Source organism: Punica granatum, chromosome 4, assembly GCF_007655135.1.
Source record: "Punica granatum isolate Tunisia-2019 chromosome 4, ASM765513v2, whole genome shotgun sequence".
NCBI classification, from domain to species: domain Eukaryota; kingdom Viridiplantae; phylum Streptophyta; class Magnoliopsida; order Myrtales; family Lythraceae; genus Punica; species Punica granatum.
This window is the reverse complement of record NC_045130.1, coordinates 32,980,257-33,052,345: the sequence shown is the minus strand read 5'-3', so window position 1 is coordinate 33,052,345 and position 72,089 is coordinate 32,980,257. Positions and strand designations below refer to the sequence as shown.

The 72,089-nt window shown below is 37.6% G+C and overlaps 5 protein-coding genes and 1 long non-coding RNA gene across 6 annotated transcripts; 2 read left to right on the top strand and 4 right to left on the bottom strand.

Annotated features, from left to right (window-relative positions):
- The first annotated feature begins 16,840 nt into the window (after positions 1-16,840).
- LOC116205021 lies at positions 16,841-17,891 on the top strand. Its single transcript, XR_004156439.1, has 2 exons — positions 16,841-17,569; positions 17,675-17,891. It is a non-coding gene; the product is annotated as an uncharacterized LOC116205021 (long non-coding RNA).
- Positions 17,892-18,474: 583 nt separating this feature from the next.
- LOC116205020 (protein NRT1/ PTR FAMILY 3.1-like) lies at positions 18,475-22,081 on the bottom strand. Its single transcript, XM_031537438.1, has 4 exons — positions 21,770-22,081; positions 20,553-20,770; positions 19,816-20,375; positions 18,475-19,626 (listed from the first exon to the last, which is right to left on the bottom strand). The coding sequence occupies exons 1-4, from the start codon at positions 21,960-21,962 to the stop codon at positions 18,651-18,653; spliced, it is 1,947 nt and encodes a 648-aa protein (XP_031393298.1). The 5' UTR covers positions 21,963-22,081; the 3' UTR covers positions 18,475-18,650.
- Positions 22,082-40,197: 18,116 nt separating this feature from the next.
- On the bottom strand, positions 40,198-43,751 carry LOC116204512 (exocyst complex component SEC15A-like). The gene is made up of 2 exons (XM_031536637.1): positions 43,528-43,751; positions 40,198-43,006 (listed from the first exon to the last, which is right to left on the bottom strand). The coding sequence occupies exon 2, from the start codon at positions 42,997-42,999 to the stop codon at positions 40,630-40,632; it is 2,370 nt and encodes a 789-aa protein (XP_031392497.1). The 5' UTR covers positions 43,000-43,006; positions 43,528-43,751; the 3' UTR covers positions 40,198-40,629.
- Positions 43,752-44,819: 1,068 nt separating this feature from the next.
- Positions 44,820-48,564, bottom strand: LOC116203957 (bZIP transcription factor 17). The gene is made up of 2 exons (XM_031535951.1): positions 46,671-48,564; positions 44,820-45,706 (listed from the first exon to the last, which is right to left on the bottom strand). The coding sequence occupies exons 1-2, from the start codon at positions 48,466-48,468 to the stop codon at positions 45,246-45,248; spliced, it is 2,259 nt and encodes a 752-aa protein (XP_031391811.1). The 5' UTR covers positions 48,469-48,564; the 3' UTR covers positions 44,820-45,245.
- A 3,060-nt stretch (positions 48,565-51,624) lies between these two features.
- On the top strand, positions 51,625-55,854 carry LOC116204479 (R3H domain-containing protein 2-like). Its single transcript, XM_031536590.1, has 4 exons — positions 51,625-51,963; positions 53,975-54,599; positions 55,159-55,441; positions 55,546-55,854. The coding sequence occupies exons 1-4, from the start codon at positions 51,873-51,875 to the stop codon at positions 55,594-55,596; spliced, it is 1,050 nt and encodes a 349-aa protein (XP_031392450.1). The 5' UTR covers positions 51,625-51,872; the 3' UTR covers positions 55,597-55,854.
- A 4,079-nt stretch (positions 55,855-59,933) lies between these two features.
- On the bottom strand, positions 59,934-61,848 carry LOC116205259 (transcription factor MYBC1-like). The gene has a single exon (XM_031537796.1). It carries the CDS (start codon positions 61,477-61,479, stop codon positions 60,568-60,570), a length of 912 nt encoding a protein of 303 aa, XP_031393656.1. The 5' UTR covers positions 61,480-61,848; the 3' UTR covers positions 59,934-60,567.
- Between the last annotated feature and the right edge of the window lie 10,241 nt (positions 61,849-72,089).

Here is a 72,089-nt window from a genome sequence, read left to right as displayed (position 1 = left end):
AAAACAATAAATTATAAGAAATATATAATATTAAAAAAATAATAGTAAAAGTATTTGTTTTCTATCAACAAGGATTGGTTCAGATGATTCGTTCACAAGATCTTATATTTAAGTCTTATAAAATGAGAAAATCTACGTTGTGAAAATTTTAACCCGTAATAGACTATCCAACTTCAAAATGAATTAGCTGATATTTATTTAATTTTCAGATATCAAAGTGCATGTTGGAGAAAAAAAATATTTGCTTGCAGATGAATTATCTACCTACTATCTAGAAATTATTGAGTAAATAAGCAATTTAGTCTCTGACTTTGCCAAATTACATCAATCGAGTCCTTGACTTTTTTACATCAATTTGCTCCACGACTTTTTGAATTTGCATCAAATGGGTCATTGTTACCTCAGTTAGGTCCCTCAGTTTACTAAATTACATTAATGAAGTCCTCGAGGGTAAGCGTTACATTAAATAGGTCCCAAGTTACGTCAATTAAGTCCCTAGGTATATTGACTGTCCTTACACCTTGGAGTCAAGGGGCAAATGGTATGTAACGGCCGTTAAGTAGTTAGGGATCTAACTTATGTAATAGTACTGACAGATGATGTAAACGTTGGACTGCTTTAGTTTTAGGGTTACATCATTTAGGTCATGGACATGTATTTACGGGAAAATTACTGCCCCTCAACCATCGGATTACCATGAACCCATCGAGACGTGTTCCCAGCTATACTCGACTCGGAGAAACCGAATCTTACCTCACAGAAGGCGGATATGGCCTCTCCAGGCGGATCTGACTCAAGGAACAACTCTAGCCCTCCGAAAAGCTCATGAACCCTATCACCCCAAGGGGTCCGAAGCCCTTGGTTTGTAGGGAGAGAAAGCTCAGGTCCAAAACTTTCTCTTTACGAACAGTTTTCTCTCTCTACGAACAAGGGGCTCTTATCCCCTAGTTCGATGAGCTCGTGGCTCGCAAGTCCACCCTAGCGCGAACTCATATTCAAGGTCGCGAGCTTTTGGCGTAGCAGGAAAAGAGCCTTTGGTTCACCAAAGCTTCGACGAACCAAAGGAGGAAGAAGAACAGTAGTTCATCTTTTTTTTTAGTTTATTAGTATTATAATTTTTTAAATATTACCCTAATTTTTTTAATAAATAAACTTTTATTCTACCAAAAAAAATAAACTTTTAATAAAGCACCCACCATAAGCTTCTCTACTAACATATATAACAGAGAGATAAAGCGGTGATGATGAAATTTTGTTTGTCCAACGGTTATAATCGAGGAAAAAGAGAGGAAAAGAGATTATAATTGATGTTAAAGGAAAACTGACAAAAACAAATGAAGGACCTATTTGATGTAGCTGAGGACGAAAATGACGTAATATTGTCTCATTATTAAACGTCATTGGCACTAGAGTTAATAGAAGAACTTGGAGAGATCAAACTGATGTGACAAACAATAGAACTCATGTTGTTAAGGACCAAATTGATGTATGCCGAGGAGCAACGTGATGCATTTTTGGCAACTGATGGATCTAACTGATATACAGAAAACCAAATCAATGTAATTATGGAAAACGAGGGATCAAATTGATGTAATATAGTAAACTGAGGGACCTAATTGATATAACAAGAACCTATTTGATGCAAATTCAAAAAGTCGTGGACCAAATTGATGTAAAAAAATCAGGAACCCAATTAATGCAACTTAACAAATTAGGGACCAAATTGCCTATTTACTCTAGATTATTTGGGCTCTTGTAATGAAGGCCATGCAAGCTCTCCTTTTACGACGAGAGACTTTTATGGACATTTTCCCAACTCACATAACTTGTTGTTAAACTCAAAGTAGTGCATCATAGTTCTTATTTTTTAGTTATTTCTCTCAATAACACTCATTAATCCTCCACAAGTAAACTAACTAGCATCCCATAGTATAATAATTAATTAAATGGATAAAAATACAATATATTACAAATTACTTGAATACAAAATTTTTTGTACAGATGGTGTGATGCGATCCCTCTCTAACTTTAAAATCTTTTAAACTAAAAAATAGATAAATACAAACGTTCGCACAACTTGCTGATTACAGAACTAATTTGAGTACATTTCTCAATACCCTTACATATTTCATGATCTCCATTGTCAATAATACATTTATTGATGTAATGTATAAAGTATAAATTAAAAATAATTTATGTCATCATTGGACTGCATTTCTAAAACATACTTTACAAAATATATATATATATATATATATATATATATATATAAACAATGCCCATGCAATGCGTAAACAAAAAGACAAGTACATCTTTATTGATGTCATTGACATATACATGCCCTTTAAGCATAGATAGAACAAGATGTAATACTTTTTTTATTTAAGTGTTTGAATATCTACTATGAATTTATCTGTGTCAATTTGAAAATAAAAATGAATTATTGCCCGTAATTAGTAAAAAAAATGATGAGTGAAGTTATATTTTTGAGAAAGTGATGTGGATCGGAAAACAAGGTGTATGATCTTGCTTGATGAAGATTCTTCCTCGAATTCCACGCTCAGATAACCTGCAAGAAAGGGAATATCGGGGGGAATCATGATTCCTCTTTCCAATGCTTAAATGAGTAATGGGACTTAAAATGAATCATCAATGAATTGACATGGAAGTTACATACCTATAAGATATTTATAAATATTCCTTAACTATTGGTGGTTACTTTTGGGGCCTCTATTTCAAGACCCATCACTTGCCCCCCCAACGTCTTTTCTCGTCGGGAGGGAGAAGGCGCGTTGATTGTACGCATGTTGGTCACGTCTCTTGCATTTTTGGCGATTGTCTCATGCAACTAATCAATGTCGCTAATTCAAATTCCTCTTTAAACTAAATGTTCTTATGGATGTTTTATAGGGTGTCAAAGTTGCCCACTCAGTGTAACAAACGTGGAGAATTGTTGACCCAGTTTACCAATTTGAGTGTTTGTAGAGATCTAGGCTTGAAGGACACGGCATTGCCCCCTTGGCTTTACAAAGATTTATGTGGCTTTATTACTTGTAGTTGTCAGTAGAAGGTAGAAAGCCTAGGACTTCGCTTATATTTTCGTTCTCTGCCTTACTTTAGTTTTCATGTGTTGTTTCGCTTGAATTCTATTTGCCGCATTATTCTTCTAAGTCGCTTCCTGCTTCAACGTACCATATCTGGTGTTGCATGCTTGTCAATATATTTGTTGCCATTGGCTTCGAGTTTTGCTTCACGTTTGTTTTGTTTCATTTATTTCTTGGCACGACATTAAGCCTACAGCATATATACGAGAGTATATATAATGATATATATATATTTTTTAATTAAATAAACAAGGCTTATTTAATTAAAATATATTAATGCATCAAATTAACAATTACTAACTTTTATATGCAAGGGATATTTATGAAAGTTTATGCACTGAGTATATACAAAATACGATAAATATATATATATATATGCACACTGGTTATCTCAAAATTTGATGGAATATCTAATAGACTAATGATTACATATTTCTCATATTTAACTAGTATCGATCATTAATATGGTAATTTATCTGATTTCAAATAATTTACTGACTAATGATATTATCAATTTTCTCTTGAATTGGGCAAATAGAAGAGAGGTAGAAATACAGCATCCGCTTGGCACTTTCTTAAACAATCAACCCAACCATTTGCTTGTTTGGAAACAAAAGATAATGACAATTACAAATTTATTAATAAAAAATTAAGTTAAGTTTTTAGTCAGTCGAATAAATTCTTTTTGAACAAGTAATTATATAATCAACCCGCCGATACCAGGGGGAATTACTGTGAATCATGTTGTCGTCTGTCATACATGGAAATTACTGTGAATTTTTGCCTCATTGTTGTCGGACTCTTCATTCTGTGGATATTTTTCAAACTTTCTTCATCTTCCTCCGGCAGATTGGATAGGAACCATGCAATTATGTTTGTCTTGGATCTTTCGGCACTGGAGACTTTCCATCTTTCCATTGAACATTTGTGCATTCTTTGTTGTTCCATTGAGCAATTCAGCCAGAGCATGGGCGAAAAGAGATTAGGAAGCATCTCAATGCCGATTTCTCGTAAGCATCTCTGACTTCTGATATCCTTTCACTACAGTACGCTCGGATTCGGAATCTCTACTCCATTGTACCAAAGAAACTCTAGATTGCCTATGTACTTCCAATAGAAAACAACAAATCTTCCATGATGCAGCTTCCACAAAAGATCAAGCAGTAGCCATAATCATGGCTGAACTTCGCAGTCTCACTAAATAGAAAAGGTTGGAAGAATAACGTAACAGGTCAATTGGCATACACAAGTTGATTCCATAAGACCGATTTCTATAGCCAGATTCCCGCAAACAAAAGCGATAACTGAAACAAAAACAAACATTTTCCACAAACAAACTGGGAAAGAATGGAACTATAATACTCCCCTTTTGTCAATTGGCAGTGGAACCACAGCCGTTATGGGTGATATGCGCAGTCGATTCAACGAATTCAACTCCAAAGATTACCGGAACTTTCTGTCTTTTGCGTCAATTCCTCTGCTAAGCCTTTGTTCTCGTCGAATCGAGAAATTGCCTGTCTGAATCCAGGGCAATTTCTAATAATCTAAGGCAGAGTTATCCATTTGATTTCCTTGCTCCTCGCCAACAGCTGGTTGTTCGCCAACTCTCGAATCAACCTGTCTATGTCAATGAGTGTAACATAAGACGGGTCCATCCAATTACCCTGTTCATTGGTAATGATCGCGATTCTCAACGCAGTCGTTGCAGTCGTCGGTAGAGATGTGGCCATGGTCGAGCCTGTTGGTCCTCGGAAAACATAGGCTTCTCTAATCATTAAACTCAGGTTTCTAATCCTTCAACTTATGCTTCTAATCTTAAAGCGTAGGCCTCTACTATTAGAAAACCGAGCACGTGCGTAGCGAAAATGTTAATTACGATAAAAATTAAATTTTTATAGCGTGCTCGTTTAATCGAAAACTTCAAGATTATATATTGACATAAGAATCGCCTTCTAAACGAATAGACAACATCACATATCGAATCTACAAGAAAAGTTTAGACTTTTATACTAACCTTGTTGATTCGAGTCGATCAAACTAACCGTCCAAGTGTCCGGTCTCTAGTTCATCCACACGAGCACGTCTCCACCGAGATTAGACTCCTCTCGACCCGTACATTCTGATCTAGGTCACCGATCTCGAACGGAATCGTCACGGAATGAAAGGATCTCTTCAAGGACGTCAAAGACAACACCGAAGCAACGAACCAGAACCGAAAAGAACTCCGATCAGCCTTGGGATTTGTGCGGCTGAGTTGCTTGTTGATTGCCTCAGTCGAAACCTTCTCTCTTTTTCTCTAATATCGGTTTATGATCGATTGCGTTATTAGGTTATCTGTAAGAACATATCTATATATATCTTTACCCTAGAGACTAAAATGCAATTATTAATTAATCCACATTAATTAATAAATCAGAAATGAGTCCTCATACTTAAGTCATTCAATGACTTGCCCTTGTTGTAAGAAAGAAAGACCAAACAAGTCCTTGACACGAGTTTCCATCAATAGACAATTTATTTATAGAAACTTTCCAAATAAGGAAACTATCGTATTTCCTTAATTAGATTTATCCTTGCTATTGAACTCGATTTCAGGATGTGCTAGCACCCTTGCAACCACATTGCAAGCCTCGTTCGATAATTAATTCCTAATTAACTTCCTTAATTAGAAATAATTCTTTTCTCGGTTTAAACACGCTCAATGTGTATGACTAACTAGGTTCATTATCAAATGGCAATGGGATTATAGTATCAACTCATTTGACACTACCAGAAACTCTTTCTATAACCAAAAGCATAATTTCCAAAATGTCATTAGTTCCCAAAGTTCACGAGCGACACCTAGCAGCATATCGTGACAATCCAAATTATGACGAATGTATAATCGAAACATTCTGATGAACCTCTGATCGTATATGCCATGCATTGAATCCCTTCACTACAAGATCCCGATCTAGTTAGAGCTACGGTAAATACCAAGCTCTATAGCCGATTATATGGACTCTCTAATTTCATTCTTAGATCTATAGTACTTGAACAGAAACTCTTTTCTATTCGAGTCTATCTATCCCGGCCGAGGATTTCTCGATCCAGAACAAAACTCATATCCATAGGACTTTTTCCCTGTTTACTCAGGTTAGCGAATCCCGTCTTGATCGGACACCTAACTCCAAGTATAACTAATTAGGACCACTATCTGTCAAATACTCATGCTAAGCACAAATATATTAGCAGTAGCAAATCCTAATCACCTATACTTGAGATAGCGTTCCATCTCAGGTCTAAGGACTATATGCACTAATACAATCCAGATAACATTCATTGACATTAGTAAATTACCGTATGAATATTATCTGCACGTCACGTTCGACTACTTGTTATATAAGTATCCACATATCTGTCATGATAACAGTTATCAGATAGCATGAGACTCACTACTCCATCTTCATTAGTATCTGTATACTAATCATGGAAACATGCAGAGATGACGATCTATCTGGAGAAATAATGTCCAGTTAAGTCTCCTACGATTGTGAACAGTTTAAAGATATTCTTACCGAATTACTTCGTCACTCATATTCTTAACTCTTAAGAATGAAGCATTCAAAATATCTTAAGGATTTTATTCTAATAAACATAGACAATATACGAATAATAGAATAAACTTTATTGCCATAAAAGGAATTATCCAAATACATAAATCGGGCTCTAGGGCATATCACTAACAATCTCCCACTTGCACTAAAGCCACTCAGTACAGTATCTAAGACCCATCTTCTCAAGATGTTTATCTAGCTGCTGCTACGTCATGGCCTTCGTGAGTGGATCAGCGACATTGTCCGTTGAAGGTACTTTTTGCACAGCTACATTGCCTCTCCCGATAATCTCCCTGATAATATGATATCTCATCTCAATGTGTTTGGACTTCTGATGTGACCTCGGTTCCTTTGCCTGAGCAATTGCTTCAGTATTGTCACAGTACAGCTCTACTGGTGACGATATGGAGGGAACAAAACCGAGTTTTGTCACAAACTTCCGAATCCAAACTGCATCAATCGCTGCATCAGATGCAGCAATATATTCAGCCTCTGTAGTGGAATCTGCAGTCGTCTCTTGCTTAGAACTCTTCCAACTAACTGCACCTCCATTGCAGATAGACTTTTTATCATCCACATTTGATTGAAAATCAGAATCTATAAACCCGTCCAGTCTCAACTCACTTCCTCCATATACCATAACCATATCCTTAGTCCTTCTCAAGTACTTAAGGATGTTTTTGACAACTGTCCAGTGATCAAGTCCTGGGTTGGATTGATACCTGCTAGTCACACTAACAGCATACGCGATATCCGGCCTAGTACACAGTATAGCATACATTAGGCTACTTATGGCCGAAACATAAGGCACTTGTGCCATCTTCTCTCTGTCCTCAGGTGTCTTAAGAGACATCCCTTTAGAGAGATGGATACCGTGTCTTACAGGGAGCAATCATCCTCTGGAATCTTGCATGTTGAACATCTTCAACACCTTATTTAGATACAGGGCTTGGGATAGACCTATTAATCTTTTCGGTCTATCTCTATAGATCCGAATACCCAGAATATAGGTGGCTTCTCCCAAATCCTTCATGGAGAAAATATTAGACAACCAGACCTTTACAAAAGTGAGCATACCAACATCATTACCTATTAGTAGAATGTCATCCACGTATAATACAAGAAAGGCAATCATGCTCTCACTAGCCTTCTTATACACACATGGCTCATCTTCGTTCTTGATGAAACCAAAGGACTTTACAGCCTCATCAAAACGTCGATTCCAGCTCCTCGAAGCCTACTTAAGACCATAAATGGATCTCTTAAGTTTGCACATCTTGGACATATCCTTGGATTCAAAACCCCTAGGTTGGTCCATGAATATGTCTTCCTCAATGTATCTATTAAGGAATGCGGTATTGACATCCATATGCCAAACCTTATAATCATAGTGCGCGACAATGACTAGCATTATCTTGATGGACTTTAGCATAGTTATAGGAGAGAAAGTCTCCTCATAGTCGACTCCCTGCCTCTGCAGATAACCCTTCGCCACTAGCCTAGCTTTATAGGTTTCTACCTTCCCATTAGCACAAATTTTCCTCTTGAAGACCCACTTGTTCCCCATTGGTACTATACCTTTATGAGGGTCAACAAGATCCCAGTCTTGGTTCTCGCTCATGGAGTCTATCTCGGATTTCATGGCCTCTAGCCATTTAAAAGAATCTACATCTGATATAGCTTCTTCATAAGTGTAAGGATCATCCCTATGATCATTATTTCCATGAACAAACAAATCTTGTACGTTCTCATGAAGATTAAGGTACCTCGCGGGAGTACGAGTCATCCTACCAGACCTTCGAGGTTCTGTGACATTTTCAACCTGAGAAGGTGTCTCAACTGGTTTATCAGTATCCATCGAAATGGGCGCCTGATTGGTCTGTGGCATTGATGACTCCTCATCAAGTACTATCTGCCTTTCTATACCACCTTCCTGGACAAACTGTTTCTCCAGAAAGATTACATCTCTATTGATAACAACCCTTTGCTTAGCAGGGAATTAAAAATAGTATCCAAGGTTGTCACTTGGATAACCAACAAACTTGCCTTTCTCGGACCGAGTTTCCAACTTATCGGTCTTATGCTTCTTAATGAATGCAGGACAACCCCAAATCTTAACGTGCTTAAGACTAGGTGTCCTACCATTCCATATCTCATATGGAGTGGTAGAGATTGACTTGCGTAGAATCCTAGTAAGCAAGTAACATGCGGTCTGTATTTCATATCCCCACATCGAAATGGGGAGATCTGTATAACTCATCATCGACCGAATCATGTCCAACAGGGTACGGTTCCTCCTCTCAGAAACTCCATTCAACTGTGGTGTTCCTGGTGGAGTAAATTGAGAAACAATACCGTGTTCCTTTAGGAAATCACAAAATTCAGTACTCATGTACTCTCCTCCTCGATCTGATCGAAGAGTCTTGATGCTTTTCCCTTTATACTTTTCTGTTTCAGTTTTGAATTCCTTGAACTTTTCAAAAGATTTGTGTTTATACTTCATGAGATAAACATACCCAAAACAAGAATAATCATCGGTAAAGGTGATGAAGTAGGAATATCCACCCCGAGCCACTTCATTAAATGGACTACATACATCGCTATGTATGAGTTCTAAAACTTCTTCAGCCCTCTTCATTTGTCCTACAAATGGAGTCCTAGTCATTTTGCCTTGAAGACAAGACTCGCAAGTCAAATTGGGTTCTGAACCCAATGGAACTATAAGTCTCATCTTCTCCAACTTACTTATCTCATCATCTGCAACATGCCCTAGTCTAAGGTGCCAAAGTTGCTTTAGACTGGGAGTAGATTCGGACACGATATTAATCTCAATCGTATTCGGAAGCGTTTCATTTCTAGCTCTAAGATAATAAAGGCCATCGTGTAAATAACCAACGCCAATAAGTTTATTACCATAATAAATGTCGCAAACATCATGCTTGAAATCAAACAAATATCCACTCCTAGTCAAACTAAAAACATAAAAAATGTTCCGATAGGCGTTTGGTAAAACTAAAACACGATCTAGAAATAAAGCATGTCCATCTAGATGTAACGAAGTCGACCCCACAGCTTTGGCCGCAACACTTGCTCCATTGCCGATCTTCAAGAAAACCTCGTTCCTTCCAAGGACTCTATTGCTTGCTAGTTCCTGCATAGAGGTACAAACGTGTGAGCTCGCACCAGTATCAAGAACCCAAGTTGTAGATGAGTTATATGAACTATTGGAACATAACAAGAGATAGACATACCTTCTAAAGGTTTCTTTCCTTTGCTTGCCTTCAACGAGGCGAGGTCCTGAGAACATTTCCTCTTCCAATGTCCATCTTTACCGCAGTGGAAACAAGTTCCCTTATCCGCAGAAACCTTTGCCTTGCCCTTTTTCTTGGTCACCCCTGCTGACTGCTGAGGAACATAGCCTTTCTTGGGCTTCTTTTTCTTCCTCCCAGTCTATTGGAAGAAGTACCAGCCACAAGAATGAATTCCTTATCCTTCCTTTTGTTGTTCATTGCATTCTGTGCAGTGACCAACATGTTCAGCAACTCAGACAACGAACATGATAACTTGTTCATGTGAAAATTCACAATGAACCCTGAGAAAGAATCTGGGAGAGACTGAAGAACTAAATCCACATGAAGTTCTTTATCCATATGGAACTCAAGTTTCTTAAGCTGCTGAATCAACCTGATAATCTTCTGCACATAAGCTGCGACTTCAGTTCCCTCCTGCATTCTCGCACGGAACAATTCCTTCGATATCTCATATCGTGCAGTCCTGCTATTCTCCACATATAGCTCCCTGAGATTCTTCAAGATCTCACGAGAACTCTTCATGTTCTCATGCTGCTTCTGCAACTCTGTCACGACCCGAAATTTCGGCAGAGTTTTTCCTATATTTCCTCGAAATCCCTTATCCCATAACTATTCATATAAAACATGCTTTCCATAACTCCCAAAAATATATAACTAATTCAACAAGCTCTCACATATATATTTATATAAATATAATTCCAGCAAATCTACATCACTAAACCAACTAGACAAAAATTTCATGTCGTAACATTTTCAAATACATTTTATACAAAAAGAATACCTATCAAATAACTAAGGTCCCTACTTAGTTCTCCGAGCTAATCCCCGATATCAAAAATGGTTCTCACGCACAGCTAGAAGCTTATCTGGAAAAATATATGTAGGGTGTGAGCTGCATCTTAGTGAGCACAAAATTCTAAGGTGAAATGAACTATTATTAACTAAAAATATATTTTTAAATAAACAAAGATAATACTAGCATATCCAAGTCCGTCGTTTAATTCACCAATACAGCATATTATACGATATATACAATAATTATTAAATTCATTCGTAAACAATCAATTGTCTTTGTAACCATATAATAATATTAGAATTAACTATTAACTCAACACCACCTAACACTCACACACTAACTAGTCAAGCTTCAACAAACAATACGACTTTCACATAACAACTTTAAACAATCTCAAAATCATCATATTTACAACAATCTCAACAATCGTCACATCTCCAACAATCATACCAGACAAATAATATACAACACAACCAATCAATATAGACATATGGTTGTATTTCCTCGCAACCGAGTTATGACGGTACCGTGACCCCGCACATCTCATTCATATCATCATCAACTCCAAATATCCATGTCTCATAAGCGGGGGCCGCCTATTAACCCATGGCTGTAAGAGTTGACCTCAATTTATATTTTGCCGGTCGAGCAGCCGATCGGGCCCCTTTTTCTACTCCGCCGGGTCTAGCGGCCGATCTGGCCCCTATTTGTATTCCGCCAGGTCCAACGGCCGATCATGCCCCCATTTATATTTCGCCCGGTCTAGTGGTCCCATGGCTATAGTCAAACAATAATCACAAGCACAATCAGCCGCAACCATGTCATCTCACATCATAAACCCACACTAAATTCTTATTCCCAAATTATTACAATATTTCCTATAATAATAACATCCATACAATTCATGTCTCATACACAATCACACTGCATATCTCAAATCAGAATGAAACATAAAAGGTGTAATATTTCTCAAATCAATTCGCACAACATAGCAAGACCGATTTCTTAATCTCTATCACAATATTTTTCTTAAATAATTTATATAAATATAATACATCACTTTATAAGGGAATAGAGTACTAACACACACACACACACACACATATATATATCATTTCACAATGGAATAAAGTACTCACCTAACAACAAAAAATGATTCACCATATATATATATTAAGGTAACAATTCAAACTAACTAAATCAGCCCACATCATACTGGTCTTACAAGAAAATCGATCAGACCCTAAAATATAGCCACACCACTAGCAATAGCCACATAGTATACCGAAACCAGGATTACAACCCAATTAAAATATTCCAAGGCAGCACTACAATCCTTTAATTATTTATTTATTTATTTATTTATTTAAGAAATTCCTACCCCTTCGTCTCTACAATTAAACTAATAAATCTTACTACCTCTAATTTCCATCTCATAATTAATTCAAGCCAATAAGACAGAAACTTAGATAAAATGTAATGACTAGCGAAGTAACTAAATAAGTTAGTAAAACATGGAAAATCAGAATTAAAGCTCAGCAAAATCTCTTTTCAATTCAGTTGACCCTCATCTAGAAGCTCCAACTTAAGTCTTACCTTTAATTTCTCTAACCGGTAGCTCGACTAAACCAGCCCTATGAACAAGTCCATCTCTTAACTAGCAGAAAAAGTGGAATTCCAGCAAATTAATCAACTAACTTCCCAATAAGACTCCTATATGATCAAAATAAACACTATCACCCACTCTTTCTATTTATGCTTATCCGCTATCCTTACCCTGCTTCACACCACGTTAATACTCAAATTCAATAGAGAGAACATGATTAAAGGAAAGGACAACTCGAACAACATGAATTCAGCTATACATACCTCATATGCCCATAAATTAATCAATTAAAATCTAAACGCTTGCCATTGGAATGACGTACCACCACTATACACTCGGCATAACCCGTCATCCCTTATGTTCTTCTCAACTTTCAGCCCATCTCTTGAGCTCCATCCTGAGCTCTCGCTCACTCTCTCTCTTTCTCTCTATTTTCTCTCTAGCAAATCCTCTTCCTTCCCCTCTCTCTCTCTCTCTCTTTCTCACACACACACACACCCTCTGTTTCTTCGTCGACTTCCCCAGCCCCCAAAACAGAATAAAGAATAAAAGAAAGAAACAAATGGAAAACGAAAGAGAAAAGAAAGAAACAAATGAAAGTGAAAAGTTTGGCGGTGGAAAAATGGGGTGGTCTTCAAGACCACGTGGAGCCCATTCTTTCCTTTCTTTTTTTCTTTTTTTTTTATATCCACCTAAACATGTAATATATAATATACATATATATGTATGTATATGCGTATGGATAGATGTTTTAAAAGATAATTCCCGAATCTCACAAACTCATTGTTCATGGAAGCAAGCATATAGTAGCGGACCTTCGTGTCATCAACAGACCACTGATCATATGCGTCATGCTAATCACTCGTAGCATCCCCGCCAAGGAGTTCAATCTCCTGAGTCTCCAGGATGTATCCCAGAGCCTCCATGTTCAGGACAATGTTCAGGTTACGGAGCCAGTCCGAAAAGTTAGGCCCAGTGAGCCTATTATCACTCAGTATGTACGAGAGAGGATTCATAGATTTCATATTTATCATGACTGCAGAAAATAACAAGATTAAATTAATGAATTTATGTATATATCACCATAATGACCATGGACTTTCAATCAAAATGGTCTCCCACTATCCTTTCAAAACCTACACTTCTAAAATAGGAAACAGGAATCCTAATCGGGAAAGATTCATAGCGGGTGATTGAATTCTCATAAAATGCTAATTCCCTCAGCTACCTGCCGTTATTGGAAACAAGCACTCTACAAGCGAACAACTCTTTGTTCAATACATCTTCTATGTACGGCTCAATCAATTCGGCTCCTAGTACTCTGGACCTCAGGTGCCTGCCGTTATTGGTCCATCATACATAGTTAAGTCTGACCCACCAAGCCCTAGATGTCAGCTACCTCAAGTACCTGTCGTTATTGGCAACCAGCAATCTAAAACATCACATGCTTCATCATTCATGCAAAAAGATCTCTTAGTGTGTCTCATGCCCCCGTGTGTTTACGACCGACAATGAAACGAACTAAAACTCTCTTGGAGAACGCTTTGGTGGAGAGCCATGATAGAGGTTCGCAACCTCGTGCCATTCCCGACTTAATATTTTAATTTGGAAGATTTTCTATTTTGGTGACGTAATTACTATTTGGTTTCACTTTGCACATTATCCGTATTCACGCATCATATGCATAAATATATATTCGGAATCGATAAAAGCATGATCATAGACTTATTACTATTAGCCTAATCCTAGAGCCACAAGAATTAAGCAAAATTTCCTAAAATCCATTATCACACACCATGCTTGAAATTTATGAAAGGAAACTAATAGCATAAAAGGAAAATAAATCGTGCCAATTTTGTAACTCTTTACAAAATATCCAAATATTAGGAAATTTTCAATTATAAAAAATATATAATATATCGTGTATCTAGTGTATCTTCCAAAATCTCTTTTGATATCAAATATCAAATCTATAATCTCATTAGAATAGGATATCAAATATCCAATTTCATAAAATAAAATTTTACGAAAAACAATTTTGGTAATTAATTGTTTCGAAAATCTTATTTTCGAAAATATCGAAATTTACTCGTTACGCGACGAGCGCCGGTTCTGGACAGCCATGTCCAGTATCGCGCTTCACAGCCGCGCCCAGTCGCGAACGGTCGTGTCCATTCGCGAACGGTCACGCCCGTTCGCGAACGGTCTCTCCCAGTCGCGAACGGTCGTGCCCAGTCGTGTCCAGTTGATACCAGTCGCGTCCAATCGCGCCTAGTCGTGCCCAATCGCCCCCAGTCGCGCTAGGACATCATCGAGTACTGCAACTTTTTCAGGCTCTGTGGCTGTTCAGCAGCCACCTGCTGTGGCTGTTCCTGGCCACGTAAAGGCCATCTCGCAGCTGACCTTTCAGCCGAGAGAGATCACCGGTTCGGTGATCTAAACCCGGTTATAAGAAACGATTTCTCGTACCCGATCCGATACCGATTTTTCAAACACTTTAATAAATCACAATCAACCACCAAATTAGGCACAAAACATGTATCTAATCAATTAGAAGTGTGGCTCTGATACCACTGTTAGAAAACCGAGCACGTGCGCAGCGGAAAAGTTAATTACGGTAAAAATCAAATTTTTATCGCATGCTCGTTCAATCGAAAACTTCAAGATCATATCTTGACATAAGAATCGCCTTCTAAACGAATAGACAACATCACATATCGAATCTACATGAAAAGTTTGGACTTTTATACTAACCTTGTTGATTCAAGTCGATCAAACTAACCGTCCAAGTGTCGGGTCTCTAGTTCGTCCACATGAACACGTCTCCACCGAGATTAGACTCCTCTCGACCCGTACACTCCGATCTAGGTCACCGATCTCGAGCGGAATCGTCACGGAATGAAAGGATCTCTTCAAGGACGTCAAAGACAACACCGAAGCGCCGAACCGGAACCAAAAAGAACTTCGATCAACCTTGGGATTTGTGCAGCTGAGTTGCTTGTTGATTGCCTCAGTCGAAACCTTCTTTCTTTCTCTCTAATATCGGTTGATGATCGATTGCGTTATTGGATTATATGTAAGAACATATCTATATATATATTTACCCTAGGGACTAAAATACAATTATTAATTAATCCACATTAATTAATAAATCACAAATGAGTCCTCACACTTAAGTCATCCAATGACTTGCCCTTGTTGTAAGAAAGAAAGATCAAACAAGTCCTTGACACGAATTTCTATCAATAGACAATCTATTTATAAAAACTCTCCAAATAAAAAAACTATCGTATTTCCTTAATTAGATTTATCCTTGATATTGAACTCGGTTTTAGGATGTGCTAGCACCCTTGCAACCACATTGCAAGTCTCGTTCGATAATTAATTCCTAATTAACTTCCTTAATTATAATTAATTATTTTCTCGATTTAAACACGCTCAATGTGTGTGACTAACTAGGTTCATCATCAAATGGCAATGGGATTGTAGTATCAACTCATTTGACACTACCAGAAACCCTTTCTGTAACCAAAAGCATAATTTTCAAAATGTCATTAGTTCCTAAAATTCACGAGTGACACCTAGCAGCATATCGTGACAATTCAAATGAAGACGAATGTATAATTGAAACATTCTGATGAACCTCTGATCGTATATGACATGCATTGAATCCCTTCACTACAAGATCCCGATCTAGCTAGAGCTACGGTAAATACCAAACTGTATAGCCGATTATATGGACTCTTTAATTTCATTCTTAGATCTATAGTACTTGAACAGAAACTCTTTTCTATTCGAGTCTATCTATCTCGGCCGAGGATTTCTCGATCCAGAACAAAACTCATATCCATAGGACTTTTTCCCTGTTTACTCAGGTTAGCGAATCCCGTCTTGATCGAACACCTAACTCCAAGTATAACTAACTAGGACCACTATCTGCCGAATACTCATGCTAAGCACAAATATTTTAGCAGTAGCAAATCCTAATCACCTATACTTGAGATAGCGTTCCATCTCAGGTCTAAGGACTATATGCACTAATACGATCCAGATAACATTAATTAACATTAGTAAATTACCGTATGAATATTATCTGTACGTCACGTTCGACTACTTATCATATAAGTATCCACATATCTGTCATGATAACAGTTATCAGATAGCATGAAACTCACTACTCCATCTTCATTAGTATCTGTATACTAATCATGGAAACATGCAGAGATGACGATCTATCTGGAGAAATAATGTCCAGTTAAATCTCCTATGATCGTGAACAGTTTAAAGATATTCTTACCTAATTATTTTGTCACTCATATTCTTAACTCTTAAAAATAAAGCATTCAAAATATCTTAAGGACTTTATTCTAATAAACATAGACAATATACGAATAATATAATAAACTTTATTGCCATAAAAAGAATTATCCAAATATATAAATCAGGCACTAGGGCATATCACTAACATCTACTCCTTAAGCGTAGGCCTCTGATAATTCTTTCCTCCCCTGTAAAGCAAGAAAGAGGGAAGGGGACTCCTGTGGTGGCAGAATGATGTGATTGTAGAAAAAATGGGGATGCCTCATTCAAACCTTTCCCCAATCCTATCGTAGTTTGGAGCATGTTCATCAAGTGCAAAAAGTAGTTGCCACAGCCACGTTTTTCATTTGCGGCATCCCGCTCGAGCTCGCCTTTGGCTTCGCCTCTTCGTAAGCTATCACCGAGATCAAAGATTCTTCTCAATCTGCAGCCCTGCCATAGAAGGGGTTTTCGGCCCTGAGAGAGTAGTCGATTTTATGTTCCATGATCAGGTTTACGACCCACTTGGAATTTGAACTATCGATCCTTGAATCAAGCCATCATCCTTGTAGAGGAAAAACTTCAGAGCATGCTTTCCGGAGCTAAGAAAATAATTTTGCTCAAATCTTTGCTCACTCGTCGATTTCGGGATCGTCATCAGCAATAACCTTCATCGAATGAGGCGGCTTCATCATCTCTTCGCAATCCTGGAGATCTTTGCCGAATTTGCGGCTTGGCAGTTACTAGAGAAAACCAATAATGATCCGGTTCCTGGTGGCAGCGACGTATACTGCAGTGCATTTCTCAGCCTGGTGTCGATGGCATCTACCAATGGTTACGGAATATCTTACAGCTGTGTAACTTTCACGCCAGCTCATTTATGATTCATTTTACGTCTCATTACTCATTTAAGCATTAGAGATAGAAATCGGGATTCCCTTCTTGTATTTCCCTTCTTGCAGGTTATCCGAGCGTAGAGATCGGGGAAGAAGCAGGATTGGACACCCCATTTTCCGATCCACATCATCACTTATATTTTATCCTGTGCCCTAAGGTAGGTGTTAGGAAAAGAGTCCATATTTAATTGTTCGTAATTAGTAAATTACATAAGATGGTTGGTTGTGTTTTATCAATATTTTCGCGGATATGAAAATCTAGATTTTCAAGGTTGTTATTTCACATTAACAATAGTCGCAAGTCCAAAAGAAGATACGTACTCCAAAACCGGAATAATATCCTGGGGCTCGAAGTTCCTTGCCAGACCGGGCAACTTGTGTCCGAATCCGTGAATTTATACGACTCTAACGACCTCGATTACTCATCCCAGAAAAGATCGAGTCTAGCCAATTTTGAGCTATATCATTCATTGTTGGACATATTCCGGTTTTTTTTCCAGCATTTTCGTGTCATTTCGTTGCGAACGATCACTGACACGTGAATCGACTTTCATTTCTAGCCCAAAATATTTGATGAGCCTTCAGTAACCTGTAAGCCCATATGGTTGTCTTTATTTCTTGCTGGAACCGGCCCATATTTGATCACATCTTCACATCTTCATCTTGCAAGGCTCTCAACATTGATATAATATATAAAATATGATACCTCATCTTATCTTATATCTTATAAATATATATATATATATACACTATTATTTAATTTAAGTGAAAATTTGATTTTATAATTGTCATCTTATTTATATGAGGTGATTAAAAAGTCGAAAATATCTCTAATTCTAGTTACAATCTAAAATAATAGAGAAGAATTAAAAGACAACATTATTCATTTAATATTACTCTTTCACTAGTAAATATATTCTTATTTTGCTCTCTTATCTTTCAACATTCTAATTTCATATTTTATCATATTATTTTTATTTCTTTTTCGATAGATAATAGATAATCTTCACTATTTTAGGAGTAATTACACTGGCAATGCTAATCAAGCTGTCTCAGCTTTTGCAAGCTCAACATGTCCGACGTTAGTAGGTGTCGAAGTCCCGTTCGACATGATCATAGGAGAAACCTTATTAACTTTACTATCCTCGGCCAGTGGCTCGACCTCATCATCCTCGGCCAGTTCGGTCGTAATTTCGGACACGGGTTTGTACGTATAGCACCAAGCGCAGATAAGGTAATATATCAAGTTTACGACTTGGATCCCACTAACTAGCCAGTAGTAGTACTCCAATCTTCCCCTGTTCAAGTTCCTATCAGGCAGCCAATTGCTGTCCTTGCCCGTGTACTTGTGCACCAGGGAGACCATGAGGGTCCCGATGTAGTTCCCGCTCGATATCGCGATCCAGTAAAGCGCTGCGGCGGTGCTCCTCATGCTCTCCGGAGACTGGTCGTAGAGAAACTCCAGGTGCCCAACTGACATGAACACTTCCGCTAGGCCGTGGATGCAGAACTGAGGGACCAGCCAGAAGACACTGATAGGTACCACGGTCGTCGGTTTGTCTAGCAGGTTGTACCGGGAGGCAGCCTTCTTGCGCTTGATCTCAACCAGGGATGCCACGAGCGTGGCGAGGATGTTAATGGCAAAGCCGATGCCCATCCTCTGGAGGCATGTGATCCCGGCAGGGTTTTTGGTGAACCGTCGGGCAAAGGGCACGAATAGGCGCTCGTAGAGAGCGAGGCCGAGCAGCAGGCTGAGGCTGCCAAAGATGGATAGGGAGGCCGGGGGTATCTGGAAGGAGTGAGACATATGGCGGTCCATTGTCCGAGCTTGGAGGATAGTGAAGCTGTGCTGGTGGGAGGATGAAGCGATCAAGAGGATCCCGGCAGCCCAGATTGGGAGCATCCTGATGATGCATTTAAGCTCCTCGACCCGATGCACCGTGGCTAACCTCCACAAGTTCAACGGACGAGAGCTTGTTGATTCTTTTTGCGTTACTACGGCAGCCTTATCGAACCATCTGCAGAACGCAAGCATATCGGATTACTAGTAGCCATCAGATCGATTTTGTGGATCTAAAATAGTTTCCTAGCAACATCACGTGCGTTGTTAACACGAATACTCTTAATCATCGAGCTAGGATCATCTTTGGATTTTGTACTATGTAATGTTTTCATAACTGACAAGTCACAGTCCAACAGTTGCTTACTTGAACTGGTCTGTATGCAAGAGTTTTCCCTGCACACATAAATCTGCATCGAGCTCCTTATTCTCATACAACAGCACCGGATCCGCCGGCACCACGGTTTTCCGCTTCTTCACAGCAGCGACGATCACCTGGGCCAATCGGGTCAGGGGGCTGCCCCCTGGCTTCAGCTTCACATAGAGGTGGGATCCAAGTACGAACGCCACAATCGAGATGGCCATGGCCGCGGTCGGGATCCCAAGTCCCCACCCCCAGCCCACATTGTCCTGTACATACACTACAATCGTGAGGGCCGTCAAGGTAGCGGCCCCCATGCAGAAGTAGTACAAGTTGAAGAAGTTCCACTTTCGGGACGCGACTTTGGACTTGGACATGTCAAACTGGTCAGCAGCAAAGGTGACAACACAGGGGCGGATCCCACCAGTGCCGAGCGACGTAAGGAGGAGGGAGATGTAGAGGACCCACAGTTGGAAGGTCGATGCCTCCTTGCAGTTCACCTGGGTCGGGCATGGTGGGGGCCGAAGAGATGGAAGCATAGCAGATATCATTATGCTAACCAGGCCCTGCAGTTGGGATTTTAAATTACATCAAAAAACGAATAGGAGAAACGAGAGGTCACGGTTGGCACGATGAAATGATGAACCACAAATACATCGGTCAATTCCAGTAGTCGCAAAAGGAGTCAATAAAAAAAACTGGGATGAGACGATAGGAGTCGATGTTAAAGAGAGATACCATACCAGTTCATATATAATGCAACCAACAATGAGTGTCCAATATCGTCCGGCAAAAGAATCAGCAATCAGAGCTCCGATAAGCGGAGTGAAGCCTGCTGTTCCTCCGAAATTAGTGAGGGTGTTCGAGGCTTGCACCATCGGCAAGTTCAGCTGTTGTGTTAGATATGTTATCATATTTGCGTGGAAACCTGTCGTTGCAAATCTGTCGCATACTTCGTTCGCTGCGCATAGCAAAAGGATCAGTTCAGTAAATTTTTACTCAGCATGGTCTTAGGTATAATCAACTTGTACTTATATATCATGGCTTTGTGCAGGCGAAAGTTAAATAATCAACCTTGGATAACATCCGAGCAATTCCACAGGGGATTATTATATCTGTTCTGATTAAAGGTTACTAGAAAACCAAGTTCTTCAGAGTCACTGATGCTGTAGGAACAGAACATCCACCATCATTGAACCCGGCCACCTCGACCACGTAACGTCTATGGTGGCGCTGGCCGGCTTGAACCCCCCTGCCGCTCAGTACCCCCCTCTCCATCCATTTTTCCTATAATTTTTATTTTTTCCAAAAATTATTTTTTTTACTTTCTGAAATTTTGAAAAAGTATTCTTTTAAATTCAATTTTTGCTATATAAATTTAGAAAATAGAATCATATATACGCTTTTATTTTTTAAGTAACTCCATAGAAATATATATTTTTTGGGTTAATTAATATTGAATTTCAGTCGATCCAGAACAAAGGGTTATGTATTATATCCGGTATATGGATAATAAAATATCACTTGGTGTGTGGAGCATATGGTTTCGGATAATATATTTAACTAATTAGTAAAGATGCATATATAACATGGAAATGATGCCGTCATAGTGTGATTTTTGTGGGTAGTGCATAACCAAACTAAAAGCTACTTCATTAATGTATCACGAATATGTTGGCAATTTAATTGCATCGACTTTCAGATGACTGAGTTTTCACAGATAATTCTTGTTCGTTTTGTTGCAATCTCGAGATAAGGGACTGAGATTTCGACTAATATATAGTTGTTTTTTCTTCCTGCTCATCATCATCAATCTTGCATTCACTCTTAGCTTGAGAGAACAATGGTACCACAAAGAACATTATCTTGATCGGACAGCATATGTCATCCGACAGGTTCTTTGGGAAATTTAACAATACAGTGGAAAAGGAAAATGACTGGATTGAATTTTAAAACTCACCAAGTATAAATGGCAATGTCTTGAGTCCTCCGAGCTTCTTCCTCTTCTTCTCCTCATCCTTTTCCTCTTGTTCCTCCATAACCTCCTCCCTGGTCTTCTTCTGCTTTTCTTCTTCTTCTTCTTTAACACCATTCATCTTCTTCTCCAACTCCATCTCAGGCTTCATCTTCATCTCCCTCGACCAACTCACCATACCATCCTATATATATAAGACATATTTCTATGCCTAGATATGTCCATATACGTATATATAAATATTTTAATTAACCAACTACATTTTTTTTTCGGTAGGAACCAACTTCATATTTTTTTAAGCTTGTAAGGAGTAGATCTGAGGGTAATTATAAGCCATGCTTTTGTCCTATAACCGAATAAGGTTTTACCCAATAAATGTAATATAAAATGATTGAGTCAAAATAGGGTGTAATGTAGTGACGCACGCTTTCTTTTGTTGACCTAGAAGTCGTAAGTTCAATATCCAGTAGGACTCCATGTGCCCCTTTATTAGTTATTTTAAATTCATCTTTCATTATATTAGGTTTTGTGCCTATCTCCTTTGTAATCAAAAAAATAATTGATATATATGTCTTAGGAAAGAATAGTAATGCGATTTTTTTTTTCATTATTTTCACCTCTTATTACGCTTTTTAAACTTAGCACACCGTAGCATATAACTTAATTTCATTATGTCATATACCACAGATGGTTAGATGCCCATTAAAAATTTGGGTTAATGACCCAAAAAAGCATGAATTTTGACCACTATTTCAATTTTGGCACGAACTTTGATTTTCTTATCAAGTTAGGCATCTGTGTCATTTTTCATCAATTTTGCTGACGCAGCGAAAAACGGTGCCTACATGGCTAACGGTATCACCGCATGTTAGAAAAAATAATAAAAATTTAAAGAAAAAAAAGAGAGAAATGCTTTGATCGGAGAAAGGGTGAGGGCTCCCGCTAACCACCATAACCTCAATTGGGGTTGTTGGTGATCTCAGAGGGCATCGACCAGGGAGTAGTGTCTGGAATCGAGACCCTACTCGTTGAAATTGGGATAATCCCCAAGGATGGTATCTGAAATCGAGGCCCACAAGCCGGAATCAGGAGAATCCCTAATTTGACGATTCTCCTGATTCTAGTTTGTAGGTCCTTGATTTCGTCCACCACCCCCTCCCCTTTGCCTTTTGAGACATTGGGTTATTTTATTGTTTATTTTTAGTTTTAAAGATTTTATTGTTATTTTTATTTGCAGGCCAATATAGCTTACTGCCAAGATTAGCTTAGTTGTCTTTCTCCTTTTTTATCGAGCACTTAACATCGTGCTAGATTTGATAGTGAAATTCGATCTCGCATTAAGACATGTCAAGTTTGAAGAGCGTGGTAGACCATGAAAAGGTGAAAAAAAATTATGATAAAAGGAAGTGAAAAGAGAAATCGTAATGTTTGATTTAATTTTTTCATATTCAAATGATTTTTAATGGATGAATGATAAATAAAAAATATATATTATATTTTATATATATATATGAGTGACATGGGCCCAGGCATAAATTGACTGAATTGGCATGTGATGCGGTGTCTTATGTCATGATTTTTTGTTTTTCTCGGAATAGTACTGAAATACTCCGACAGCTATGCTGCGTTTGTGTGTGCGTCTTTGGTTGTGGAGATACGCTATACATCCAAACAATCATGCGTCTGTTCTGTACTCTTATATCATATTCTATAACTTATTGATTATACAAATACGAGGGAGTATGCATCAAATTCGTTGATTCAATCAATGTCAAATTTGAAAAAATAGAGAAAATATTTTCTTGAAGTTTTATTCATCCAAAAAACTATTGTTTTTAGCCTTAGGGCTTACAACGCTTAAATTGGCTTAAACGAAATTATAACGAAGGAAATAAACTATTTCGTAAAATAAACTATTCCCTAAAAATTGCAAAAACGCCCAAATAATATAAAATTACAAAAACGCCAAAATAACATAAAATTATGCATTTTCTGCAGCATCATTCTCCCATGAATGAAGAAAATTCGCCCTTAAATCGTCATCGTTCAAACTATTACCTTGATCTTCACAAATAAAGAGATTAATACGCTTCTGCTGCTTTCTCACTTGCTACTTGAATGCATTCTTCTCTTTGCCAACTCTTTCACTTAATTCTTCGTACATAAAATTCCGTACACCTCTTAGCCAATAAATACTTTCACTTAATCTTTACTTTCTTGATCGAGTCGCGTGCACTTCGACCAACTTTGGCAACTGAATAACTTCCGAAATTGGCACCGGAAGCATCCATGCATTTTTCTTTGCATTGGAAATTTCTTCATCTAGAATATCATCAATCTAAGCACAATAATAAAAATGTTTATCACCTCCAATATTCTTTAATACGAATTTGTTGAAAACGAACGTTGGTTTTCCTTATCATCAAATACAAATTTTGTAACTTCTTCTTGATCTTCATCTAGATATATATCGAAAACTGGATTGGCTTCATCATATGATATGTCTTTAATCCTCCGATCCAATTCACCCTCCTCCGCAGCACGACATTGATTAGCCATTCTTCGAGGCGGCATCACTGATTCAAGAGCGAACGCCGCTCTGATACCAACTAACGCAGCAAAACTAAAAAACAATTGCAGTATGTTGATTCGTGCACGAATGCCAGAAAACAATCTTCTATAACCTGTGATTTTACGAATACCAGGGAACGTGCATCAAATTGGTTGATTCAATCAATTTCGAATTTGGGAAAATAGAGAAAATATTCTCTCAAAATTTTATTCATCTAAAAAAACTCAACTGTCTTTAGTCCTAGAGCTTACAACGCTTAAATAGGCTTAAACGAAATTATAACAAAGGAAATAAACTATTCCGTAAAATAAACTATTCCCTAAAAATTACAAAAACGCCCAAATAACATAAAATTGCAAAAATGCTCAAATAACATAAAATTACCCGTTTTCAGCTGCATCTTTAGGCTTTTTGCAATTTTTAGGGAATGATTTATTTCATTCGTTATAATTTTGTTTCCTTCGTTATAATTTCGTTTAAGCCTATTTAAGCATTGTAAGCCCTAGGACTAAAAATAGTAGTTTTTTGGATGAATAAAATTTCGAGAAAATATTTTCTCTATTTTTCCAAATTCGGCATTGATTGAATCAACAAATTTGATGCATATTCCCTGGTATTCGTAGAATCAACAGGTTATAAAATATTGTTTTATGGTATTCGTGCGCGAATTAATAGATTACAATTATTTTTTAGTTTATATACATGAATTATGATCAACTTGTGAATCAATAGGAGGAAGATTCTATCTTGAGGAAAGTGCCATCCATTCACATGTAATCATCACCCGATCAGTTGTCGAAGGAATCTAATTGGGAATAATCATGTACATGTATCTAAAAAAGAGATAATTCACCAAAAAAAAATCTAAAAAAGAGATAAAATTTATTACTGCAAAGATGATTAATTGAATAAATTATAAGGCGTGAATACAATTGGTAAATTGCGATTCACATGGCCTGATCTTAAAAACAAATACAAGAATTCGAAACCTATTAAAAGCACCCCCTTCTTATCAAACCTAACATATAAATGCCTGAATCGCCTCGATTCCATCTCTCTAATTTGTTGGGCATTTTGAAGATGTAATAGGCATTACATTTGAATGTCTTCTGCTAACTTCAGATAGGTGGAATGACCATTCCATCCAAAGAGTAGTGGAACAATGCCTATACACTACTTTAACAAATAAAAATTTTCGATAAAGAATTTAAATATAATACATTAATTAGAAAAATATTTTAAATATAATATCAAGTAGTAAAAAGAAGCTTAAAAGTTACATCTCAGATAAATAGATTAAATTGTCGATTCAAAGAATCAGAATAAACTTGTTAAAGGGGGCCGTTTTGTTTTGATGTAATGTTCAAACTTTACATTGTATTTTATACAGTTTGTTTGTTGAGCTTGTAAAAGTTAACCATTATAATCATTTGTTCGAGTTTAAATTTTACATTCGTACTCGGTAAAGACTTTGAGTTCAAAATAGGTGAAATTGTTAGATTATAATAGAGATTACGGTCATTGGACTCACAATCATCTTTATAAAAATAAATCATATATTATATTATCACTCATATTCCTTATAATCCAATATAATTAATAAAACACAATAATCTTATATTTCAACTTTTAACTCATGAAAACAATTCCATAATTAAATTTTTCCTCTAATTTTCACATTTCATGTAATTTATTAATACTCGAACCGAACGCCAGTAAGAGTGGTATCATTATTCTTACCCAATACCATTCCATTACATTGGTCCATTCTCTTCCATTGCTTTTCCGTGCGTGCCTACCAAATAATGGTCACAGGCAAATTTTGTTGTATTTTCCTTATCTTTCTCCTTAAAATGAATGCAACTTCAAAATAGGATGTAGTGCAGTGATACACGCTTTCGTCTGATAACTAAGAGATTACAAGTTTGATACTCGTTGTGGGACTACCCGTACTACTTTAATAGTTATTAGAATTTTTGTTTCATTATACTAATATCATGAGCCTGAGTCGTAATGAGAAAAAAAGAAAAAAAAAAAAAGAAGAAGAAGGGGTGAGTGCAGGTTCAAGTGTATTGCCATTTCCAGAATTAGAAGATCTAATCATTTCGACTGACTAATCACCTCAACTGTATTAATTCGGTCATTCCATAAGCAAAGGGGAACTTCTTTTGGTGATCTAAAGATCATAATTTATTACTACCCATTTTTCTTTTAGAATTATTAAAAGAATTGAATTATTTGCTTAATCAGGCGGTAGCACCATCCTAATTTTTCGATTTGAAGACTAATTGACCGTATTAATGTGCCGTGTAACCAATAAAAAAATATACGATTCCTACCCATGATGAATGGGAAAATCACATGTATCGAGGCCTCTGTTGGACTGTTGCTTGAGAAAGTCATTAATTAGAGATTTGGAATATTGCGTATAACATTATTCTGAGATCACTTATCACGGAAAAATGAACATATAGAACATATTACTCAACTATATTGAACGTTAAAAAGATGAGGAGACCTCGACAAGGTATGTTGGTATGATTATTATAAGATATTTCCCAAACATTATTTTAAGCGGAATTAGAATACAACTGTAATTAGCAATAATATATGTCCAAATTCACGAGTTCATGAGCATGTTTGGATTTATTAATCATATCCAAAATCAAGTGATTAGTACTTGATATTTTAATACATAGAAAGGAATGGAATAATTATGTATGTATGAGAGAAATAATCTATATCTATACATATATAGATGTAAAAGTAAAACCGAGGTGAGCGTGACTTGATGGCCTTAGAGTGCCCATATCAATGGGACTTTATCGAATTTTTAAATTTTTTTGATAAAATTATTATTAATCACAAACTTTTAAGTTTTAAATTTTAGATAAATAATTTTTGGAGATTTTAGAAATAAATATCATTTTTTTAATTTTATAATACTATTTAATGAATGAGGAATTTTTAAAATTTTATTTTAAATGTATATTTTCTATTGAAATTTGGTTATCCAAAAAAAATTTTAAAATACTTTGGGACAGTATTTTGCAAATTTTAAAAGATTTTTTTATGTTTTAATTTCCAATTAATTTTAAACTTTAGTATACTATCCTAAGAGTGATTTTTATGTAATATTTTTGTGGGATTCAATAATTGGATCTATCGCCATATTGATAATAGAAAATAATACTTGCAAATTTGTAATCAGTCTCACCATTGGAAAAACTGCTACTAGAAGACATGAAAGTAAGTTCTTTCCTTATTTTTTTCTCTATCTGAACCAATAAATGTGTGTCAGTTTACTAACATTTTAATTTATATTTTCTATCTTCTTAATATAGTTTCTTCTTATCTTATTGGTAAATTTTGATTACTACTAATCATAAATATTTAATAGTACATTTTATTGATGATAAATTACTGTTTTGAATAATTGAAAACACACATATATTATATAATAAAATTGATGAAAGGAAAAGTATATCACATCGTGAACCATGTAATAAACGGGTTTTATATCTAGTATATATATATATATATATGAAAGAGAAGGTGACATGAGCCTAGCTTGGTAAAATCAGAATGCCAGAATAACTTATTGAAATTTTCATTTTTTATTTTTGTTTTTAAATTTATTTGAAATTTTAATTTTACAATAAATATAATAGAAAATACTTGATAATCTACTGAATAGTTTATGAAATTTTAATTATTCAAATAAATATTGTCTAATATAAAATGGTTATCAATCGAACTTTTTTTCTAATTTTATTTTATTTTTTAATGTTTCTAATTGAATTTTAATTTTACAAAATTAATTGATAAGATGGGCGTAAGCCTTTGATCTAGTATATAATATAAATCGAATTTTAAGGGGTTGTCGTGAAGGTTTGTGAAACATCGTCACTTATGAGCAGGCAGACGATCATGGGTATGCCAAAAAATTGAAGATCTTCCCCAAAATATTTTGTGACTAGCCAGTCCTCATCAGTCTACCATCACAAGGACCACTCTCAGCTCTCTGTTTTTTTTTTTTTTTTTCATAATTGAAGAATTTCACACTGACACGATTTCTACTTGTCGTGGGTAAACCTCTTAAACTTCGTAACAACTAATTGCAGCTGTAAGATCGATCGATGTGCAAAATACGGTTTCTATGATGCTATCGAAAATCATCAACAATAACCCCTATTGGATTCACGGGAAATATCTTTACAACTCAACCCCACGGGGATTGGATTTTGGAGGAGAATGGGTTCAATAAAATGAAAGGAGAGAAATAATGTTTTTGGATTAATCTTGAAAAATGATGGAATATAATTAAATTAGAGGTACTTGCAGTTATATTATTCTAAGCAGTCAAAAATTCATATTTATTTTCTTGGTCATCTTGTTCGAATTTCTTGAAATGATGGAAAGAGCATTCAATTAAAATTTTTTGAATGAATGTCAATAAAAATGTCATCTTAATAGAAAGCTAATTCTACCACCCAAAAATGCAAAATAAAAATTTAAATTGGAAACATGAAATGCTAATTTCTTTTTATTGCGTTCTGTTTTGCTATACCTATATGGCCTAACATTATTTAAAGAGTCATCTCGTCTGACTAAACAAAACACAACATATTAAAATCAGCAACTTCGAGGGAAATATTAAAATTATTTAAAAGAAAAAAGCACAAAAATTCTTGAAGAAGAAAAAAGAATGTAGCGTACGTGATTAAAAGATCAATTTTTGTGATATAATTTATATTACGTATAACATTGATTCTATAAAATCCCAGGCAGTCGGAGTAGTTCCCACTTAATTACAACTAAAAATGTTGTACTCTATTTTCCTAATTGTCCTCTTAAAAATCCTTGTAACTATTTAAAGTGGCCTGGGTTATTATTTCTTTAACTTGTCAATACTACTTATTATGGTAAAAGGTGAACAGCAAGATATCATGAATTTATTGATTGAAATTAATCATCACTTTAGCGCTAGCTTGCTTTGACCACAAAGTATTTTCCTTTGGTTCAAACCCTTGCACTATACATAAAGGGATAAATGCACTAGTGGTTCAAAAAGTTTTACAAAAGTTACAATATGGTACAAATAATTTTTTTTGCTACTTAATCGTACACATTCTTTCAAAATTGTTTCAGTATAGTACATACCGTCATCTCGTGATTGATGCCGTCAAGCTGACGTTGACGTGGCTCACTACGTGTCAGCTCTCTCTCTCCCCCTCTCCCCCCCCCCTTTACTCTCTCTTTTCTCTCCCTACCTACAACCCGTGAGTTGAGGAAGGAAGATCGAGGAAGGAGAAGAGAAGGCAGCGGCGTTGCCTTCGTTCCAACTACCACCATTGAACCATCATCTTCTTCTTTCTTCTCCATTCACAGAACCCTAATTCTGCTTCAGTGGCGCTTCAATCGAAAGCGCTCTTCCTTCTTTGCACTTTCCCTTCCTCTGATAATCTATGATTTTTTTTTGTTAGGTTAATCGGGGGTGGGGGATCTCTTGGAATCAGAGTTTAGAAGGAGAGGTTGGAGAAGGAGATCGGGAAGAGAAGTGGAAGAGCAGCCCCACCTCCTCTACATCCCGAGCTCACGAGTTCAGTCCCACTCTTCTGCCTATTCTCTTTCCCTTTCTCACTCCCTTCTGTCCTCAACTGTCACAGTGTGAACCCTTAAGTTACTTAAAGAAACATTTTGCACCATTATGTAACTTCTGTAAAACATTTTGTACTATTAAGTTACAACTTCAAAACAGTTTGCACTATCATGTAACGTTCCATCAAAAACAGATAACAATTTGAAAGATTGAGCTCGGCCACATCAGAAAGGTGCTAACACGTAGTGAGCCACGTCAGCGTCGGCTTGACAACGTCAATCACGAGATGACGGTATGTACTATATTGAAACAACTTTGAAAGATTGTGTACGATTAAGTAGCAAAAAAAAATTATTTGTACTATATTGTAACATTTGTAAAACTTTTTGAACCACCAGTGCAATTACCCAGTACATAAAATATGTTTACTAACAATACATCTTGTAAATTTCATTGCTTCTCGTATTTGTCATATATTGAGTACAAAAAATTATTAGACATTTTTGGGAGAATCAATATTTTGGGTGCTGAAATGAGACTTCATGTCTAGTATGGTTTACAGAATTTGAGGTTCCAATCAAATCAGTTACTGATTAGCATTTGCTGCAATTATTTTCTCCTTATAAGCAAATTACTATCTTTAGATGAGTAGATGACAACTAATTACAACTTCATTCTTTCCTTTCCCATAATGCTCAATCCATCCCAATTGTTTTTTATCTATTAACCTCGATCGGAAGATTGAGTATGCTTTATTAATCAGATTAATTTAATCAGTCCTCTTTGATTGGTCGATTTGAAAGCTAACATGGCCATAATAGCATCTCGATTAACTAATAATAAATTGAGGAGCCCTACACATAATGACGGGAAAAATCACATGTATCGCGGCTATTATTTAGATTTGGAACTTTGCTAATAACTTCATCCCAAGATCCCTTAATGATCATAGATTTATTACTCGATTAGATTGAATTTTTAAAATGAGGCGATCAAGAATTAGTGTGGTCTTCTTGGTGCGATTTTTTTAAATTTATATTCTCCCCCAAATATATACTATTATAAACGGATTTAGAATACAATTTAGGTAGGATGTCATGACCAAAGTCACGTGTTCATGCCCAATGTTGGGCATATCAATCATACCCATAGTAAATATATATTCATATACAAACATTAAAAATTAAAAGATTTTCTTTTTTATGATAACAGGGTTATAAGATTTGCTCGACTAATTATCACATTCCAAAATAGTACATGACAAATAAGTCCAGCCACACAAGTGTGCTGGTGGTAAAAGCTATTCTCACAAATGATTTCACAGTGACTCGATTTGAATCTTTATTGAGAGAATCATTCGACCGCCAAAACTAACCATATGGAATTTAGAAGAATGTGTTTATATGCACAAGAAGTAACATATTAAAATAATCAAAGTCTATGTAGTTGTCGTGACGATTTGTGAAACGTTGATAAATTATGAGTACGAAGACAGTTGTGAGTATAGAGAAAAAAAAAATTATGGACAAAATAAAATCTTACCCGTAAAATTGTCTCATAAATTAGTGGTTGTGTATATCGAGCTCAGCTTGGACTTACACTATGACCAGTCAGTCCTCATCAGTCCACTGTCACTAGGACCACCAGTCTCAGCTCTCCTTTTTTTTTTTTCTTTTTTCCATAATCAAAAGAATTTCGTGTTGATGGAACTTCTCACGTGGTCACGAGAGTTAACCCGTTAATAATTTTGGCATCATTTCGTATGGCAGTTGTAATAGATTCTATCAGCAATGTAAGTCGCCGTACATGCTTTGTGTGATATTAATCAACTTGTTGAACCCGCATATGCGTTAACAATGACCTCCTCAACTAGAGCCAGGCGAGCTACACTTTGTCCGACATTTCTAGTGACAATGAACAAAACAATTAGGTATAGTCCAACCGCAGACAATCATTCTCTGAAGGTATAGGTTGAAGAAGGTGGAACTCCACTTTACTCTAACTTTATATATGTATATATTTAATTGAGTTGTGATGATTATATTGTTGAATTATAAGAAAAAAGTGTGAAAAAGTAATAAATAGTTAAGAGAAAGTAATAATTGTGTTTTTGAATTATGGAAAAAGTAATGAATAGTTGAGAATTTAGTACTAAAAATTGAATTGAATGATTAAAAAAATGAGTAAATACGCAATTTCGTCCCTGGCTTTCGCAAGTTACTTCAATTTCATCCATGACTTATTTTTTACATCAATTTCATCCTCGACTTTGCACTTTTGCATCAATTTCGTCCCTGCTACATCAAATTGGTCCTCGACTTTGCACGGTTACATCAATTTAATCCCTGACTTTGCACGGTTACATCAATTTAGTCTCTGACTTTCGCAACACAAGTCCCTGAGTTTTGACGTTACATCATATCGATCCATGGTTACATAGGGGCATATAGCATTAGTGTTCCATTAAATTTGTTTAGGGACTGAACTGATGTAACACTTGGACAAATTGATGTTACCCCAAATTATCATCCTCTTCCTCGTCCTCATTGAATTCCCTTCGGTGAATCACTCGGATTCTTTAAAAAGCTATTTTCCTCGGAGTTCCAGTGACAAGATGAAACCTCTGTAGAACTAGAGATTCATGTTTCAGCTATCCTAAGACCCAAAAACCCGACAACGTCCATTTATTTCAAAAAATACGTTAAATACTTATATTTCTAGAAAAATCTCAGAAAATTACTAAAAATAGGAAATTGAAATACGAGTTCTTAGGCGCAAAAATCAATAAAAATGGAGATTGGAGCGTGTCATGCGAGCCTTCCGAAGTTGTTGGGCGTCACAAGCACGAACAACGATGAACAGCCTATCGGGCCAACTTCGGTAAAGTGTTTCTATCTCCACAGGACTCGGATTTCTGTGTTCTAGGTGTTTTTGTAAACCTCAAACAACAAGCTACAGTTTAGAATCAAACGGAAGTGAAAAATATAGAGAAAAAAGGTCGAAAAACTAGCTCGAATCCTCTAGTTCATCATGTCCGAAGCCGACTTTAGAATGCGATATTTTTCAAACGACTCAACCAAATTCGGTTCTGTAAGATCCTGTAGCATCCTACTGATCTAAGCAATGAAATTATATAGCAATTCTGATCAAATAACATAGCTACGACAATCTGCCATTAACGAGCCTTCAAACTTTCTCTCTCTAAAACCTAACAAGCTACACCTCAGCTTTCGGAGTAAAGGGTCACCCCGTCGCCCACCGCCCCAAAATCAGTCAGATTGAAGGCAGTCGCCCTTAGCCTCGGGAATGGCATGGCCACAACAGGTGAGATTTGTGCCGAAGAAGAAGAATAAGAAGGAGAGGAGGAAGAAAAAGAGTAAATAGAAACAAATGGGTTAAAAAAAAGTTAGGGACTAATTTGATGTAGCACGAGGACCAAATTGATGTAACATTTTTCACCATTTAGCACCGTCAGAATTAATACTTAACAGCAGGGACCAAATTGATGTCGCATTGGACCCTGATTGATGCAACCACCCCACAAAAGGACCAAATTGATGCAACTGTAGCACTAATTGATGTAACTGCAGAAAGTCATGGACTAAATTGACGTAACCGTGCAAAGTTGAGGACCAATTTGATGTAGTAGGGACCAAATTGATGCAAAAAATAAGTTGAGAACGAAATTGATGTAACTTGCGAAGGTCGGTGACGAAATTGCCTATTTACTCTTAAAAAATTGAAGAAAAATATAAAAGTAATAATTGTGTTATTGAATTGAAGATAAGTGAAATAGAGTTAAAAAATACCTCAAAAACCAAACATGTCCTCGTCCAGAATATCTTATACTACTAATTTAAGGGAAAAGATGTTCGATTTCATAACTCATTTTCTGAAGCGGATTATACAGTAGGGCAGGAAACGGCCGTATATACCTTAACATTGTTGGAATCGGTTACAAAAGAACTAATTAATTTTTGTCAGGGAACTTGTTAGATTATGAATGAGAAATTCAGATTTCCAGTTCTTTGACAGAGATCGAGAACCGTAAAATCTTCACCAACTAAATGCAGGATATGGATTGATTGATTCTTTCCAATTGCATGGACAGAGATCCTTCTCATCTTGGGAGGGTTTAAGAGTTGATATAGATAAGAAAATAAATCCCCGGAGAGAGATAACCCATGCTACAAACACTGTGATTAAGATTTTTTTTTTACAAGAAAAATCTATAAATCTAATAGGATAAAAAGAGTTAAATGCACTTTACCCCATGACTTACTAGGTAAGTTTGGTTTTGCCTTCTGATCTTAAAATTTTTGTGGAGCACCACCTGACCTTATCGAAAAATGAGCAAGATGCCTCCTCAATCAAATTCCAACCAAATTTCCAATCAGAAGAGGAAAGAAAATGCGTTATTTTTTAGATTAATAAGCAATATTACCCCTCGGTCCTTATGTTCAGATTAATAGGTAACATTACCGAATACCTTCAAATTTTATGGTTTGGCGGATCTTCAGAATTGATGATGATTCCTCACCATACGGACTCCCTCGATTTAGTCTTGGACATAAGGAAGACATATTAAACTTTCACAAGTAGTTTTAATCTGAAAACAATGCACTTTTTATCCTCTCTTAGCCGAAATTTTGGGCAGAATTTGATTGAGGGGGCACCTTGCTTATTTTCCAGCAAGGTTGGGGGTATTCTGCAAAAAATTGAAGGTCATGGAACAAATACAAACTCTCCTTATAGGTTAGAGGGCAAAGTATATTTAAATCTTAGTAACTAATAAAGGAGGAAGAATGATGTCACAATAAGTATCGAACATGAAATTTCTTAATTAAGAGATGAAAGTGTGTGTCACTGCATTACACTCTTTTATAATTTTTTTTAGATCAATATAAGAATTAGATCTAGAAAAATAGTAGTAATAATAATTAGAGATGGAGAATGGAACAAGGGCTGAAAAAAGGTGAACTAATCCCAAATCCGTGGCAGTTCTGCAGCGGGTGGGACAGCATGTAGTGGGGGCTTTTGAAGGATAAAAAGAGATCAATTTCATCATACACACAAATTAAAGAAATAATTCAACCAAGTAAGATTGATTTATATAATTTGACACTAAATTTAAATAAGATCTCAAAATCGAGTCTTATAAGTATAATAAATTTACAATTAGAAGAACCTCATTTCTTAATAAATATTCAAATTTGAATTGGCCGGAGTCCGTTGAATTTTCAAATAGCACATTTGCATACTGATAAAGCAATATGTGTGTGTGTGTGTGTGTGTGGGTGTGATGTGTGGAGGCAAGGAGCTTAGGTTAAATCATCCCCAAAATTCAAATGCGTCCCCTGGCATAATAACAGGGAGAATGACGTCCCGTCTTACGCCAACTCCGACACTAACAAGAAGAAAAATACACACAGATTATCTTGATGGGCAGGTCTGCCACCATTAGATTGACCCGACCCAATCCAATCATTAACTTGTTGATCATCCCATCTCATCTTTTGGGGAGAAAAAAAAGTGCCCAAATTGATTTTTCTTTCTTTTTTGTGATTTAATTTACGGCGCACGATCAGTTACTTATTACAGGGATGGACCGAAAAGAACTGAGAGAAAGGGGAATTTATTCCCCTAAAATTTTCACGCCAAAAGGGCAAGTAAAATTTTCAAGAATGTGGTCTTTAGATTCGATTATCAACCATTAAAATTTTCTTGCTTGTCCTTTCTTTTGCTGTCCCACCTTTTCAGACTTCTGATTGGGGAGAAGAAAAGCGACATAACATCTCGAGTTAAATCAATGAGACTTTCGTATCATTTTATTTAATTTTATTATTTATATTCTTATATTAAATTATGAATCTTTCTTATAATTATATATATATATATGACTTTCTTTATAATTTAAAAATAATTTTCTTTTTAAGCATTTAAAAATGATTTTCCTTTTTTTAGTATGAATTATGATATTCGAAAGTTTAATTGAGCTCAAATAATCTAGTTAAACTGGGCCGGTCCACTAAGGGATAAAGCTCTTCCAACGTGAATTTTCTCTATTTACAATACTTCAACACGAGACTTTCGTTACGCGTGTCGAATTACTTGAACTAACTAACGTTAGTAAAAATGATTTTCTTTTTTAAAAGTATTGTTTGACAATATTATTTGGCTTTCTTTTTGTTTTCCTTTGTACTGGGCGTCTCGCCCCGTTGCGCTACCGAAAAAAAATAAAAAAAATAATATGTGTGATTGAGCATGTCTCTAGTCAATATTGTGCAAGCGTGACCACTGGCATGACCTTCAATGAAGAGTATACGGATTCACTTATCATGCTCCCAGGTCCATAGTTGGTCTTGCTAGAGAGCATAGGCCCTTCGTGGTTATTATTCATAGCGCCTTCTGATCTTCGAGGATTGCGTGGTGGAGTTTACCGACTCATAAGCATCAACAGATTCATCGGATTTGAAAATGTATTTGTAGCCAGTCGCACCAACATCCGGCTGATTTGCATCTATAGCAACTCCAGTTAGAACGCATCGACCAGTTTCAAATTATTGCCGATTGTTTTCTAGAAGCTAAAAGTGGAGCCGGTGATGCTGTCGATTGATCAGTACAGGGATGATCCGTGACATTTGATAACGTTTCTTATAATAGAATCAGTAGCAAAGATTTGGTTCTTTTTGGCCGTCCTGCCAATACGATCAAAAGACAGTGATTCTTTTTTGTTCTCATACGGACTTTTCTTTGCCCATGCGCACCACCGCTGCTGCGAGTATAGTGGCAGCACGGGCTAAACCTTGCATGCGCCTTGCGAGCAAGGCTGTCAAAAATCGAGTTTTTAATAAAAAGTAGTGGTTAATTTCACGAAATTGAAACAGAAGTTTCAAATTCTTTGATTCACGAATCATAAAATCGTAATTTCCTATAATAAAAAAATAAGAAAATAATTTTTCACGAATAATTTCATAGATATTTCTATAAATAATAATCCTATTTCATAAAATCGAAGTACTTATAGTCTATAATATCCTACAAAACAAAGCGCATTTTTTCTTTTGATCTTGTTACAATTTCCGAACGTTAATTTTGTATAAAAAAGTAAAGTTGCGAGAAATTATAACTTATTTTTTCATATATCGGAATAAATGATAATGAATTAGTTCAGTTTTTTATTTGATAAACTTGAGTTTATGAATTTTACTATATAATCTCGCATTTCATGAAAAGTAAAATCACGAAATCATATAGTTTTTCTGAGTTTTTGACACATTCTGCGGCCAAACATCTATAACCCGAACATGAAGTTCTAGAGTTCGCTTTTCTAGTCAGGATCCATGATTTTGGGACCGATTTACGATCTCGGACCATTGATTGATACACACTGGGGGTCTGATTTAAGAATCATGAGGATAGATTTAAGAATTGACCTTCACAGATTTTGCGATGCGTCGATACTGGGACCAAATCATGCCTAATAAATCAAATGCAGAATACGATCAAGCTTTTGCATTTAGTTTTCAATTTTTTTTTTTTCGGTGAAGTTTTCGATTACACTTGAGTTATGAGTGTTACGGTTTATAGGTTTGCCCAACCATAATAGAGGTGATGGTAGGTGGCTGTTCTTGCACGCCTCGGATGGTTAGCGGCATGAGTTGATATCTTATGTTATATAGTTAAAAAGTAAAAAAAAATTATCATTTATTCTTAGTTTACTATTATATAATACAACATCATACCCGCGCAGTGCGCAGTCCGACGTATTTCTTTTTTTAATATTTTAAAATCACTAAAAAAATTAGGTGATGAACTTAATAATGAGAAAAAAAATTGTGGGGGAGTTAAAAAAAAATCTATATCTATATAATAATAATAATGATGATGATGATGAAGTTTTGAGCTAGTTTCTCACACCATTACATGTTCAAAAACCTAAGCGAAATTCTCTCGTGATTTCACATCATCATTTATACTAAGGAAAATATTTTATATTTATTTAGGAGTGTAAAATGGAATATATTTTTAGTGGGACACATTAGTGGAATTAGGAGAAGTGAAATATACAACGGAATATATTCACAATAGCGGTATATTAGTGGAATTGTAGTCTAATAAGGGAATTTGGAATATACAGCGAGATATAATCTATCGTTTAGATATATATTGTAATATTCTAATATTAAGCAAGTATCATGATAGTGCAATAATTCAATAGATAGGATATTTTAATTATAATATATACTTGGTTGTTTTACAAAAAGAATCAGACTTGAAGTGTAGATCTTTCCCTTGTTTTATATGACACTCATACGATATTATTTACCTGATGGACGATTTCACTAGTTGAATGTAGAATAGCTGTTTCTTTCATTGCTCATTATTTTTTTTTCACAATTCATTAGTTTTTTTTTGTTTACTTATATTAAATTTATTCACACAGTCACTCTACCGTGTTAGGATTCTATTATTTTTTTCCATGCTATTGTGATCATCTTCAATTGCTATGAGTTGAAACTACTGATTCATTGGTTTGAAGAGTTTTCTATTTTGTGGAGTAGTTTTGGTTGCCATGTGAGTTGTAGTTTTTGTTAGGTGGCAATCCCGATTGTGCGAGCCGTAAAAAATTGAGCTAACTTAGAATATTGATAGTAAAAGTAATTATAATATAACATTGATAGTAAAAGTAATTAAGATTTTGCGTTTTTCTATACTTGTTGAAAAACCAGCACATGGATATTTCTTCTATTTTCGACATAAGAATTATTTTTCAACTTCAAATTGTATAAAAATTCACACTCAGGATATCAAAATTCTACTCCTTGATGAAGAACAATCATTCTCCATTAATTCATTTAATTTGTAAATAAAACAATCTTAATTCACAATATAGTTTTCTTAGATAAGAATTCATAAAATATATCTAATATTAAATATTACTTATTATTAAAAAGTTAAAAATCTTTTTTTTGTATATCATGGTATCCGGAAACTCAGTGGATCCCTGACCAATCCAGTTGAGCCGGATCGGTCTACTAAAAGGTAAAGGTCTTCCAGCGTTGATTTTCTCCATTCACAATATTCAAACCTAAAGCTTTACTTAAGGGAAATAAACGCTAAATCGCTTAAACCAATTTAAGTTGGTAAAATTTAAAAATTTTTCCCATGTAATGCGCGGATTATAACCTAGTTAAAGTTTAAATGGAGAGAGAGGCTGAAAGTGTTAGCAGATGGGGGGTTAGAGATAATGTGTAAATTTACTAATAACCCTTAATTTAATGGCTCAAAATTAACTTTTATTATTTTTTCAGTGGGCAATGCAGGAAAATGAATGTTACACCACTCACCATTTTTCCAATAAAAGCAGTAATAAATAAATAAAATAAAAGACATAATTTAAAGGTCAATATTAGCCGTTTGACATCATGCTCCACTGTCTCCTTACCCTCACATGCCAAATTTACCCCATTTTGTTTTTTCTCTCTCAGCCTCCCTATCTCATTATCTATTATATTATTATGTTTTAATTTTATCTCCATTTCTTACTTTTTTATTTTAAGGAGCGATCCGCACGAGTAGAATTTAGTCAAAGACATCAAAAGGATGTCAAAATATTCGATTTGATATAATTTGAGAGATCGCACGGTAACATCCTGGATATTAGGCGGAGATTTTTTTTTTCCCGTATGTGATGGTTTTCAGTTGATAAATAAGAGTATTTAATTCCACGTGATAGACCGTGAAGGGAAGTATCGACTAACAAATAACTAACCACGCCGTATTTGAAAAAGAAAAAAACATTTTACATTGGATGGTTGTAATCACAAGAACTACTTTCCCTAAAATTACTCGATCGCAGAAAACATTCTTCTCCTCTCTCACGATGAGTCTTCAACTTTCAACGCATGCCGCAAAGCAGAGACAACCTTTTTTTCGGGTAAGACAAAGTTAGATGGACATGTTAGGCTTGACAGTCAACAGACAGAAGAAAACGATAGGATGAAGACAAATAATTAATTCGACAACCTCAATCGAGATCAATGATGGAGACTAGAAACCGACTGCCTAACAAGAGCAATTGAAAGATATTTGGATGATCCATTGCAAGTTGTAACCTAAAACTTTATCGCATTCACATTTCACGACATATTTTCCCCGGGGCCTGGTTCGAAAAATGACGATCTCCTTGAGATAGGCATCGAAGCTCAACTCTATAAAGATTCACGGAAGCAGATACATTGCAAGACTTGTACGATTCCATAAATACGCTGAGTTCATAGATCAACAATTATAAGGAACTAGAACCGGTAATAATGATCACAACCTTCACTCATAGGACGGTTCCGGACTCCTGTTCCGTGACTTCTTCCTAATGGTGGTAAAACTCTGGAAGATAAGTTCGGGGAATATTCCTAGGTTTTATTCACGGCCAGGTCAGATAAACTGTATTCGTACAGGCAATGGTTCTAATGACTTACTTCCGGAAGAAGCTGAAGCATCAAGACTCGCACCGAACATTCATTGCAAGGATTTAAAATGGAAAATTATCATGATTAATCAGCCGAAGAACTGAAAGATTCACCCCCTCTAACCTATAAGGAAAACAGAATGACTCGGAAAATCGAAAAACTGAGGTTAGCATACGGACCACGAAAGCTCGAACAATCTCTAGTTGAAGTCCTTGAGTCTCTTCTTAAGCACGTCCATGGACTTCTTCCGGGTGTTCTGCTTCGTGTTTCTGTTTGAGAGGCTCCCAAAGATGCCATCAGGGGAATCCTTGAACTTCTCGCAGATACTCGCCACCTTCTTGTAATCTAGAGCATTGTAATTCTTCTCCCGGATAACAGGATTCATGAAATTCTCAGGCTGGCTGCTCAGGAGAAGGTTTATCAGTTGTCTAGCCTCGATCAGGCAATCCCGGAAGCTCCTATCCCTGTATATCTCGCTCAATCCTGTGCTGTGAAACCTCTCATCCGCGAAAGTCTCCAACTCCTTCAGATCGTTATTGATTCCCATCACCGCATTCACATTGAACCTCTTAACGCTATCACTGAGAAAAGCTGACACGATAGTGTTTGATACGTGCTCAACGGCACCAATCCCAAGCTTGTACAGAGCGTCCAAGGGGAAGATCTGCTGAGTGGCGGACAAGACAGTGTCAAGGTAGATAAGAACCTCGTTTATGTACTCATTCCCACCCTCAGGCACCTCCTCCATGGTCCAACTGATGTTATCAGTCAAGGCCATAAACTCATCAAGCTGAGAGTTCACGAAGTTCAGCAGAGCTAGGTAAGCAGCTTCTCGTGATGTTCTGAGAACAACTTTTGCGGTCAGAGTAGCTTGAGGCCTCTCGATCGTTCCAGTGGGGATACCACATAACTGGGCAGCATGTCGTATAAAGAAATCGCAAGCCCTCTCAAGAAAAGCTATGTTTGCTGCAATCTGCATCGCTTGAGATCCATCAATATCGCTGCGGTGGATTGTGCTAAGTAGAGAATCGTTCAGCACATCAATCAACAGTTTGTCCAAGTACTTCTTGACAGTTTCATAGGAGTTAGTCTGCCCACCATATGATAAGTAATCAACTGAGCTCTTGATGAATGATCGGACAGTTCGACAAGCCTCGGGCACCATTGCAGAGAAAGGGGCAACGTATGGAAATGCCGGCACTATATCGGAGGTCTGCAGGTGAAAGAAGAGGACATTGTTCTCATAATCAGTGTCCTTCTTGATCACCATCTGCTTGTAGGTGTCGCTGCCCAGAATGTTCACAATCTGTTGCCGGCACTCTTCAAGGAGAAGCCCATGGTACTTGTCCTGGCTATTATCGAGAGCCTCAATGAGGGGCCCCACTTCATAGCCATACTGCCGAAGGGTTGCTGCAAGAAGAGCAACATAGTCCTTTATGAGGAGAAGATGTGTTGTTGAATCCATACGTGAGAATTGGTCATTCAATGCCGACACCATCTTAGCAACAGCTCTGACCCACATCATCTCAATCTGATCAGCAACTAAAAGCCCGCCAGCAGTTCTCGTGACACGGTCGTCGACTATAAAATGTCCCGCAATTTGAGCAAAATACGACTGATGAGATTCAACAAAGGGCTGAGACGAAGATACTTGCAAGTCAGAATCAAGTTGTAGCATCCGATTGTTATAGTAGTAGTCACGGAACTGCTCAGGAATTCCGAGACATTTATGAATATGATACGCACGATAAAGTGGCGTGAGATCGAACTCCAGAACACAGTCTTCATCAATTTCTTCCACGTCAAGGGAATAGACAAAATCCCCAAAACCAGCAAGGCTTTCTTCCTCAGCTTGTCTCTGGCGTTCCAGCATCTCCTCATCCCTCTGACGGGACGAAGCAGTGAGTCCAATTGCAGTTTGGCCGATGCTTTTTGCTGAGCTCCTAATGTGCACAAGCCATTCGTTGACCTGACTATTCACTTGCTTCTCGATATACATTCTTATTACTGGGATTTTTTTCTCAATAACCTGTCTCAGAGTCTTGACAGGAATGTTCTGCAAGTGATTCCTCTCAATCAGATTGACAGTTTTCAGAGCAGGATAAAACTGACCCTTCGAGATATGTTCATTAAACTTCGCGCAGAGTTCAAGGACCTCCATGCAGTTCTTGCACATCTTTATAGCCTCCGTCGCATTCTTTCTTATGGAAAAAGCTTCGAGGAGTTCCTCTACTTTCGTGAGAAGAGCCGTCCCGACCTCTTGCAACTTTAAGTTGTCCCTTGAAAGCTCACCTTTCAGTTCCTCGGCATCAACCAGGACTCCCCGAAGCTCATCAACCGCAAGAATGAACTCCTCATAGTGCGTCTTGCATAGCTCCTCAATTTCTATCTCTTTCTTCTTTGCAACAGTCTTGAGCTGCTGGAGGAGCGCCTCAGGCCGCCCCATCTCAAACTCGAGCCTGACAATCGGGCCCAGATCCTCGCCATTGCTGATTGAAGCCGCAAGGGCTGAGTCCTCCCCTGCATCCCCGTTCTCCGCAGCATTTCTCCTCTTTGCTTTTGCGTTCATCTTGCAGCTATATCAACGACCAAGGAAACAGTCACTCAGGTGCATTTTACGGGAATTTATGAACTTCAGACGAAAACAAAACTAGGGGACTGAAGCATTCTAAGGATCAACTGCATGAAAACTTCATAACTCATCGGCAGCTTTTCACGCAGTAATCCGAACAGCTCCTTCATGCCAAAAGACTAACAACATTATCACGGCATACAATTTCACAGAGAACCCTAACGGATCATTACGCGTTACTGTCACTATGAGTTTCTAAGGTAGCTAATGCAACGGATTCAGAGGAAACCGCAGAAATCGTGGGACTGTAGGTTGAACTCGAAGAACAGAACGCACACGAAATCCCAAAGTAAGAAATATATGCCTAAGATTAAGTGATTGAGCATCATCCGCCCCAGTTATGAAGCAGTGCAACGGCTACAGGGTGCTCATAGGGCTGTATCACTGGCAGCTATGGCCGGTAAGACGGCCCAAATTCGAGCTCCCGAGCTTCCATTTCGTGCGATCATTTACAAATCTGCTTACCTATACAAACGGGTGGGGGACTGCGACGGGGTCAGGCGAGGACGCGGAAGAACGCTGGTTTGCGCGTAGCTTCAGAGCTTCCTTCCAGTTCCATGGCGGATCCGTCGGTCGTGGTTGGCGCTTTTTGGTTCGATTGAGTGGGGAGAGAGGAGGAAGAAGATGTTAAAGAGTCCACCTGATTTTCCAATGGTCTTTTTCTGTCGGAAACAGAGCTGTTTCCTCTTATTTTTCCTTTCCAAAGATTAATGTGGTAATTCCGAATTAATTAATGCAACAAACATAATGTTGATTAAGTTATACGCAGTATCTATCAATCCCATAGGATTAGGAAGGAGCTTACGTGTTCGAGTCCGAAAAATGCATCAGAGAAAATAGGTGTTAATCACTTGAAAAATATAATTTTTACGCATTTTCTTAAATATAGTAGTACCTTTAGATATGATATTTGCATTATTTTTTAAATATTGCACTTTTTTTTAAATATAGCACGACCTTTATAAAATAGTATAGAAAGGTACGACACTTAAATTAGTTGCGCATCTAGCGACTACGTCAATTATTCCGTCAAACGATAACAGCTATCGTTAGCTCCATTTTAGCTGACGAAATAATTGACGCCCTGTTAATATCGCAACTAAACTTGAAGGTCGTGCATTTATGTATTATTTTACAAATGTCGTGCTAGGAAAAAGTGCAAATATCATGCATTTTTTTTTGCTAATTTCCAAAGTTAAGCTATATTAAAAAAATACTTTTTTACGTGATTAATCTCACAAAATAGTCATTTATACTCAATTTCCTAGAATAATCATGGCAATATCTCTACAATTTTAATTCACCAAAAGAAATAATTATTAATGTAAAAAAATGCATTAGATCATCAGATTAACAATAAATTCTCTAAATATATCTCTCATCGAATCTTGTATTGCATTCTACGCGAAAACCCTTTCATCTCACGCAATCCCGAAACTGGACGTCTCAAGCATTTACTCTCACAGCGTACCACAAAGATTTCCAGGCATTGGACGTCCCTCTACATCCGTCCCCGCTATATTTCTCGTCGAGGCAATGCCAGTGAAGTTTAAGTTTTCACCCCATATGGTCGATTTATTTACAAGGAAAATGATCGCATATATATCGAACGAAAATTTAAATCCAGTGCATCCGTCCCCACCAGTGCTTCTCATCGAGGCAATGCCGGTGAAGGTTTTGGTCTCTCCCTATAATGATCAATAACCTCCCAACGAAAATCGAATCCAACACGGGCAACATAAACACATCCAATCTCCTGATGTTCCAACGGGAAGAATAAAACACTCTCGATATCTTTCAGGTGCGTTCTGAGACATATATGTGGGCAGCAAAATAGCAGCTTGTTACCTCTTCAACTCACCCAAATAACTCAAAAAGCCTCCCTCTGTATCAGTTCACAGCACATAATGCAAGAAACTGTTTATTAATTGAACCCCGACCCCTAATTGAAATTATTCAGGTGAACATCCCCAGGAGGAGGTCCATAATTAAAGGTGGACACATAGTTAGGACATCCTTTAGATATTGCCACAGCGACCAACCCGCCATTTCTGTGGCCTTGCTAATGTTTCTTCCTGTTGTTATATTATCTGTACAAAACTGGGAGAGAGCTCTAGCGGAGCAGACAGTTCTCGCTCTCTCGCTCTCTTGGCCCTCCATGGACGGAGATTTCTGCCCTCTCTTCAGGTAGTCACTAGATGGGGTCCACCGGACCGCGGGAGCACGCACGAGTAAGTCACGTACTTGATGCTATCCAGAAGCACCACAACGAAGATCCGGGAGAGGGATTTGGGCGGCGGGACCACCCCATCAACCTCGGCGTCGACTGCTTCCCTTGGATCCATGAGCACAGAGACAACCATCGAAGATGAAAGGGATTTGTTACCTTGGTGGAGGTTCTCTCCCTCTGGGTTCTTTCCTGTGCGTTCCCCGGTCTCATTAAAGTGAGCCCCAGGGAGACGGAAGGATGCACCGCGGAGGCTTCTTCTGTTTCTACCCTTGTTGACTTGAGAAGAAGAGTTCTGACGATTTTCTGAAGTGATTTTGCTGACTGAAGGCGCGGAGATTATGGCTCCATGGGCTGAAGACGGGGCAACATCGAACCGGAACACCTCACTGCACATCCCAGAACTCAGCATTGGCCCTAGAAAGCAAAAAGGTAGAACATTGTTAATGCCCGTTCCATGCACACCTCCAGGACACAGCAAGAAAAATGATTGTGAGAAGGGGGAACTCTAAAATATTGACAACACATCATGCTGACATCTATGTCCCCGATCTGCATCCAAATAAAACCAGACAGAACGCTATGCTTGCTAAAGAATTTAGCTAACATAATGGAGCCCTATAGGTTATGGACTTCGGATCAGTGAAGTAACAATGCAAACTGGCAACTCCAAGGGGTTTGGCCTAGTGGTTAGGAGGAACTCCAGTATCCACCCGATCCCAGGTTCGAAACCTCTTGGAGCCACTAGAGCGCCTTTTGCGTGATTACCCGCTCCGTGCGTCGCCGGGGGTTCACGGAGCCCTGGAGATTAGTCAGGCCAAGCCTGGACACCCAGGTTAGGCAAAAAAAAAAAAAAAGCAAACTGGCAGCTAGCAAAGACAGGGTAAAAAAGCAATACTGCCAATTTGTCTCTACCGGTAGAGTAACTGGAAAAAGGATCAAGCATTTACCACCATTGTTAAAACATTTAAGAGTGAAATCACAGAGATAGCTCTTAAAAACGAGTTGAAGACATGTGCATCTAAAAGGATGAAAGTGAGAATACCAACCGACATAAGAGTGCAACAAAAACACAAGACCTTTATTGCAGGGAACAGACATAAAACAAGTAACTACAAAGTCTTGGATTCATAAGAGTGGAACAGAAACACGAGACCATTTACAATATATATTAACAAAAACAACATGCCATACTGTCCATGAAGTTTTTTACATATCTAAGGTTTTTTAAAGTGGAATCCCACCATGAACAGCTATTATGTCGTCAATCACTAATCATTATCTTTGATGTTGAGATATATAGGAAGTCAAGTGAATGCATTCTTTTTTATTTATTCATAAAAAAGAATGCATAAGTATCAAAAGGAAGCAAAAATATCACCTGCAAGGCCTTCTCGGAACCACTGCTGCACTTTACCATTGGCAGAAACAGACTTCTTTATATGGTCCTTAAGGGGATCATCAGAGCCAGGAGCAAGAGCCCTTCTCCGATCAGCAGGGTTCCTATACACATAAGAATGAGCAGCCCTTTTCCTCCGGGCCTCAGGTATGGCCAGGGCTGATGCTAAATTCCGCAACATTACCAAATCAGTACTCCTGTCATTCTTATTCTTAATCTCAGGAGATTCTTTAGCCTTCTCGCTCGCCAGAACAGACTGAATTATCAAGTTCCCATCAATCTTCACAAGCTTGTCATTTCTCGGGACATATAAAGAGGCAACGAGGGGCTCACTACCATTGCGTAAAGGCACAGATTCGTCTGCACGGCGACCTCTCTCACAATTTATTCTATCATTTATGTAGCCTCTCTCCGTAGGATGATGAGTACCATTTCTATGACCAGTGACTGCCAAAACCCTACCCCTGTGGTGATCATAAACCCCATCAATGGAGTAGCCAATCCCACCAGGAACCCTATCCCCTATTCCTCCAGACATCACATCCATCATAGGCCCCAAATATCCAAACAGGACGAAACAGAACAACAGCCCAAGGAAAGTAGCACTGGCGAGCTTCTTAGTCTTTACCTCGCTCTTCCTGGCCTCGGCCTTCTTCGTTTTTGGAGCCGAGGTTGCCTGTTGGGGTTTCAACCTAGGAATGGGGACAAGGGGCACTTGCGACCCTTGTGGTTTCATGACATAAGGGGCACAGGGCACCCACGGGTAAGCCATGTGGGCCATCGGGGGAGGTGGGTACATCCCCGGTGGCGGTGGACACATACCACCACCACTGCCCAGCTGCTGCCTCAGGCTAACATTCTCAGCCATTATGAAGGAGATTTTACTATTCAAGTCTGCAATTGTGGAGTGCATGCTCTTCACCTTCTCCTCGAGCTCCTCTACATAGTGCTTTTTCCTCTGACGGGACAGCTGCGCGCTCTCTCGATTCCGCATGAGCCTCGCCTTCTTCTTCTCGTCCTCTTCGGTGAGAGCATCAACGTTGCAGGCAGAATTCGATTTGTCCGAAGACGAGGATGATTTCCTGCACTTGCTGTTCCGCAATTCAGTCTTTGTCACTGCATCTTCGTGCTCCTGTTTCCTCTTCGGAACAGAATTCTTCCCCGTTTGCTCGACCTTCACCTTCTGATCGATGAACAATCTAGAAGAAACGTCTCGCTCGCCTGAGTTACCACATTCCGGTGAGGGAGAATTCATGTCATCAGACACACCGAAGCCCCCGCCTCCATTCCCCGACCCCTGAGAGGACACAGGCCCACCAGAAAACTCTGGACTACCGGAGTCACCGCTTTGCATGGACGGAACGCTCAAAGACCTGGCGACATCGGGCTTCTGGTCAGCGGATCGGTAACTTCCGGACTCCGACGGCGAGTGATTCAGGTAAGCCGCGACATCTGGGGCGTGATCGGCGGAAATTCCGGACGATCCGCTCTCGGAATTCATCTGAGCCAGCGGTCCTGCGGAATCGGGGACGATGAAGTCCTCGTTCTCGCCAGGGAGGCAGAGATCGTCGAGGTCGTCGAAGGTGAGCTCGAAGACGCCATTGTCTTCGAGACCGAAGTCCAAATCGAAATCGGAATTGAAGGTGTCGGCTATGTTAGGGTTGTTTTCCGCAGAGAAGAAGAGAGGATCGAAGGGGATATCGAAGGAATCGAGGTCAGCAGGCTGAGAATTAGGTAGCGGAGCGGCCGCCGGAGGATCGGCGATCGTTGAGTCCGCCATGGTTAGGGTTTTTGCGGGAAGCGGAAGAGAGGGAAAGGGTTGAAGAGAAGTTTGTTGCGGTTCGTTGGAAAAAACTGAGGACCCTATTCAATTCTGAGTCGTCGGTGTACTGTGAACGAAGACTTGTTCTGGTCATAACGTTTGCCCAATCATAGACGCCGCGCGTGCATTGACACGCCACCGGGCCCCTTCACCGTTCTCCTCTAAAAGCTAGCTTTTAGCTTGTGGGTCTTGTCTTGATTTTTTGATCTGTATATATAAACTTGACAACGGAAATCGCAAAGGTAAATTTATTACTATGATAGGAATAAAAATGTCAATTTATATTTAATTGAAATTTATGTCAAATAGGTATTAAATCTTGGTAAATACGCATTATATTGTAATTAATTTGTCACGATCTCATTAGCATATATTACATATATGTCTATATATATAAAGTTGTATCATTATGATAAATAAGTGTAGAATAATAAATCTATATATAAAATTATATCAACCATAATAAATAGAAATAGAACACTAAATGTCTTAATAAATTAATATGCAATATATATATATATATTAAATAATAATAATTCATATTATATAAATAAAATTGACTACTACAGTAACAAATTACATATCATCATTCACCAAAAAATTACATATCATCATTAATGAAATAAAATTATTAAAATAATTTAGTAAAAAGGTTAAGAGAGTTGATTTAATTATGTTAATTAAAACCATTTTATGAAAATTCAAAATCTTTTCAACCTATTAAAAAATCTAATTTTAAAACATAAGCGACAAAAAAGTTCACTAACAATAAGTACTTATTTGAATGTTAATCTGATTTTTATTATAAGATTGTTATTATAGTATATGAACTTATAAAAATTATAAAAATTAAAAATTATATACATGAAATAAAGATGTAATAAAACTTGAGTACTTCTAGCATGGGATACTAAATAATGTCCTATAGTTGGACACTAATCTTATCTATTAGATGTTCCAACATGAAATCTTGGTAATTCATAATTTACATATTTTGTCTCTCAAATCGTGGTCCTTCAACTATTTATTTAGAGGTTTTTGCTCGCAATAATTTGTACTGGTCCCTCACTAATCTGACACGTGGCCCAATCACACCCTCACGTGCGTCCACACGCGAGACAAAATGTAATTGGTAATGGGCAAAAGAAGAACCTAATTAATCGGATTAATACCGAATCGATAGTCTGGTTTTTTTGCAAATTCTATTTGGTCTTATTTATTCAACCGATTTGTTTTGTTTTTCATTGGTTCATTCTATCATTTTTTAATCAGTTTCTTCGATTTTTCATATCATTTTCAATTCCAATCCCCACTTTCGGTCATCATCTAGCAATTGATACGGAGGTTTCGGCATTTTTTATCATCAAATTGTTTCCACAAATAACCGTTTTTCGCATTTCTTTGTTTTGTTCACTGGAATTGAAACTTCAAATCCCTCATCAATTTCACGATGCTTTCAATAATTTTGCGATGCTTTCAATATGAAAAGAGGTCATTGCCGGATGTCCCGTCATTGTAACGGGAAACTAGTTTCGATTACGATGGCCAATTTCTATCGACATGTTTTACTTCACTTCATCAAACCACGGCATGGCTCAAGGCTTCCCATAGTATTATAGGAGAGTTCATTGAAGGCCAGACATGTTAATCTTTCTTATTTTTTTCCCAACCTCCTATCGGTTTTTCTTTTTGGCAACGATAATTTCCTTATGTTATTCCCTGATATTTAGAGATATTTTGCAATTTTTTCGGTAAGTTGATTTTTTTCAAGGATATTTTGTTCAATAATTGAGTTAATTTTTCTTTCTAAAATTATTTTGTCTCATTGGTTCATAAAAAAGAAAGAAAAGAAAGAGCATTCGTGACGAAAATGGAAAAGATATAAAAGATTAAAGATTAAATGTGCCAATTCCACAATTTTTTCCGCTAATGTTTCCGTAATTCTCTGCACTTTTCCGAGGAAGAAAATGCTCGGACGCCGGCGCGTGTAGTTCGCATCTGACGTTTGCTTCCACCGCGTGGCTCTCGAAACTTCCACACCAGAGCACAATCCGTTTCCGTTACGCCTGCCTGTCTTTGCATACTATTCCCTCGTTTTGATTTTCCCTTTTTGCCCCTGAAATTTCTGTTCCATGGGTCCCGTCCAGGTGAGAGCCGGGCCGAAATCCGGTTCAATCATCTGATGTCCGAAGCCCATACAGGCCCGGCCTGCCAAAAGCCATTTTCTGAGGGTATGACTAGTCGTGGCGAAGCTTCAAATCCTTCAAAACCTTAAAGATATCGTTTTTTAAGTCCAAATCATTATCAATTGTCGGATTCACTATGGGCAGGCAAACAGAGGAAAAAAATGCGAGACATAGTAAAGCCCATAGACTTATTCCGGGCGGGGCCCATTAAGAGTTCTATCTATTACTCTCACCCGATTTATATCTTCTGCTGGCTAAGCTCGCGAGTCGAGAGAAAGAAAAAGATTCCCTTTGGGGGGATTTAGAAAAAAGAAAAGAAAAAAGAAAATCCCACTACGTGGCACCAGTTGATAGGGTGGGTCGAGGATCCCACCCACTATGGGATTCCGACGTGGCAAAAGCTGATTGCTTCCCGAGAGAACCGTACGCGGTCGAACCGGACGCAAAATGTTGAGGCAGGCAGCCCGCCTTTTTCTTTGTCTTTTCCATATGTTTTCTTTTTTTATTTTCTGCATATTTTCTTTTCGATTTCCACTACGGCGAGAGAAAGGAAAAGGTAAGAAAAGAAGAAGATGGTCAGGGTCCAGGATTCGATCATTTCGGGGATCGATATCGGGAGTTTAATGACAGATTTCAGATATAATACACAGTTCGGTGAACTAGTTGATTACTATGACGCTTGATACTATCAACAGAAAAAAAAAATTGTGTAGACTCTTCACCCTTGAATTTTTTTTTCTGTGCACCTGATATAGAAAATTGACTGAATTTCGACTAATTTAATTCGGTTTACCCAAAAGTAAAATTAAATTTTTTTAATTTGTATTTTATTTACAACAATCGGACTTGAAATATTATACGTAAAAAGTATATATATTTATATATTTATATATATATATATATATATATGTATAATCTGTGTCAATCCGTCTCTTTTCCTTTTGCCCCTCTTTTCTGAGGGATAAGCCCAGAGGTCGGAGAAGGCTCTCTCTTCTCTGTGTCTCTCTCTCTGTGTTCGTTTCCCCACACGATGCTCAGAAGCTTCAACGCCACCTCTTCCTGAGAGATTGGGGGGGACTCGGTCATCGGGGGAAGGAAGGCGGGGGAGAGAGAGAAAGCCGTACGCGCCGGACCTTGAGGGGATTGGGTGGAAACAGAGAGAGATACACGGAGAGGATGGACACGGCGTCGGTGGTCAGCGATAAGGAGTCAATGGTGGATCCTTTCCTCGTGGAGGCTCTCCAGAATCCCCGCCACCGTCTCACCAGTCAGTGCCCCCCAACACCCCCACCCGATGCTTAATTCTGCCTTTGTTTGTTGATTAGTTAAATTTCAGCTGGATTTGACGTTTGTCCCTCGTGGTCTGCGTAGCTTTCGGCATCGTGTGGTGCGTGGTTGTGCTTGTATTGCCGTGTTATCTCTTTACTTGGCTGATTAGGTGGTTGGGAATTTGCATTCTGCGGGTTCTGATTTAGGGTTAGGGGGGATAGGATTGTGTGGAGTAAATCAAGATCTGATTTTGAGCACTTGTGTTTTGTTCATCTGCTATTTTGGTCAACATTGGTGGCTGCTAACATTCTGTTTTTCTTGGGGAACTACTGGATCTTAAATAAGCGAATTTGGCAGGTTTAGATTTAGATTTTGGTTTTTGTTAAGATGTGCTTGATGAGGCTGATGCAGCTGCCTTACCCCAGAACTGCTAGTGCTGAGCATTTTACATAGGATTGCTATACTTGGTTCTGTTTTTTTGAGTCCAAAGTCAACTTTATTGCTGAATGTTGAACGCCAAATTGAGGAGGAACGGGAAGCAGTAAGCAAGGTTTTCATAGTGTAGGACAGAACATCTCTGCTTGTGCCACTTTGTACTTTGCACATTGAATTCTCTGTTGACAGAGTTTAATCCCACGGTAAATGAAGCCGTGCTCTTATATCGTCAAAATCTGATTATGGAATCACAAATAGTTTGTTTATAAGGCTTTTGAGAATCGATCTGTCGATTAAAAGGCGTCACGGTGAAGATGCAAATGTAAACCTGGAGAAATCATGGAGATCCCTGCAACTATAGGATGTTCGGACACATAAATTCAACATACGAACAGGAGTGACTGCTAGGCAATATTTGAATATCTGATGTTGGAACAAAATTGTACAGCATGTAGCTCAGTTAGATTGCTGATAGAACTTAAGCTTTTTAATTATACATACTTGTTTGTAACTAGGAATTTATTGTCAGTAACTTTAAGGGTGAAAATCGGTGGGTAAACTGCATCCAATCAAATGCTGAACATACTTACGGGTTAAAGTTAAGCAAGGAATCCTCTGATGTGTCTGTAATTATTGTGGTAATGAGCATAAGCAGTGATTCACATTCAAAAGAGAGTGGTAACAATCTGCTGAGCAATCCTATGAGTTTCGGATATTGTGAATTTGGTTTGGTGATTGTGATTTACCTTATGAGTGATGGTATGGATGTATGCTCATGCCAATCCTCCCCTGAAAGTCTGGTTGTTGGTACAAGTTCTTGATTTCTCTAGAATTAGTTGATCTCTTATTGCTGGACTACAAGATCAATTATCGGTGTTTGGTTTTATCATTTTTTATTCGAGGTTTGACCTCTTTTCATGACTTGTAATTTGGGAAAATACTAACTTAAGGTAGAGGAATTTAGGCTGGTTTCTATTGTTTAGTTGAGCTAAAGTTGAAGGATTTGCTTGCAGTGAAGCTAAGAATCCTGAGCGTTTGCCATAATATCCTCATTCTGTTATGGGATGTTAAAATACTGATATTTGCTTCCAAAAAGTGATTTGCAAGATAATGATCAAATACTTATTGATCAAATTCTAGGTTTATCTCTCTGGTACCAGTAGGATGATATTGTTAGGCGTTGGTTTTGAAGAGTTGATTTTTGTTGTGTAGTGAGTAGAGTTAAAATTTTAAAATCCGATTGCGAAATCAAACGGAGTATAAGAGGGGATGTTATTTGACATTTATTTGCGAAGGTCTAAGAAATACAAACAAATGTTTTTATAGACACTAGATCACTAGCTTTAGGAAGGAAATGGACGCTAATAATTTATAGTGGGAGAATGATTAAGAAGCTAAGTAGGATGGTATTGAGAATTCTTCCTACATTTTCATTGTTGTTGGTTCAGTTGCACAAGGGACAGCACTATTATTTTAGGGTTGTTATTTGTTAGATTTTTTCTTTTCCTTCTTGTTTCTCTTAAAAATTTGAATGTCTTTCTTACACATGTTCTTCTTACTTTTCCTTTGATCAGTCTTGAGAATGGAACTCGATATTCGGAGGTTTATGCAAAGCACAGACCAGAAGATCTTTGAATTTCAGCACTTTCCAACTTCTTATCTCCGACTAGCGGCACACCGAGTTGCCCAACACTATGGTCTACAAACTATGGTTCAAGATACTAGTTTAGATGGTACAGGAAATAGAATATTGGCCATTAAAACAACAGAAAGCAAATTTCCCGCTGTTCGCTTGTCAGATATTCCTGCTAAGCAGTCGGAAAATGATAAATCCGAGCAATTAAAAGTTGTCATTAGGGCTAGACCCAGTAAATCATCTGGTAGTGAAGGCAACGACAGTGGTGTTAAAAGAAATTCCATGAGGAGCATGGAAGAAAGAAAGGAAGAGTATGATAAAGCGCGGGCCCGCATTTTCAATAGCCCGACTGGGTCTGAAGCTGATGATATGCTATCCTCAGCCTCAATCGAGCGGAAAAATGTTCCTTCTGGTAAAGATGAGAATGAAGCTTGCAGGTTTTCTTTAGTTGAAGCGGAGAAAAACGTTGGGATCAAGGAAGGCAGTTCATCATCTAGGGTTGCCATTCTCAAAGACAGGGAGAAAGATCGTACAGACCCTGATTATGATCGGAGTTATGAAAGGTATAGTCTATATGGTTTTACAAAGTTTTGCGGCATATGTTCTTAGGATAACTCTAATATCAGTCTATGCACCAACCTGTAGCTTATGAAGTTAAATTTGGCGGCTAATGTCTCAATCCCTTAATATAGATGTTAGAAATGGGAAATATTCTGTTCCGTCTCGTTTATGGGTGATTTAGTGCTCTCAGCCAATCTTGGTTAAAGAAATCAGGTAAATCAGAGTGGTTTATTAAGTAAATATATCTGGCTAAAAGCTGAAACCTTCTAGGATGATGCACTAATCACGTAAGTTGGTTGAAAACTCCCAATAACGTGTTAGTCAGGCTAAACAAATGTATTAAGACCTTGAATCAGGAATAATACATAACAGATATACCTGAAAGACTGTCGATTCATGACATGTTGAGTGCTGCTTGAGCCTTTTAAGTTTGAAAGGTCTGGTGTTTTAACAATGTGTTCCATAGCTGGTTATATTGTGCCTGCAAGATCTGTGCATCAAGATCATTGCTCTTTGAGCGGCATAATCTCGACAAAGCTGACCTCAGTTTATTGGATACAGGTATGCTAGGAACATTCCTACTCAAACTTTTGGGCTGCTGCCGTTTAATATGCAGAAGATTCACCACCCATTCAGTCATTACGACTCGGGGTTTGCTCAGCTAGGTCAGATGCCGAGGGCCCCAGCTTCCCTCAGCTATATACCTCCTTCAAGTGCTGTCATGAGTCCTTTCAGCACGACGGGCCTCAGTCAAGGCACTAGCGATGCTGCGTACATGCAGTGGCCTACTGCTTCGGTGATGTACGCACACTCGTACGAGCAGTTCAGACACGGAGTTTTCCAGGTCAGCTGGGTGTTCTTTGTTTGTTGCATTTGAATCAGTGAGAAGTTTCCACACTTCTTGCCAACTGTCTCTGTCGTATTGACTTTGCCCTTTTTGTTTTACAGGCTCCAGCCTATCAGCAGCCTCTGAGCTTTGATTACTCTCAAAACCATTGACGTGCAGGAGGTTTCGTACTGGGTATTGTATGATTGAAAATTTGTCTTCTCCTCGTAGGGCTCCCTTCCATCTGTAGGCTTGTTATACTTAGACATATCAGACTTTGGTTCTCTTGAGTTTTAGTATTGTGTCCTGCTCTGTTCGAACTTGGTGTTAGAATACATGCTACTCTCATTGACTTATATTTTTGTATCCTATTCATATAATTCTTCCCCAGAGGGTGCACTCCACGTTTAAATTGACTCTTAGATGATCCATTTTGGCTGGACCAGATATGAATAGATTCCTTTACACCAATCTATCTCAATTGCTGGTTGCTGTGTGCTTGTCATGTGGTTGATCCGTTGTGGGGTGTTATAGTTACCTTCGGTATGGGCAACCTACCCGTTATGGGTAAGACTTCCATTACACCTGGTTCAATCTTGACATCTGGTTGTTCTAGGTTGTTGTCGAGTATGATAAGTCGAGCTAGTTGTAGTCGATCTGATACAAAGGAATCTTTACGTGAGGAGATTCCCATTAGCAACTCTTAGGAGATCCATTTTCACTGAATCCCGCTTATACAAGACTGAAAACCGATGCCCTGAAACCCCAAAACCCGAGCTGCGAGAGACACGGAATTGAGCAGATTTAAGGGACACCTCTAAGAAGGCTTCAATTTTTTTCTCTCCTTTTGAATTGACTTATTGGGTCATTTTTCCTATTTATGTATTTCTATTTCGTGTGAGGCTCTGAACTGTCAAAGGCGTTCTGGGAGGGTTCTATGTCGCAATCCGCCAGGCAGGACATGTCTTCAAGAGAAATTGGGATATTGATGTGCTTGGTCGGTCGTCTCATTATTATTCCTTTTTCTTATTTATTTATTTTTATTTATTTATTTGTATTATTAATAATTACTATTAATGGGATCAGATCTCGAAGTGGGGGTAGGGAGTTCCATTATTGTCCCTTGTCCGCATAGTTTGTCCCTTCGAATCTGTTGGGTGTCTCATTCTTTGTTGTGGGGTTATATCAGACATTTCCCCATGTGATGTTTGCTCCCTCCAATTCCATCTTTTTCAGTGATATAATAATAATAATAATAATAATAATATTCAGGGGAGGGGTTACAAATCGGAAGGAGATTATTGTCTTTTGCAGCTTCTTTCCTTGTATATATTGCACAAGTACAATCGGAAAGATGGAGGTTGGAACCAATTAATGGATGGTTAAGATCGCTCTTGGTTAATGGACGATCGGCAGTTACAATAAGTAATGATTACTTAAAGTGTTTAGCTCGTTCTCGGCATTGAGTATCAGATCACTGCATATGATTAGGAAAGAAAACTTTGGGATGGGCTCAGTTAGCATAAGTCGTATCAAAAGTTTAATATAATTAACATTAGTCGATCCATTTTAAAAGTAACGATTACTTAAAAGTGTTTAGCTCGCTCTCGATACTGAGTATCAAATCACTGCATATGTTTAGGAAAGAAAACTTTGGGATGGGCTTCGTTAGCATAAGTCATATCAAAAATTAAAATATAATTAGCATAAGTCGATCCATTTGAAAGGAGAAATTCTTATACAATCACACATCGCCACGTTTATTGGTAAAGTACCAATTAAATTATAGCAAATTAGTGTCTAGGTATTAAGGACACGAATAGGGTGCCACAACTGCTACCAATTGTGGCTATCTTCTTACTTTTCACATTGTTGTGAGAAAAGATCATTTAGAATCACCGTATCGAGCTTTGAATTCTTTACAAAGATTTTATGAGGGCCCCATAGGAACTTGTACGGGGGTGATAATAATAAGATCAGTCTTTAATATGGACGGAAATGATTGGGCTGTGATATGTATAGAATTTTCACACGCAAGAAGAGATGGAAGTGCAATGATACGACAATTCTTCTGAATTCAATAATTGGGTTGAAGAGATCCAAAGGAATCTTTCCACTCCTTTCTCCTCTTCTTATTGATTATATATATATATATATATTACTTTCAACGCAAGCGATATATAATCGTGATTTGCATTATATATACATACCTATATTTATATATATTGCCGATAAATATATTTTTATTTCCAATGAACAATAGAAGATTCCTTTTCCATTTTCTTTGTGTTCTCTCTCTCTCTAAATCCGGCACCATATCCCATGATTAAATGCAGAGAGATCACGCCACCAAATATGCATATGATGCATCCGTATCAATCTAATGGTATTCGATTCATCAGATGCCGAATAAACTTTGCCTGACATCGGATCCTCGGCTAGTCGGATCTCAGTAAGAGATGGGAAGAACTGCAATGTGAATGATTAAGCTCGACATTGGTTCATTGCGGTTTTCTCGGCTGGTTCTTGCGCCTGTTTGAGATAGTATATCTCACGAGGCTTCTTCGATTGTGTTCAGGAGTGCGGCTAGAGATTTAATATGTAGGTCTCAATCATTTTGATTCAGTATCAGTGAAGCATTTTTAAAACCGTTTCAGTAGCAGACTTGATTTTCTCAAACAAGTTCGATAGGTAATTATATTATATATCAAACATCATATGATCTAATTTTGATATTTTTAAATTAGTACTTCCTAAATAATTTAGTTTCTTGTGAATTTCGTGAGATCCTCGTTTAGTAATCTTGTATCCATACAACAACATTCCCAAATCAAACCTAAATCGGCATCCCTTGGCTTAGACAAAAGATAGCTCATAAAAGTTAAATCACAAACATAAAAACCAGACACAAATAATTCTCAGTGTAATGTAAAGGCAAAAACAAGAATAAATAAGTTAATATAAATAGAAAAAGGTCATAGACACATTTTTTTTTTTCAGTGTACATATCATCTGGTATTAGAAAGTTTAATAAACTCCGATTAATCCAAATTCAAGCATATTGATCTTAAAGGATAAAACTCTCAAAATTATGAATTTTCTTCATTTACAAGATTTGAACACGAAATCTTACTTATAAAAATATATGTCGAGTGACCCGAACCAATTCACATTCAGAATGGGCACAAAGTTACTGTTAGAAAAGTTAAACAGGCCATCACTTTGTAGTGGAGCAGATTCTCTGTCCTAAATTGTTGTGCAAATCTCTGTTTCTTTAATATCATAATTCTCAAGCATGAACTGTTTCTGAGCCATTAAAAATGAAAGCCGACCTACCGCAGTGCTATATTCGAATGTGATGTCTACATATATTTTATGGAGCCATTACATATATATATATATATATATATTTGAATATACAAATATGAATACTTCAACATGTGCAATCCACTCCCAGGGTGATATGCATGAGAAAAGCCTTGAAAAGGACATCCTTTCATGGTTCCTTGTCCTGGGACAACGTACCTGTCTAAGGCTAGTTGTTCATGCTCTGCCTTTTAATCATTGTTTGTCAGATGATCGGACAAACGGGTCGAACTCGAACCCCCTCCCAGAACGATACCGTGACGATAACAGACAACATTCCCCCTCCGGATCGCATCCTAGGGGGGGCATGCTTTTCTGATGATGAAACAATTCTTGTATCCCGGAAAGGAATTCGAAGAACAATATATAGAATCCAACAGTTTGCTGTACGATAAAACAGAATACAACAGGAGATATCTCGTCTGCAGCCAGACTAAGTTCTTACTCAAACAGAATCCGTGTTGCAGATTTAGGATGGACTGGAAAACGCTGCATTAGATGGATTGACAAAGGAAATGTGAACCTGACCTACGAACGACTGAGAAGAAATTGAATGAAGAGAAGGCTAAATCGGTAAAGAGGTAGAGTTAAGAGATCTCATGCAGCTTGATATCCCGAATAAGGTTAACAAGATACTCTTCTTCGGTCGAAGTCCAGGATCCAAAATGCTAGATGGCAATGACAACACGTAAAATCATCAATACTCCACACCTTAGATGAAATGAAGGAAAGAATAGACCAGCTTGATGAAACAGAGATATCGACCCAAAACAAACCGTTACTCAGCAGCAGCGCAATGAGCGTTGAAGCATAACCTGATAGGCGAAGGACCGAGATAAAAGGAAAGGTAATTGAAAGGCTTCTAAGCAAAAGGATGTTTTCAAGGAGACCCGATATTGAGATATCAGGAAAGGACACCTTAGTAGAGCTTATGCTGCTTTCGCATACCAAAAGGAATGCTCCTCCATTTTCCCTTGAGAAATATGGAAGAGTAAGATTCATGGAGATTCCTAGATCAACTCTAGAGAAAATATTCAACAACTAATTATATATAACAATCTATTCAACGCTGAGCAGTGCCTAATTAGAACTTGAATTGTCAGAAAAAAAAAATTATTGAACATCTCAGCATATGCTCAAAGACTAATAAAGGAAACGAGAGAAACATCAGCATCACCTTAAAGATTCAAGAAACATACAGTTCGGTCTGGCCACGAATAATTTCTTACTAATGGAGCTTCTCATTGAAAGAGCCCCCTAAATCGGGGAGTTTTCAAGTCCTCTATAGAGTCATACATGTACAAGAAACACAGATATCAACTCTACATAAAACATCGAAACGCTTAACTTAGAAACACTGACTGAGGAGACACAGAGCTCGACACTACACAGAGAACTCAATGCCAGAGATCCAACCTGGGGAACTAAAACCCATTCAATTCTCGGAGAACGAACTCACGAAGACAGCCCTTTTGTGTGCATATCCTAACCACCAATCCCGAGTCCCGAGCTAAATACTAAGCCAAATAGTTGCTGTCTTGAATCATTTTCATTTCCATATCCCCCACCCCATCAATTTGCTAACTTAAGCTTATGCTAATAAAAACTAGCTGAACAACAACAACAGCTGCAACAAGAACAGGAACACTGATAACGAAACAAACTCTAACGAGGTTACCCACAGACATCAACTTCACAGGACCCAGAAACTCAGTCATCAAGAGGTAAAGAAAAGGCACAGAGGGGAAAAGAGACGATTTCAAAATTTACCCTTAAACTCAATCCTTTCCGGTTGGGAACAGAGTGAGAACTTTCCTCCCTCCTCCATTCGCATTATTAACCGGTGACTCCAAGTCTTCCGCATAAGGCTGCAGAGGGCCGTGACTGTGCAATTGCGGCCCCACTCGGTGGACGTGCTGCTGGGCCTGCCTAGTCAAGAAAGGGTGCTCGAACTGCCCATTTGGCGGTGACCCGAAATGCCCAACAGGCCGGTGGTATGCAGCTGCAGCTGCAGCGGCCGCCATCTGCTGGTGGTGGTGGTGGTGGTGGGCCGGGACCGGCACGAATGGCAGGAAATGGTCCGCATTTGGCCGCAGGAAATGGGGCGGCACCGGGGAGCTCGCGAAGAGGTGCTCCGTCGCGGGGTCTGACGCGGCAGCGGCCGCGGCCGCTCCCACCGCACCACCTCCCCCGCCACCCGATAGCCCCTGCATCCGCTTGAGGTAGAGCCGGTACTTCTGCAGGTGACTCGCGACGTTTTCCCTGGTCAGTCCATCAACACTCATCAGCTGCATTATGGTCTTCGGGACGGCGTTCTTGATCCCGAGATGGGCCACGGCGTCCACGAACCGCTTGTGGAGCTGCGGGGTCCACACGAGCCGCGGCCGCTTCAGCGTCCTCGCAGGCTCCTCCCCTGTCCCGGTCCCTCCCCCGAGCTCCCCCGAGTCAGTGAACTCGGCCGAGCCTGGGTGGGGCGAGGCGACCGCAGCCGGGAGGTGGTTCGAAGCGGGGTTCTGCAGTGGCGGGGGGCTGACGCTCGGGTTATTGTTGCTCGTCAGGGGGCTCCTGATGTCGAAGGCGATGGCGAGGTCGGGGGTGATTAGGGTTTGAGTCAAGGGCATCAGCTCATCAGGCCGCAGAAACTCCTCTTCCCATTTGGAGAACCAATTCCCATCCTCCGATTCCCTCATTCTTCCCCGAATCTAACTCAGACCCACTTCAATTATCGTCCTGATTCGGCCCGATTCCACGCAAATCACCGAGCTTGAGCGCTGAGAGGACCCAAACGGGAGACTGCGGCGATGATGACGGCAGAAGAAGCGGCGGCGCCGACGATGAGCTGGGAACCGAGCAGAGAACACCGGAAAGATCGGATTTTGACGGCGAATTCTGAAGCCCCGACTGAGATTCCGGCTAGCGAAGTGAGAGGGAACTGAGGATTTTGGGTGAGAGATGAGCTGAGAGGAAGAAGAGGGGGCAGGGCAAGAAGTGAGACACACAGAAATAGAGAGAGAGAGAGAGAGACGGAGGCGGAGAGAGGTTCGAGGTGGATCTTGTTTTTCTTTTTCCTTTTTTATTTAATTTCCCCTTTTTCCCCCTTTTTTCTGTATTTTCCTTTTCGAAGCTTTATTTAATTTAATTTAATTGATGATGATCGGATGAGATGATGTGCTGTTTGGTTGGGGAACTGTTTGGAGATGCCTTTGTTCTTTCCTCATTTTCTTGTCGTGAATTTCTGGGCTTAAAAATGTTTTTTTTTTCCGGGATTTGAGGGTCTTATTCTTGAGACTGAGTGAGTGTTCCAAAGATTTTTTTTTTTAAGGAAAAGAGTTTTCTTTACCACACGCGCTTCCGGGGCGCGTGCGTGTTCTGATCCTCCCGATTAGTGATTGGGATTTCCTTGAACACAGCAAAAGGCCAAAAGTTGAAATGGGGAAAGAGAAATTGGCCAAAAGAAGGAAAAGAGTGGGAAGACAAAGAGTAGAGTAGTAGAGGACTCAAAATGTCCTCTCCCCCTTTATCCCTCGAAACTTCTATCAATTGGCGATTGGATTTTGGTTCTTATTCTGCCCCTATTTGATAACTATTGTACAATCGAACATGATTTTTGCGTATGGGATTGATTGGAGTGCTGAAAAGTTCTACTACATCTAGATTTGCAAATAGATTGTTTTTCAAAAAGAGAGAAATATTGAACGAGATTGCTATGTTTAACACCTTTTTTTTCCCTTTAAGGTTGCAACAAAGAAACTAGGTCGAAGTGCTCGAGAGAAGATGAACTGGCAAGGGCCTTATGAGATCACTAGTGGCGTCAGAGATTCTCGATTTCGAGATCTCTTAGGGTCGTCTTGTGGGATCTCAAAATCGGAGGTTGTGAGCCTCCCGACCTTTGACAAGCGATGGTGGCATCCGTCGTTCGATAAGGTTTCGACTGCCACCCTCCCGTGTAATTCTTCATATTTTTAAAGAAAATTCCATGATTTATTTTTCTTTGCAAATTAGAAATTAACTTATAATTTCTAAAACAAAATACTCAAAAAGTTGAAAAGGATGCAATATAAGCAATTTACTAACATTATGGCATTATTGAAACGAAATGAACGTTGTGACATTAAAGAAAAAGGTATTATACATAATGGTTATATATGATATTTCTCCCTTTAAAAAAAAAGAAGAAAAAAAGCTACCTTTCATGTAAAAAGAAAAAGAAAAGAAATTTTAGATATCACTTATTTTTTACCCAAAGACTCATCATCTTCTTATAATCATCGTTACAATTGACTTCATTACCAACTATGATGTGAAAATCAAAACGTGACTATTGAAATTACTAAAAGATCTGCGTTCGATAATCGTTTGCCAACTTTACTCTAGAGGAGCGCAAAGTTAAATACTAGAATATAACTGTTAATTCTAAAAAGGCACTTTATAATGACTTGCAGAAAATGAATGGATACGAAAATTCAATAAATTTGAGGACCAAAAATGTACTCGTATGTTTTATATGCATCGCTTCAAAAAGGTCAGCATCAGGCAAAGATTCCCGATCTCGCGCGTTTCTCCACGCGCGACTTGGACAAGGTTTTTTTGTACGGCTGGGGAGAATGTCTATTTAAGAAAGTACCCGAACAGTTTCTGAGAGAAATGCAAAATCCAAGTCCCTTTTGTGGAAAAATTCTCTGTTTAGGGATGAAGAATCTCAGCTTTTTCTTCTGTTTGGTTATGAGAATAATCTCATACTCCCACCCCCGAATTGGAAATTCTTGCCTTGACCCCGAGCACCAATTGATCGTGATTTGATTCCAAAATAAAAATTCGAGAAATCCTTGGTACGATATACGTCCGTGTCCTTTGTTGTTTCAATGACCTCAGGCATACATCTGATACGTCTAGAATCATTGTAAACACGGAAAAAAATCCTCAGTTTGTTATTTGTATGAAACCACGGAGGATGCAATTCTATGTGTCAACGAGCTTCGCGGGATGAACTAACCCCCTTGGTTTCTTCTTGTATCAAAAAAATCGTATGTGTGGAGTCAGACTAACTATTTCGACCGACTAGTCTGAATTGAACACTTTTTCTGCACATAATTGCTGAGGAAGGAACGAATCATTCGATAGGGGAATGGGGTGGGTAATAAGGAAGCCAAACAAGTACGAAGAAATTCAACAAAAATGTGCATGAATTGCTCTTCTTGTTGATGTTTTAAACATATTTTTTTTTCCTTTTTTTCTGTACTTCTGATCTAAGATCAATTTTATAACTGTCATGTATTATATCAAAAGTACCAAAAAAAGAAATAAATGATACGAAAAAGTCTCACTAATAATAGGAATCAAATATCAAATTTAGAATCCCTTTATTTCACAATAGCATTTGCTACGGAACTAAATCAAGAAATTCCTTTTCTTTTGGGTAATTTATTCGTTTTCTGTATTTTATCATTATTGCATAGAGAGAGGGGCTCAAAAGGGATAGCATGATTGGGCCTTGATTTACCATTATTGGCCAAGAAATGGGCCACACCTTCTCTCTCTCTCTCTCTCTCTCTCTCTCTCTCTCTCTCTCTCTCTAGGAGCCAGAGCCAGTTTTCATGTGAAAACATTGAGAATATTGTGTGAAGAATCAAAGAAATCAAAATGTTTTTTTTTTCTTTTATTTGTTTTATATATATGTTGGGGGAAAGAAATTGACAGATCATGTGATCCTCATGGGCTCTTTTTTTGCCTTAGATGGGCATAATATCAGATTCCCTCTTGGCTGTTCATCAGATCAGATTTCATCATCATAATCATCATATGTAACATTTCTGAAGACTATGGCCCACCCAAGCACAAACCTATGTAGTTCTTGATGGTGGTCTGACGGACCTTAATAAGTCCCTCAATCATTCAATTGCCACAAAAACAATGATCCATTTCCAGGAGAAGGCCTTTTTGGCTCTTCATTAGTACAAAATCATGGGGTTATTATGTCTGTCAGTAATCGAGAATGAGGAGTTGATTAAGCTACCAATTACTCCAAAAATAGCGATAGATTGTTTATGGTAAAAGAACGATGCGCCAATGAAGAAAAGAGCTCTTTCCTTTCCCAAATATCTTATTTATTGTACTTTAAAACCCAAGAACTTGTCCTCTTTACTAGTTGTCAAGAAAAAAACTAATTTCGTACGTGATTTTCCATGCAGTTTAAACTGCACTAATTTAAATAAGTTTCGTGTGGCGGTAACGTTTGTGGTGGGGATGCAATAGGTTTCCGGCAAGGGAAGAAGGGTGAGACAGATCAGAAATAGAAATCTTAATAACTAATAAATAGGTATAAATAGTTCGATAAGTATCAAATCTGAAATATTTTAATTATCAGACAATGGTGTGTATTATTACACTATACTCTCTTTGGATGGTTAAATAGATTCTTTTAAAAGGGGAGGGCCCCTGGTATTAGGTTAGTGGTGGGACTAGGAATTAGTTGGACCGACATCTCATGAAGTGAACAATATGAAACTTAGATATGATCGAGATGGTAGAGAGATGACAAGTCCTTGATAGGCGTGCAGAATGTACGTATACTTAAATATAGTATCCTAAGAATTGGCTTGAACGGGCTCATTACTTCAAGCGATGCCATTACTTGGTACAAGTCCACGAAATTGAGACGAAATCCTTAATCCATATTTATAGGGAGGGAAGTTCATGCGTAGATTGGTCAAGTGATTACAGCCTTCCATCTCCAGCTTGGAGCCGAGCCGAGCTTTTTTTCTAGCGCTTCCTCGAGACTTAACCGTGACCCTTCACACGATTGGAGCTGCTACGCTCCGGGGCTGCGTTTCGATTTTCAAGTTTGCCCATTTTTATGGAGAAAATAAGACGTAACGATCCAGAGGCATGAGCCCGCTTTCATCCAAGAACTGATGCAGATGATAGATGAACGATGTGGCATATGGGCCAATTGGGCCACGACAATGGGCCTATGGGCCTCAGCGTTTAACTTTGGGTCTGTGGGCTTCTCAGACTTCATTATGAACTTCTCACTTATGGCCCATTTCCCAAATTAAAGAGAAAAATATTAACATAAACTGATGGAAGGACTACATATGATATGATCAAGCCGGAAATGCAATACCTACCGCATTTTCTTCTTTTGGCTAACGATATTTCTGGGCATTTGAAAAAGAAAAACTAAAAAAAAAAAAGTCATACATCCCGGCCAGGACTATAAATGATCGGAAATTTCACCGCCTATATTTTACGATCATGGTACCGCGCAAGTGATCCCTTAATAAGGGAAAACTCCATTCAATTTCAACGTGATAACTTAGGTATTGCACTTGGTAGGTCAGATAGATCATATAAGTTTTTTTTAATGTAACAGAAAAAAAAAAGAGAAGAAGAAAACATAGAGATAGAATAGTTTGATTTGCCCCAAAAGGGCTACCTAAGATTTGCAATTTGATGTCGGCAACTTTAATTCTGTGGTGGCTATGGAGCCCCACCGAAATTCATAGTCAACATGTCAGAGAATAAAAACAAAATAAGCACAAAATTGGTAAAGAAAAGAAAAGAAAAGAAAATATTCGGGTGACACGTGATTGGTGAATTAGGTTGTCTTCTCCTTCTGCCATTGATTAATTAATTAACTCGAATTTATTAGTTAGGAGTCATAATAATCCATAGCCCTAACAAACTCAGAATAATTAAAGAAAATTTTCGATTGTCAACTCAAATCCAATGACATGCCGAGCTACCAACACATATAATAAATTCTACATCCAATTCTTAATCCCCTCAAAATTATTTAATTTTCTCTTCACGAACTTCACAAAATTAGATCTCTGTTCATCTGATAATATGAAACCAAAATATTAGTCAACAAAGTTTGGGCCTATTAGTGGAGACCCATTAGTAGTTTCTATCCGCTGCTGGGGGGCCGTCGCGGCCCGCCGAGACACGTCTCGATCGGTCCAGTAGGTAAGCTATGTACCATCATCCATACAAGTCCTAGTAAACTCGAGCCTCAAGCATTGTATATACTCGTATCGGTGTGGCTCCCATCAGCTGATAGTCGAAATTTAACCAGTCTGATCAGGCGTTGAGTGGAGGTATAGGTCATCTTTTCCAGACTTATGTGCAGTGGTAAGGTTCACGAATTCGATTCAGTAATATTTTAAAATATTACAGGAGCATTGTGTAACTCATCTGAACAGATAATACGTGGGCCCCTCTGGCCGATTTATTGATCCTAGCCAGGCCCAAGACCCCACGTTAAAAAGTCAAGTCCTACCTTATTGGCAAGATGAAATTTCTACATCAACATTCAGTCACTTTAGAACCATAAAGATCCATTTCCGTCCATGATTCCATCTGGTAGTCATTTTCTCTCCCTCTGGAATAATAGAAAACCCCTATATAGCTAACCAACTGGATTATAGTTCAAGTGATTCGGTACTTATTCTACTTTAGCAAGGTTTCGAATTCGAATTCTCGTGAATGCAGAAAATCCATACTGGAAGAATTTTACCTTTTATTGGATCGACCCGGCTCGACTTGATTAGAACTTTTTAGATATCATACTTCACACCAAAAAAAAAAAGAAAACCCACGTAAAGCTCATCATCACTATGGACAAAGCTACGAATCGACTTCGCCACTTCACCAAATTTCCCTCAAAGGTTTAATTACACTATAATTAATTACTTAACCATACTAAATCACGCATCCATGTCTATGTAATACATGTGGGCACCTCTTCACGCCGTTCAATATTCGAAATGATTTATCGAAGAGCATATATATAAAAATGCATGGCACGAGTACATCGAAACATATTTTCGAAGGACATGGTTTATACAAATTAATTTCTGTCTTATCGACTCTGTCTAGTTTAGTTATGTTAGATTAGGAATTTCGGGAACAATTTTTGAAGCTGGACATGTTTCAGGCTTTCCCCTTTGGAATCTTATCTTGCATCCACTACCCTAAGGACATTGAGGAATATCTCATAACCCTACCATAAAAAATATTTTAAAAAACAAAATTTCTTTGCACTAAGACGTACCATAAATAAATAAAAAAATAAGTAAATACGAGGTAAAACACAGTTGGAAACTGCGCAGCAAATTAGTGGTGGATATTACTTGAAGTGTCTTGTTTAGTAGTCACTAAAAGCGTTTCGTGGCCACCATAACAACTTCCGAAGTTCGGACGGTATTAATTTCAACCAATTGGCTTAGTGTGCCATGTGATAATACAAAAAGGGTAAACTTTCATTTTCTTAGTTAAATTTGCAAAGAAATGAAAAAAAAAAAGGCAAGTGCTAAGTACTTTGCCTAGCTTAAAATTGATCGGGCTAATTGATGTCCTAGAACGAGACATATACATACATACATACATACATATATATATATATATATATATATATCTTTCTCCCATAATTTACTTTAACTTCACATATAAAACGCACTGATCATGCAGAAATTTCAATAAAGATTCCATAAAATTAAAAAGGATAAGTTACATACATATATATATACATAATTTAATTAAGAGTGTGATGGAAGACGGATGCGGTGGCAAATGCAGATAAGACCAGAGAGCATATTGGATTTGAAAGGGATCTTGTTCTTTTGGAATTGGATAAAGGAAAGAAGTGGGTTCCACCACATGATTTGACCTTTCCTTAAGGGAATACCAATATGTGCAATAATAAACTTTAAAATGTATGAACGATATATAACATATATATATATATATATATATATATGAAGAAAGGCATGATATGGTGGGGTATATGAGGCCTGTGTGCCGACTATAGTGTATGGCTAAGTGTTTGAGATAAATTTCCGTCAAAAGGAAAACGCATGATATAGAGGAGATTATCTCAGATTCTCAGAAATCGGGATTTTTCCATTTCGACGTCGTTCTTTGCCATGGAAATGAGATATCGAGTGGGAATATATGTTGTTAGACTCAAGCATAGGGTATTTATAAGATTATGTAGACATATAATAATCCGAGAAAAGCAGTTTTTAGTAACTTTTATAGGAAAAATATAACAATGACATCTACCTTAAAATTGTTCTTGTGAACTGATTCGGCTCGATTAGATTAATCCTGACCAATTGAACTTTCGAATATCATTGTACACGCTGAAAAATATTATCATTGAGATAAAGCTTCTTATGAATTATTTAATTGAAATTTCAATTGATGTGATTTTAAATATCGATTAATTTAAAAGTGAAGCAACATATCTATATACAATTATAAAAAGTTAAAAAAACCCATAGGACAATGCCATGTAGAATATAGAAAGTCTATAGTTAAGTGATTAGAATCCCAACTAATCACTATAGGACAAATGACATGGTATTATCATGTCACAAAACCCATGAAACTCCAAAATTTTTCAATTATGAAAACGGAAAAGTCTTTCATATTTATATGTACAGAAATATATTATACCTAGTATTTAAAATGTTTAAAAACTCTCAATTTATTGATATACACCTTTATTATCATCGCAAGAGTAAAGTATAAAAACTCTTCTACCCTAAAATTAAGGGAATTTCTCACTGTTGTGAAAGTTGGTCTAAGGAAAAAAATAAAAAAAAACTTTAATCAAATTATGATTAATAAAAAAGTTACTTTTAATTAAATCAATTATCACAATTGAAGAAGAAGATGAAAATTAACTTTCTCATAGACAAAATATTAGTCATGACTGAATTTTATACTATCTACATACCGGTTCAATTATCACATGGTCTTTTTAGTACAATTATCATCTGGTTTTTTTTAATAAATAGTATCCCGAATTTTCTTGGCCAAATCCTCACAAAATTTTTAATATTACCTTTTCAAGTGAAATATGCTTTTTTTTGCCAATAAATTACAAATTGAAATCTCCGTGCTTTTAGAGTGAAATTATCACAAAAAATAGTCATTTTTATCGGAATTTTCATACTAATATGCACCATAAAAATTATATCCAAGATATTTAAATGCTAATTAAATGATAGAAAATTAGCATTGGCGCCGCTTCATTTGGTTTTCAAATCTAAATTTTACTCAACTCAACTTAACTTTATTTTTCCCTCAATCATTACATTTTTATTTTTTTCTCTAATTAAATAATAAATTATCTTACATACTTTTATTCTAATTATTTTTATAATCAATTTTTTAATAAATATCTACTTTCGCATCTATATATATATATATATATAATTTTTTTCATAATAAATTTCTCTTATACTTTTACATTTATATACATACATATATATATATATATTATTACATATTAATATATTTGTCAATACTTACAATCATTACACAAAATCAAATTAAGTTGGATCATGTTCAACTCGAAAACAAAACGCAAACTTAGTATGAAGAAGATGGAAGGTGCTTATCAACGGCTTTATCTTTCTCACCATCATCATGCTTCCAATTGTAACTCCCTCACCAACCCCTTTATTCTATATTGTCGGCCCATTCACTTTATATCTCCATCTCACTGTTATGATGTAAAATAAGCAATCACTAACCCAAGGAATAAACGACAAATACAAAGTTAAATACCAATATATATATCATAAACTCTATATACACACAATGATATAATTGTTAATGTTGGAGGAAATTATATTTTTAATCTTCCCAAATTAGACATCTGTTGCTAAAAAAAATAGATGGCGTTATCTACCCCAAAATAAATAAATAAATAAATAAAATAGATGGCTTTAGCTCCCGCCACCCATTCAGTACTGAGCACAATCCTTCTGTTCCAAATGAATTTTTTATATGCTTAAACCTGACTCTCATGCATATATTTAGATACAACTTAGAGGTAATTGGCATTTTTCACAAAGTTGATATCATCAAATTCTAAATTCAAATATTTGGTATTAGCCTTTGAACCTCTTTTATATTTGGAGAGTGGTTATACCTTTGATTGTCAAGAATGGATCTCTGACAGTGGGGGGTTTAAGCCCAGTAATTGGTGCGGCAAAGTTAGGTAATGAAATTGGGGCAATGTGTCAAGTAGAAGTGATTCGAGATGAACAGGTGTCCCGTTTTTAATTAAGCACTTCCTTTTATTTAGTCAAAAAAACAAACGTCCATAATAAAAAAAAAATACTTCTCCGCGTATTATACATGAAAAGCATATTGTTTGTTACTTTTTCAAGAATGATAATTTACCTTTAAGTGGTGGTCTACATCAATGAGAGTCAAATCAAGAAATACAAGGTCTCACACTCAATGTTCGACTAAGATAGAAATCTCTTGGAATCGAACACTGTATTTTCCTTGCTACGTATCACCTAGGCTGATGTGAGGATTAATCCAACTTTTGGCCCACTCCAGAAATCAAACTTGCGACCGTGGCGAAAAGCGAATCCGATTGACGCATGTCTTTGTTATCATCTGTTAAATCGATATATAATTCACTTTTGGAAAAAATTACATGATGTGTATGGACATCGAATATCCAGATGTTCATAAAGTCGTAATGGAATAAGTCCCCGAACCGAATATTTTGGTCTGCCTTCGCTTTGTTTGCGGGTTTCCAACACACACAAGCCATTGCCAAACTTAAGATAAAAAGAGAAAGACGTACCATTAAAGGATTACTTTGATGACTTGGGGAGTTTGATGACATCTTTCTTTGAATTCTTTCGTAGGGCAACTGTGTTAGCTGCTCATGGAAGCAAGACATTCATGGAATCCGTTCACTTTAGGGTGTGATAGAAAAGAGAGTCGTTGCCCGAATTTTTGGCCGAGGCAGCGTCCGCCATTTTATTGTTTTGTACCATGATAGACGGATAATATAAACCGATATAGGAAGCTTTTCTTTCTGCAGTTTTACGATAATTTGACATGAATGGATGATGAAAAGTGTGTGATTGTTTTGTAAATCAATGCTCGGTTATTGCCTACAAGCTACCCCAGAGAGAAAAATCTTCAAGGCCTGCATACTTCTACATAATTTTTCACTTTTTTCTAGAAATTTTTTTAAAAAGTTGAGAACAGTTAAATTTTTTTTTACTTATATAAAAATAAATTAAATTCTAGGGAAATTTTCTTTTTAACTATTCAAAATTGCACATGAATTAGGAAAGCTTTTTTCTTTTTTGGTTCTTCACTTTTTCATTAGCTAATTATTTCCATTTCTAACTTCCAATTTATGATTTTTTTTGTTTACTTTTCTATTTGTAAATTAAATTCAAAATTTCCATGAATGATGATTATCTCAAAACAAAGAATTTTGTAACTTAATAGTAGTAAACATGTTTTTATA

What these genes read in the sequence shown, in the direction of transcription:
- LOC116203957 (XM_031535951.1), bottom strand. Translation starts at nt 48,468, where the DNA reads ATGGCGGACTCAACGATCGCCGATCCTCCGGCGGCCGCTCCGCTACCT. An exon ending in GTTCCGAGAAGGCCTTGCAG is followed by an intron (nt 45,707 to 46,670) that starts GTGATATTTTTG and finishes TTTGCTTTCTAG; the next exon opens with GGCCAATGCTGAGTTCTGGG.
- LOC116204512 (XM_031536637.1), bottom strand. Translation starts at nt 42,999, where the DNA reads ATGAACGCAAAAGCAAAGAGGAGAAATGCTGCGGAGAACGGGGATGCA.
- LOC116205259 (XM_031537796.1), bottom strand. Translation starts at nt 61,479, where the DNA reads ATGAGGGAATCGGAGGATGGGAATTGGTTCTCCAAATGGGAAGAGGAG.
- LOC116205020 (XM_031537438.1), bottom strand. Translation starts at nt 21,962, where the DNA reads ATGGTGAGTTGGTCGAGGGAGATGAAGATGAAGCCTGAGATGGAGTTG. An exon ending in GTTGCATTATATATGAACTG is followed by an intron (nt 20,376 to 20,552) that starts GTATGGTATCTC and finishes TCCCAACTGCAG; the next exon opens with GGCCTGGTTAGCATAATGAT. An exon ending in TTGCATACAGACCAGTTCAA is followed by an intron (nt 19,627 to 19,815) that starts GTAAGCAACTGT and finishes TGCGTTCTGCAG; the next exon opens with ATGGTTCGATAAGGCTGCCG.
- LOC116204479 (XM_031536590.1), top strand. Translation starts at nt 51,873, where the DNA reads ATGGACACGGCGTCGGTGGTCAGCGATAAGGAGTCAATGGTGGATCCT. An exon ending in TCCCCGCCACCGTCTCACCA is followed by an intron (nt 51,964 to 53,974) that starts GTCAGTGCCCCC and finishes TCCTTTGATCAG; the next exon opens with TCTTGAGAATGGAACTCGAT. An exon ending in TCAGACACGGAGTTTTCCAG is followed by an intron (nt 55,442 to 55,545) that starts GTCAGCTGGGTG and finishes TTTGTTTTACAG; the next exon opens with GCTCCAGCCTATCAGCAGCC.